Source organism: Raphanus sativus, chromosome 2, assembly GCF_000801105.2.
Source record: "Raphanus sativus cultivar WK10039 chromosome 2, ASM80110v3, whole genome shotgun sequence".
Taxonomy (NCBI): Eukaryota; Viridiplantae; Streptophyta; class Magnoliopsida; order Brassicales; family Brassicaceae; genus Raphanus; species Raphanus sativus.
Window position 1 is genome coordinate 7,130,187 of NC_079512.1, and position 72,089 is coordinate 7,202,275.

Here is a 72,089-nt window from a genome sequence, read left to right on the forward strand (position 1 = left end):
AAATTTTATGTTTTTGAACCTCCAACTATTAAACCGTTAATGCCGTTAACCTTCCGTTCACAAAATGTTTTTTCTTAACAGAGACCCGTTGAATCGAAACATGACATTTCATGTAATTTTCAAAAACGACAAGAAGTTTTGATAATCAATAGATATTTTAGTGATTTAAACCTCCAACTATTTTTAAATCGGACGGAAACCTCCTAACTAAAATTTTATAGTTTTAAACCCTCAACAATTAAACCTTTAATTCTTTTAACCCTCTATAAACAAAGTCATCTTTTCTGAAACGGAAATCGTTAAATTGAAACACAGAGTTTCATGTAATCACATGAACAACATGAAATGTTTAAAACCCCTTATATCAATGGGCAATGACAATCACGTTTCTTTCTCAAATAAAAAAAATTGAGCTTTTCCTTTTCAAGAACAGCCGAAGGTGAGATAAGTAAAAAAGGTGTGTTGTTTCTAATTCTAATTCGTTCTCTCTTATTCATTTACTTAACATTCCAAAATTCACTTTTTTCTACCCCTAAAGCTTTGTCGAGATCACATTTGTTCGAAAAGACGACTTTGTTTATAAATCACCTTTAACCCTCCAAAAAAAAAAATTTCTTTTTGGAACTTGGACTCGTTAAATTGAAATGCATCATTTCATTTAATCAAAAAATGATAAAAGATGCTAAAAACCACATTTATCAATGGCCAGGGACCGTCACGATTCATCCCCAAATAAAAATTAGGGTTCTTCTTTCTTTTCAAGAATCATCGAAAGTGAGATAAGACAAAAAGCTGTGTGTTTTCTATAAGAAGTGGACAGATGCCAAATCGATTTACGTGGAAAATGATGAATTCTGGAATGTTAAGTATATGAACATGAGAGAAAGAATTAGAGGAAGAAGAAGTCTATTTTTTTTAATTTAAGGATGAATTATGATCGTCATTGCCCATTGATATAGGGGGTTTTAAGTATTTTATGTTGTTTGTGTGATTACATGAAACTCCGTGTATCAATTTAACGGGTTCTCGTTTAGAAAAGATGACTTTGTTTACAGAGGGTTAAAGGCATTAAAGGTTTAATAGTTGAGGGTTTAAAAACATAAAATTTTAGTTGGAGGTTTTTCATCAGCTTTAAAAATAGTTGGGGGTTTTTAAATCACTAAAATATCCATTGACTGTAAGAACCTCATGTCGTTTTCGTGATTGCGTGAAATGCCGCGTTTCACTTTAACGGGTCTCCGTTAAGAAATTTTTTTTTAAACAAATGGTTAACGCCATTAACGGTTTAATAGTTGGAGGTTTGAAAACATAAAATTTTAGTTGGAGGTTTTTATCCGATTTAAAAATAGTTAGGGGTTTAAATCACTAAAAACCCTTATTTTTATATACAATCTAATTTCATATTTCATTTATAAACAACTTCTCTGGTGGCCCTTTATGTGAAAAGCCAATCTTCAAAAGATCTGTTCTAATTTTCTTTATAAATTTATTTATTTTTAATACGAAAATTTAAACATTTACCGATTTATCTTCATACTCTTTAATCTAATTCAATAAAGTATAAGCCTACAATTTTTTATCCATTTTCTGTTTGTTTTACAATTATGAAAGAAAAACAAACTTAGTTTCCCAAAACCGAGTAAAACATATTTGCATAACAATCCTTATGATTCTGACTAAAAACAGAAAAAGAGTTTTACTCTTAACTTGAGAGAGAAACAATAACCTTTTTTATTTATCTGAGAAAAATATTAATATAGTTTACAAAACAGTGACCATGTCTTTATGTAGACATGAAACAACACTAATGAAAGAGTGCAAAAGTAAGAGACATAACCCTTCTCTCTTGTAACCCTTAATATAATAACTACCCTCTCTTGCACCCTTTAACATAATAACTACCCTTTTATACATACAATTCAAACTAAACAATGGGACTCTTGATATTGAGACACAACTATTCAACCAAGAGACACAACTTTTACATACACCCTTTAATAATATATGACCAAACTAAATTATCAACCAACAGAATGTTGGAAAATCTTCGTAGGACAAGCACATCAGGAACGTCACGACTTGGTCAGCGACCATTCTATTCAAGTAAACTTTTGTTTCCTTTTATTTGTTCTAATGATTATAAACAAATAGAAAAAAAAAGTTTGCAAACTTGCTCTCGGGTTTACAAGCAAAATTCATTTCACCTTTCAAAATATCTTTTCTTTTCATTTTATTATTTAATCTCTACGACTTGGTCAGCGACCATTCTATTCAAGTAAACTTTTGTTTCCTTTTATTTGTTCTAATGATTATAAACAAATAGAAAAAAAAAGTTTGCAAACTTGCTCTCGGGTTTACAAGCAAAATTCATTTCACCTTTCAAAATATCTTTTCTTTTCATTTTATTATTTAATCTCTTTTACTCCAAACTCTAAAACGTGTCCGCGTTAATCGTTTAATCACCAACCGCCAATGGCTTGTCAACCGTGGCATTTTGAGACAATTAGCTTAAAAACTCAAAATTTTAACCAACTTTTGTTTTCTAAATTATGAGGATACAGTCATTTTAGTAGGATGAAAATTTAATAAATCGGGATAAATCGTTTAAAACAAGTAAAAAATGGCTGGACTCGTGAGAAAGAAAAATGGAGGCGGAAATTAGGGTAACAATAAATCACTCAGTCAGAAATTGAATGTGAATTAAATAAGGTTTAGGAAACGGTGAAAAAGATCTATATAAATAGATCTCTAAGATAGTTTGCATGAATTTGACTAATATTAACGATAATAAATACAAAGAATTAAGAATAAGAAAATGCAACAGAGATAGAGTAATATAGATATGGAGTAGGTAAGTCAAATTGTTCATGATGAATAATGATCTTGACTTTGACTTTGTCTTTGTCTTTTTTACTGATCAACTCGTTCCAACTATTCTACATATCTAGGATGCACGTGTCGTGCCTTACTTCAGAGATTTTGGTCTGTTGTGTAACTGATTGACCGCGAATTGATTGGGCCTTAGATGTTATCAATAGATTTAGAATCCGTTACCTCGGGCCTCAAGGTGTCTCGTTTTATAGATCATATCTTCATTGTTAATTCAATATGTTGTATTTGGGCCTTTTATGTACCTGACTTATGTGATAAACCATGTTCCAACAAGAGTCGACGTGACTGAGGAAGAATTCACTGAAGTTCATCACACGCTATTCAAACGTTTCAACTATATCATGGAAGGCTCGAACCACTAGATTGCAATGGAATTACATGTTAACAATACATATACTTAAAAATAAAATATTAAAACAAATCTCTTAATTTTTGATTAATCTCTTATTTTCATAAATCACTAAACCTGATCGAGGGTACGAACGAGTCTAACGAATTTCCAAACATAGATTTTACATTAAATTTTCCCAATCGGAACCGAAGAAGAACCAGCCAGCAACCAAATAATAAATCAACATTAGTTAAAATATAATATCGACCAAAAGGCAGGAGGGAAGCTATGTTTCTGTAAGCACGGCACAATTGTACACATAGTTATTGGGGTTTTAGTGATTTAAACCCCCAACTATTTTTAAATCGGATAAAAAACCCTCAACTAAAATTTTATGTTTTTGAACCTCCAACTATTAAACCGTTAATGCCGTTAACCTTCCGTTCACAAAATGTTTTTTCTTAACAGAGACCCGTTGAATCGAAACATGACATTTCATGTAATTTTCAAAAACGACAAGAAGTTTTGATAATCAATAGATATTTTAGTGATTTAAACCTCCAACTATTTTTAAATCGGACGGAAACCTCCTAACTAAAATTTTATAGTTTTAAACCCTCAACAATTAAACCTTTAATTCTTTTAACCCTCTATAAACAAAGTCATCTTTTCTGAAACGGAAATCGTTAAATTGAAACACAGAGTTTCATGTAATCACATGAACAACATGAAATGTTTAAAACCCCTTATATCAATGGGCAATGACAATCACGTTTCTTTCTCAAATAAAAAAAATTGAGCTTTTCCTTTTCAAGAACAGCCGAAGGTGAGATAAGTAAAAAAGGTGTGTTGTTTCTAATTCTAATTCGTTCTCTCTTATTCATTTACTTAACATTCCAAAATTCACTTTTTTCTACCCCTAAAGCTTTGTCGAGATCACATTTGTTCGAAAAGACGACTTTGTTTATAAATCACCTTTAACCCTCCAAAAAAAAAAATTTCTTTTTGGAACTTGGACTCGTTAAATTGAAATGCATCATTTCATTTAATCAAAAAATGATAAAAGATGCTAAAAACCACATTTATCAATGGCCAGGGACCGTCACGATTCATCCCCAAATAAAAATTAGGGTTCTTCTTTCTTTTCAAGAATCATCGAAAGTGAGATAAGACAAAAAGCTGTGTGTTTTCTATAAGAAGTGGACAGATGCCAAATCGATTTACGTGGAAAATGATGAATTCTGGAATGTTAAGTATATGAACATGAGAGAAAGAATTAGAGGAAGAAGAAGTCTATTTTTTTTAATTTAAGGATGAATTATGATCGTCATTGCCCATTGATATAGGGGGTTTTAAGTATTTTATGTTGTTTGTGTGATTACATGAAACTCCGTGTATCAATTTAACGGGTTCTCGTTTAGAAAAGATGACTTTGTTTACAGAGGGTTAAAGGCATTAAAGGTTTAATAGTTGAGGGTTTAAAAACATAAAATTTTAGTTGGAGGTTTTTCATCAGCTTTAAAAATAGTTGGGGGTTTTTAAATCACTAAAATATCCATTGACTGTAAGAACCTCATGTCGTTTTCGTGATTGCGTGAAATGCCGCGTTTCACTTTAACGGGTCTCCGTTAAGAAATTTTTTTTTAAACAAATGGTTAACGCCATTAACGGTTTAATAGTTGGAGGTTTGAAAACATAAAATTTTAGTTGGAGGTTTTTATCCGATTTAAAAATAGTTAGGGGTTTAAATCACTAAAAACCCTTATTTTTATATACAATCTAATTTCATATTTCATTTATAAACAACTTCTCTGGTGGCCCTTTATGTGAAAAGCCAATCTTCAAAAGATCTGTTCTAATTTTCTTTATAAATTTATTTATTTTTAATACGAAAATTTAAACATTTACCGATTTATCTTCATACTCTTTAATCTAATTCAATAAAGTATAAGCCTACAATTTTTTATCCATTTTCTTCTTCTCCTATTTTATTTCTTCTTCTCTCTTTCTTTCCTCTGCGATTTTTCTCTTCTTTCTTTTTTTCTTTCTTCTTAGATCTGACAGCCAGAAGATGAAAAATATTCACAATGATTCAGCCTAATGTAACACCGACAAAGCTTACATCCACTGCGGCTCAGACTGCAATAACGATGAAGAAAATGACGAAAATTAGAAGAAAAAGAGAATAAGAACATCTGGTTTTTGATTTATCATGATTCTTCTTATTCTGATTTTTGATTTAAGATTCTTATTATTCTAGATTTAGGGATTTAAGGTTATTAAAGTGAATTCTGGGTTTTCTCTGATTCTGGGTTTCTTTCGATCTAGGGTTGTTAAAGATATTCATGGGTTTTCTATGATTTAGGATTCTCATTCTTCTTTTCACAATATTATTTCGTGTTTAGATTTATTTCATTTTCATATCTTGATTCAATATAACTCGGTGTTACTAACTCAGCGGAAGAAAACTGACTCAGTAGTAGTTAGTATTACACAGTATAACTAGTATAATTCGGTAGTACCCAGTAGTTCTCAGTATTATCAGAATAATTCAGTATAATTCAGTATAACTACACTCAATATAATTTAGTAATACTCATGAATACTCGATATAACCAGTATAATGAAGTATACCTAAGAACAACTAAGTAAAACTATACGGTATAATGTATCCAAATTTTGAAATTTTGAAATTTAAAATTTGAAAATTTGAAAAGTGAATTTTGTATCTAAAATTATTTTTTTTGAAAATAAAAAGGGTAAAAATTGATTTTCATATTTCATTAAAGCAATGAGGGAGGGGTGGGGGTATATGAGATTTAAGAAGTCTATAGGAGATTGGCTCACCAAAAATAGGAGCATGGAAGGAGATGACTCGTTTATTTTCATGTGCACCCATTATTTTCATGAGCATTATGTATAATAATTTTATAAAATTTCAGTTAATAATTATTTATCTATATTTTTTCCACAGTTAAAAAGAAAGTTCATGCTTCGCATATGCCAAAAGTGTAAGAGTGTTATTTTATAATGATTGAAAATCAATTATTGATTTTTTGCAATCCATCAAATTTTCAAAATTTAAGATAATTAAGTTGGTGAACAGCATTTTTTGTACTATGCATTTAATTTTGATTATAGTCATTTCTTCATAAACTCCACAATTGATTATTTAAAATCAATTTATATTAAAAAAACTTTAAAATTTTAAAAGTTGAATAATAGTAGATATTAAAAACTTCTTTTAGATCATTCATTGAATAACAATATTTTTAAAAATATAACTTAAAATTATCTTTCAAATAACTTGGACTGTATTTTGATTTAAACTCTATTAAAATACATGACTGAATAACACTTCTTAATACATTTCATTCTGACAAAATTGTTGTAAATCTTAATGAGTTACCAATATATGAAAATCTTTTTTGTTTGTTGCAAAACCCATATATTTATTAATTAATTAATTATCTATTGAATATCAAAACTATCCAAAAGGTAGGACACAAAAATAATCCAAAGAGTTTGGCAGCAAAGATAATTAAAATTAGATGTGTAAATTAAAACTAATCAGAATAGAAGTAAGAAAAAGTGTAATCAGAGTAGCAGCAAAGATAACTCCAGATCTAATAACTATCAAAAAAGTTTATTAAATTAGCATCTATCAAAATGATATACAATTAAAATACAGATATTTCTGTTTCTATTTATGCAATTAAAATACAGATATTTCTGTTTTTTATTTATTAGGGTGTTTTGTTCCAATTTTAAATCTCAAAAATACATAGACGTATGTCTTATATGTATGTGATATTAATAAGAGATTTCAATCCAGAAGAACTTAGGAGAAACATGGGAAAAATATAAGTAAGTCTGTAAATTTATTTACAGTTTTTAAAGATAAATGTGTTTTCAGTTAGTCAGTGTTATTACGGTTTTGATTTTTTTTGTTTGCTTTTAATCCGTGGTAAATGTGTTAATATTTATTATGTTTGTTTTTGGCTAAGTTTTACACATGAAAACTATGGGTATATATTACTAAACTTTTTTTAGTAAGAAAATATATTTCATGTGCAGCACAGGGCAAACACTAGTTTGATATACGTTACGGGTCATGAAGGGCCTATACAACTTTGATTTCATTTGAATCCTACGTAAAGTATGCAACAAGAGAGATGTTCAAATTTAGATTGTTTGTAATTGTTTTCACCTTTCTGTTGTTATTTTACCTTTATCATAGACTAAAAATTAATAAATTATAAAAGATAATATATTTGAAAATAGTCTTTTTTATCAATACAATAGAATAACTAATCATAGAAATGAAAATAGGAAGATGGGTTAATAAAATCTGTAGTATATAGAAAATATGCTTTTTGTTTTTTACTATCATATATTACAATGAAAAACGAAATTACAAAAGGAAACAAATAAGAGAAAAGGCTTGGAAGACTTTTTTTGTTTTGACTTGGAAGACTTTGTAGGTACATTAGGTATATTGGCGAAACAAATACAGAAGTAAGCAAAACTAAAAAGAAAACAAATCTCAGAGAAGAAATAATAGAAAGAAACATTGAACTTGACGTGGTGATGACACACTGTCTTTAAGTTCATCCTCATCCTCCTCACGCTCCAGGCTATATATATCTGTCGTTCTCTCTTCTTCTCCAACCCAACGCACAGGTCCTTCAGTCTCGTTGCGTGTCCTCCAAGTTTTTCTACACTGCAACTGGCAAAAAGTAGGAAAACTTGTAAGACTCGTAACGTAGACTGGATGACCTACCTGATAAACCGGAGACAAAATCGAATGTTGTAATAACAGAGCCAGAAGGTGGGCGAGGAAACGCAGAGATAGGACTATCTTCCTCAAATTTGCAGAGAATACCCAGATTCTAGAGCAGAAGTGCATGCCTACTTTATCTAAGTACCACGTAAAGTAGGCATGCACTTCTGCGTTAGAAACTGGGTATCCTCTGGAAAATGAGAGGAAGATAGTCCTACACTGCAAGAAAATAGTGATATTGCAACATATATTTTGCAACATAAACTTCTGTTGAAATTTGGTAACAAAATTTACAATATATTTGCAATGATGAATCCACAACGATAATTTATTATAAATTTATTTCAAATCAACGATAAAGTTTCTCGCCTGTAAAATTGTATTAACAATCTGTAAAATTGTATTAACAATTTGCTACATTCTTACCACATATGAATATTTTCTTGCAAATTTGGGAAAAAATTCAATTATAATGTGATGTGGCTTTTTGACAAATAATTTAGAGTAACATACGTTACTAAATATGTGATACATTTATCAATTATCACTACATTTACCACATATTTAAAGTCTCTCTTGAACATTTATTTTTGATTTAAGAATGAATATACGTTGTATTTAGTTATTTACAATTGCATGTGAATGTGTTAATGAAGATTAAAGTGTTTTTTTATTTTATATATTAAAACTACTTATCCAACCTATACTCTACCCTAACCTTTATTTAAATAAACTGAGTTATTTAAATTTTAGGGTTCAGGCTATAAGGGTTTTTATTGGTTGTAGTGTAGTAATGCTTACCTAAAAATTTCTCACCCCCAGGTAAGTGAACGGGTTAAGTAGAGAAGTATTAGCCAATCAGAGGCTTGGGGTATCCGACAGGAGCAGCTGCATGAAAGAGAAGACCCTACAATATGTGGTTCTTGGACAATAAAAACATCGTAGCATGTTAAGCTTTTCATTGGCATGTAAAATATAGTAAAGGTTGTTTTAGCATTTGGTTGTATGCTCTGTTTGTAGCATAATCTATTTTTGGGATGTAAGGAGTACGATATGTTATATTTAAATAAATTCTCCTCTTCGTATAGTGTCATAGTTATATGAGTAAATAAACATTTTATAGATCACAATAAATGAAAATTAACTATGGAATTAAACATGAGAGAAGTGCTTTAGGAAAGTATGGAAAGTATTTTCTTAAAAATATTATTATCTGGGAAAAAACCATCAAACTTCATCTAAACATAATATTATCTATCAATAATAAAAGAGAAGTGCCTGTGAAAAATTGGATTCAGACCCCTTGGAATCAGTTGAGAGGAACAACACAAAAGCACAAGATCCAAACTCTGATGCTAACAGTCAGCCACAGATGATAAAGCTAGCTTTGACTAGTAAACCGAAAGGAGGATCCAAACTCTGATGCTACAGTCTGCCACAAATGATGAAGCTAGCTTTGACTAGAAAATCGAAAGGAGTGGGAACAAGCAATGGTTGTGAGATGGGAAAAGAGACACCCTTTGAATTGCGCATCACAGAGGGTGGGTGCTGAAATATGTCGATGAGGAGTGAAAAACTGGTAGCATCTCTGTGTTAAACTTCTTTTTTGTTTGTTTTTTAGTAATAAAGTGTTTGTTTGCAGAGTTACATTTTCCTTGGTCGGTTACTTGTTTCGTTAGCCAGTCGTTTTTGTTTTTGTGAAGGCCAAACAGTTTAGTAACAGCTTAACAGACCTTGAATAGTATATGTTTTATCTTTTCTCGGGACGGTTAAAACGGAGTTTAGCAATATGTCTGGTCGTATTGGTTTGCTAAATTCACTTGTAACCGTTGGTGTAATGAAGTGTTTCTTGCAGGATTGCATCTTTTTTAGTCGGTTACTTGGTGTGTTAGTCTGATAATTTGTTTTTGTTAAGACTAAACATTTAAGTAATCGAACTTGGATGATAGCAGTATGTTTAATATTTTAATGGAACTGTTAGAAAGGGAGTTTAGCAAGGAGTCTGGTCGTTTTGGTCTGTTAACTTCCCTTGTAACAGAGAATAAGTTAAAAAATAAACTCCACTTGTAAGAGTTAAATATATATCGAGCCCCTGGGAAAAAATTATAACATAAACAGACCAGAGTTCCGGTGAAATGAAAAAAATTGCTAGGTTACATGGAAAGAAAAGAAACACACCTAAACAACAAATCTAAAACAAACTAGAAGAGATGTGGGGAAGAAGACGAAGGAGGTAGAGCCTCCACCTCCGACAGATGCAGATGGCCAGAAAATCATGTTATCTGGGACATCACTACAGTGGAGTGTCAATGCCAGCCAATAGAACCATCACCGGTGTACCTTCAAAGCTGAGCCATCTCGGAGGGATCCCGTGGCCACATAACGGCAGAGCCATAAATAAAACACGACTCTCGAACTCTTACTTCGTTTATTGAGAAGGGTCTCCACCTTCTCACACTGGCACTAGGAGCCATAGAAATCCAAGCTATTGCTGATGGAAAGGAAAGAGAGAACTAAGAAAATTGACACTGTTAATTGAGAATGGAAACAACGAACATAAACAGAACTGATTTATAAAGAAGAAGTATTAAAAAGGTTTCGAGACACTAGAAATTTAGTTTTACGGGGAAGAAATAGGAAAATAATATAATATGGCAAGTAGTCTGACAATTAAGATTTCGTATAATGTTGGTTAATAATCAAAACCAATCGCATGCAAATAGGTATCATACGAGATAGGAATAGAGGTAGAATGGTCCATAATTTTTTGACAAAAACAATGAAATGCCTAAATGTGTATAGAACTAAATATGGAATAAAGTGTGTGTGTAGAGTGCAAATACTCTTTTTTTCTTTAATATAAAACCACGTTATAACCCGATATGTAAAATACCTTTGACATTGTTCTTAACTATTAAAAAGAGTTTATTAAATTATCATCTATCAAAAGAATATGAAATTAAAATACAGATATTTCTGTTTCTATTTATGCAATTAAAATACAGATATTTCTGTTTTTTTATTTATTAGGGTGTTTTGTTCCAATTTTAAATCTCAAAAATACATAGACGTATGTCTTATATGTATGTGATATTAATAAGAGATTTCAATCCAGAAGAACTGAGGAGCAACATGGGAAAAATATAAGTAAGTCTGTAAATTTATTTACAGTTTTTAAAGATAAATGTGTTTTCAGTTAGTCAGTGTTATTACAGTTTTGATTTTTTTTGTTTGCTTTTAATCCGTGGTAAATGTGTTAATATTTAGTATGTTTGTTTTTGGCTAAGTTTTACACATGAAAACTATGGGTATATATTACTAAACTTTTTTTAGTAAGAAAATATATTTCATGTGCAGCACAGGGCAAACACTAGTTTGATATACGTTACGGGTCATGAAGGGCCTATACAACTTTGATTTCATTTGAAGCCTACGTAAAGTATGCAACAAGAGAGAGGTTCAAATTTAGATTGTTTGTAATTGTTTTCACCTTTCTGTTGTTATTTTACCTTTATCATAGACTACAAATTAATAAATTATAAAAGATAATATATTTGAAAATAGTTTTTTTATCAATACAATAGAATAACTAATCATAGAAATGAAAATAGGAAGATGGGTTAATAAAATCTGTAGTATATAGAAAAATATGCTTTTTGTTTTTTACTATCATATATTACAATGAAAAACGAAATTACAAAAGGAAACAAATAAGAGAAAAGGCTTGGAAGACTTTTTTTTTTGACTTGGAAGACTTTGTAGGTACATTAGGTATATTGGCGAAACAAATACAGAAGTAAGCAAAACTAAAAAGAAAATAAATCTCAGAGAAGAAATAATAAAAAGAAACATTGAACTTGACTTGGTGATGACACACTGTCTTTAAGTTCATCCTCATCCTCCTCGCGCTCCAGGCTATATATATCTGTCGTTCTCCTTCTTCTCCAACCCAACGCACAGGTCCTTCAGTCTCGTTGCGTGTCCTCCAAGTTTTTCTACACTGCAACTGGCAAAAAGTAGGAAAACTTGTAAGACTCGTAACGTAGACTGGATGACCTACCTGATAAACCAGAGACAAAATCGAATGTTGTAATAACAGAGCCAGACGGTGGGCGAAGAAACGCAGAGATAGAACTATCTTCCTCACATTTGCAGAGAATACCCAGATTCTAGAGCAGAAGTGCATGCCTACTTTATCTAAGTAACACGTAAAGTAGGCATGCACTTCTGCGTTAGAAACTGGGTATCCTCTGGAAAATGAGAGGAAGATAGTCCTACACTGCAAGAAAATAGTGATATTGCAACATATATTTTGCAACATAAACTTCTGTTGAAATTTGGTAACAAAATTTACAATATATTTGCAATGACGAATCCACAACGATAATTTATTATAAATTTATTGCAAATCAACGATAATGTTTCTCGCCTGTAAAATTGTATTAACAATTTGCTACATTCTTACCACATATGAATATTTTCTTGCAAATTTGGGAAGAAAGTTCAATTATAATGAGATGTGGCTTTTTGACAAATAATTTAGAGTAACATATGTTACTAAATATGTGATACATTTATCAATTATCACTACATTTACCACATATTTAAAGTCTCTCTTGAACATTTATTTTTGATTTAAGAATGAATATACGTTTTATGTAGTTATTTACAATTGCATGTGAATGTGTTAATGAAAATTAAAGTGTTTTTTTATTTTATATATTAAAACTAGTTATCCAACCTATACTCTACCCTAACCTTTATTTAAATAAACTGAGTTATTTAAATTTTAGGGTACATGCTATAAGGGATTTTATTGGTTGTAGTGTAGTAATGCTTACCTAAGTATTTCTCACCCCCAGGTAAGTGAACGGGTTAAGTAGAGAAGTATTAGCCAATCAGAGGCTTGGGGTATCCGACAGGAGCAGCTGCATGAAAGAGAAGACCCTACAATATGTGGTTCTTGGACAATAAAAACATCGTAGCATGTTAAGCTTTCCATTGGCATTTAAAATATAGTAAAGGTTGTTTTAGCATTTGGTTGTATGCTCTGTTTGTAGCGTAATCTATTTTTGGGATGTAAGGAGTACGATATGTTATATTTAAATAAATTCTCCTCTTCGTATAGTGTCATGGTTATATGAGTAAATAAACATTTTATAGATCACAATAAATGAAAATTAACTATGGAATTAAACAAGAGAGAAGTGCTTTAGGAAAGTATGGAAAGTATTTTCTTAAAAATATTATTATCTGGGAAAAAACCATCAAACTTCATCTAAACATAATATTATCTAGGGAGAATTACAAATAAGAGACACATTCATCTACGGTTTGTGTTTCTAGGATTTTTTGAACCTTTTTTGGGGAAATAGGATTTTGTTTTTCTTTAAATACCAAAGTACCCTTAATTTACTAATTAATTTAAATTAAGATTATAATTGTAGATTTTCGTTATTGATTTATAATTTTATAAATATTAAAAATAAAAAGAATTGGTTTAACTTAATTGAAAATATTAAAAAAAGAAATAATAAAAAAAAACAAAAGGGGGAAAAAGGATGTCCATACCCTAATTTCAACATCTTCCTCTCTTCTCCGCCGTGGTGCCTCCATTGGCGATTTTGACAGTGAACTGAGCAGAGCTTCGATCTCTTCTGTTCTTCCTCTTCGTTGGTGGTCTTCAAGGAGAATCCGAACTCTTCTGTTCTTATTCCTCTTCAATCTCTTCTGTTCTTCCTCTTTGTTGGTGGTCTTCAAGGAGAATCCTGTTTCTTATGTAGAAAATCATCAAACTTTTCGTCTCTAAATTTGTTTTCTTCCTCCTCCTCCTCCTCGTTCTCAGACATGGATCAGGTAATTGGAGATTTGTTCTTCGTCGGTTGGTCTTCTTCTTCCTTCGCATGTTTTTTTCTCTGCTATGTCTATCTTCAGTGAATTAGTTTCTAACAGTTTTGTTTTCATCTTTCGAAAAGGTATCATTCAAAAGTGTGAATGTATCTTTGTTTCCTTAAGTTCGTTGTGATTAAGAAGATTAATTTCTGACGATTGTTTCCAGAAAGGACCATTATTCTCTGACACTGGCATTGGCCAGGGCCACACAAGGGCGTGGAAGATGTGTGGCCTTGATAATAGTATTTTTATATGTGTGGTTTTTGAAATTGCTAAAAGGGAGATAGCTGATGTCGCTTTGCAGTGGCAGATCAATCAGTTCTACTTCCAGTTTTTAACATATTAAAATTGCAAGTTATGGACAGAGAGGTGGAGACACTTTGTACTCATGAAATTTATGTTTCTGTAGTTATCAACATTCAAATGGTCAAACAAGGCTTGGGGAACTGAAAACTTACAGGAAAGTTTTTGAGTAGTTTGTTTATGATATACAAGAACCCTCTTGACTGGATTTGACCTTTTTGTTTAGTCTTTAATCATTACTTAGTCCTGTTGTGGAACAACAGGAAGTTGAAGTTGTCATTCTCGTCTGAGTTTCAATGTTTCTTTGCATAACTTGCAAGTGTTTTTCTACTTTTTATTATCTTAGCTGAACTGTTTCTATCATGTTGCAAAAATTCTAAAATGTTGGTGTTAATATAATCAAAGACACAGCTTCTAAACCTTTTAAAAGTTCTCATTCTTAATTCATTTTAATTTACTATCTATAAGGCTTAATCAATATTTGCTAAAAAGAAACCTCCGACTATCTTTGCAAAACGAATACAGTCTCCTATCTTCATTCGTCACACTTTGTTCAATATCTCATGCAATAGTGTTAGATTGCATGACAAATTCATAATTAGGAACATGTTAAGAAGACCATGGTGAGTCGCATTCTTAAGTCAAGAATCCTTGTTATTCATCCTAACCAGTTGATAATAAAGAAAAATAAATTAAATTAAAAACTATTCAATGATTCATAGCATATCTATATATGTAAGAGGAACGGGAAATGACAGTACTAATCTTCATTTAAGAAAAAAAATAAAGTTGCAACATACGAGAATCGAACCCAACACCTATTACAACAACACATGCAGCAAGCGCCACTGGACTACTACATCTTTTTCTTACAAATCACATGTGCTAATATATATACGTATAACTATAATTAAAAAGTACAAAACGTCGTATACCCGCTTAGTCCCCGGGTTTAGGGGATAGAGAAAGGGATCGTGGGAGGAGGAGAAAATCGTGGGATTTCAAGCAAATATTCTCTGAGATTTTTTAAGTTAGATTTAGGAAACTTCTATAACCGAAAATGGAAGTTTCCATATTTTTCGGATATAAGTAGAATATGTGTTCTATCTAATACAGAACACAGTACAACACATGGAAAGCATATTCTTCCTTAGACGTCACATTCGGTAATAGGCAGAGGACACTATTACACAAACTCTACCTAAGGTACATCACAGAGTTAAAGGTATATATCGTCATATAGCTGCAGGTACACTGAAGACATCTTGCTAGATTGAGATGTAACTAAATCTAGGTCAGGTATAAGGTAGAAGAAAGTTTAGTTTACAGTATATACCCTAGATATATATGTATAAAATAAATTTATGTCTGCCTAAAGTAGTCTGTCGGAATGTGTATTCTAACATAGGTTAGAAGAAAATAATATATAAATCCCAATTTAAAAAAAATAAATTTAAACATATAAGATATCAATATATGTTATCAATAGTTTTCATATTTTTTGATAAATAATGAATTATGTTTAAATGTGTATAGAGCTAAATATGGAATAAAGTGTGTGAGTAGAGTGCAAATACTCTTTTTTCTTAATATAAAACCACGTTATAACCCGATATGTAAAATACCTTTGACATTGTTCTTAACTATTAAAAAGAGTTTATTAAATTATCATCTATCAAAAGATATGAAATTAAAATACAGATATTTCTGTTTCTATTTATGCAGTTAAAATACAGATATTTCTGTTTTTTATTTATTAGGGTGTTTTGTTCCAATTTTAAATCTCAAAAATACATAGACGTATGTCTTATATGTATGTGATATTAATAAGAGATTCCAATCCAGAAGAACTGAGGAGCAACATGGGAAAAATATAAGTAAGTCTGTAAATTTATTTACAGTTTTTAAAGATAAATGTGTTTTCAGTTAGTCAGTGTTATTACAGTTTTGATTTTTTTTGTTTGCTTTTAATCCGTGGTAAATGTGTAAATATTTATTATATTTGTTTTTGGCTAAGTTTTACACATGAAAACTATGGGTATATATTACTAAACTTTTTTTAGTAAGAAAATATATTTCATGTGCAGCACAGGGCAAACACTAGTTTGATATACGTTACGGGTCATGAAGGGCCTATACAACTTTGATTTCATTTGAAGCTTACGTAAAGTATGCAACAAGAGAGAGGTTCAAATTTAGATTGTTTGTAATTGTTTTCACCTTTCTGTTGTTATTTTACCTTTATCATAGACTACAAATTAATAAATTATAAAAGATAATATATTTGAAAATAGTCTTTTTTATCAATAGAATAACTAATCATAGAAATGAAAATAGGAAGATGGGTTAATAAAATCTGTAGTATATAGAAAATATGCTTTTTGTTTTTTACTATCATATATTACAATGAAAAATGAAATTACAAAAGGAAACAAATAAGAAAAAAGGCTTGGAAGACTTTTTTTTTTTTGTTTTGACTTGGAAGACTTTGTAGGTACATTAGGTATATTGGCGAAACAAATACAGAAGCAAGCAAAACTAAAAAGAAAACAAATCTCAGAGAAGAAATAATAAAAAGAAACATTGAACTTGACGTGGTGATGACACACTGTCTTTAAGTTCATCCTCATCCTCCTCGCGCTCCAGGCTATATATATCTGTCGTTCTCTCTTCTTCTCGAACCCAACACACAGGTCCTTCAGTCTCGTTGCGCGTCCTCCAAGTTTTTCTACACTGCAACTGGCAAAAAGTAGGAAAACTTGTAAGACTCGTAACGTAGACTGGATGACCTACCTGATAAACCGGAGACAAAATCGAATGTTGTAATAACAGAGCCAGAAGGTGGGCGAGGAAACGCAGAGATAGGACTATCTTCCTCAAATTTGCAGAGAATACCCAGATTCTAGAGCAGAAGTGCATGCCTACTTTATCTAAGTACCACGTAAAGTAGGCATGCACCTCTGCGTTAGAAACTGGGTATCCTCTGGAAAATGAGAGGAAGATAGTCCTACACTGCAAGAAAATAGTGATATTGCAACATATATTTTGCAACATAAACTTCTGTTGAAATTTGGTAACAAAATTTACAATATATTTGCAATGATGAATCCACAACGATAATTTATTATAAATTTATTTCAAATCAACGATAAAGTATCTCGCCTGTAAAATTGTATTAACAATCTGTAAAATTGTATTAACAATTTGCTACATTCTTACCACATATGAATATTTTCTTGCAAATTTGGGAAAAAAGTTCAATTATAATGAGATGTGGCTTTTTGACAAATAATTTAGAGTAACATACGTTACTAAATATGTGATACATTTATCAATTATCACTACATTTACCACATATTTAAAGTCTCTCTTGAACATTTATTTTTGATTTAAGAAAGAATATACGTTGTATTAAGTTATTTACAATTGCATGTGAATGTGTTAATGAAAATTAAAGTGTTTTTTTATTTTATATATTAAAACTACTTATCCAACCTATACTCTACCCTAACCTTTATTTAAATAAACTGAGTTATTTAAATTTTAGGGTTCAGGCTTTAAGGGTTTTTATTGGTTGTAGTGTAGTAATGCTTACCTAAGTATTTCTCACCCCCAGGTAAGTGAACGGGTTAAGTAGAGAAGTATTAGCCAATCAGAGGCTTGGGGTATCCGACAGGAGCAGCTGCATGAAAGAGAAGACCCTACAATATGTGGTTCTTGGACAATAAAAACATCGTAGCATGTTAAGCTTTTCATTGGCATGTAAAATATAGTAAAGGTTGTTTTAGCATTTGGTTGTATGCTCTGTTTGTAGCGTAATCTATTTTTGGGATGTAAGGAGTACGATATGTTATATTTAAATAAATTCTCCTCTTCGTATAGTGTCATAGTTATATGAGTAAATAAACATTTTATAGATCACAATAAATGAAAATTAACTATGGAATTAAACAAGAGAGAAGTGCTTTAGGAAAGTATGGAAAGTATTTTCTTAAAAATATTATTATCTGGGAAAAAACCATCAAACTTCATCTAAACATAATATTATCTATCAATAATAAAAGAGAAGTGCCTGTGAAAAATTGGATTCAGACCCCTTGGAATCAGTTGAGAGGAACAACACAAAAGCACAAGATCCAAACTCTGATGCTAACAGTCAGCCACAGATGATAAAGCTAGCTTTGACTAGTAAACCGAAAGGAGGATCCAAACTCTGATGCTACAGTCTACCACAAATGATGAAGCTAGCTTTGACTAGAAAATCGAAAGGAGTGGGAACAAGCAATGGTTGTGAGATGGGAAAAGAGACACCCTTTGAATTGCGCATCACAGAGGGTGGGTGCTGAAATATGTCGATGAGGAGTGAAAAACTGGTAGCATCTCTGTGTTAAACTTCTTTTTTGTTTGTTTTTAGTAATAAAGTGTTTGTTGGCAGAGTTACATTTTCCTTGGTCGGTTACTTGTTTCGTTAGCCAGTCGTTTTTGTTTTTGTGAAGGCCAAACAGTTTAGTAACAGCTTAACAGACCTTGAATAGTATCTGTTTTATCTTTTCTCGGGACGGTTAAAACGGAGTTTAGCAATATGTCTGGTCGTATTGGTTTGCTAAATTCACTTGTAACCGTTGGTGTAATGAAGTGTCTCTTGCAGGATTGCATCTTTTTTAGTCGGTTACTTGGTGTGTTAGTCTGATAATTTGTTTTTGTTAAGACTAAACATTTAAGTAATCGAACTTGGATGATAGCAGTATGTTTAATATTTTAATGGAACTGTTAGAAAGGGAGTTTAGCAAGGAGTCTGGTCGTTTTGGTCTGTTAACTTCCCTTGTAACAGAGAATAAGTTAAAAAATAAACTCCACTTGTAAGAGTTAAATATATATCGAGCCCCTGGGAAAAAATTATAACATAAACAGACCAGAGTTCCGGTGAAACGAAAAAAATTGCTAGGTTACATGGAAAGAAAAGAAACACACCTAAACAACAAATCTAAAACAAACTAGAAGAGATGTGGGGAAGAAGACGAAGGAGGTAGAGCCTCCACCTCCGACAGATGCAGATGGCCAGAAAATCATGTTATCTGGGACATCACTACAGTGGAGTGTCAATGCCAGCCAATAGAACCATCACCGGTGTACCTTCAAAGCTGAGCCATCTCGGAGGGATCCCGTGGCCACATAACGGCAGAGACATAAATAAAACACGACTCTCGAACTCTTACTTCGTTTATTGAGAAGGGTCTCCACCTTCTCACACTGGCACTAGGAGCCATAGAAATCCAAGCTATTGCTGATGGAAAGGAAAGAGAGAACTAAGAAAATTGACACTGTTAATTGAGAATGGAAACGACGAACATAAACAGAACTGATTTATAAAGAAGAAGTATTAAAAAGGTTTCGAGACACTAGAAATTTAGTTTTACGGGGAAGAAATAGGAAAATAATATAATATGGCAAGTAGTCTGACAATTAAGATTTCGTGTAATGTTGTTTAATAATCAAAACCAATCGCATGCAAATAGGTATCATACGAGATAGGAATAGAGGTAGAATGGTCCATAATTTTTTGACAAAAACCATGAAATGCCTAAATGTGTATAGAGCTAAATATGGAATAAAGTGTGTGTGTAGAGTGCAAATACTCTTTTTTCTTTAATATAAAACCACGTTATAACCCGATATGTAAAATACCTTTGACATTGTTCTTAACTATTAAAAAGAGTTTATTAAATTATCATCTATCAAAAGAATATGAAATTAAAATACAGATATTTCTGTTTCTATTTATGCAATTAAAATACAGATATTTCTGTTTTTTATTTATTAGGGTGTTTTGTTCCAATTTTAAATCTCAAAAATACATAGACGTATGTCTTATATGTATGTGATATTAATAAGAGATTTCAATCCAGAAGAACTGAGGAGCAACATGGGAAAAATATAAGTAAGTCTGTAAATTTATTTACAGTTTTTAAAGATAAATGTGTTTTCAGTTAGTCAGTGTTATTACAGTTTTGATTTTTTTTGTTTGCTTTTAATCCGTGGTAAATGTGTTAATATTTATTATGTTTGTTTTTGGCTAAGTTTTACACATGAAAACTATGGGTATATATTACTAAACTTTTTTAGTAAGAAAATATATTTCATGTGCAGCACAGGGCAAACAATAGTTTGATATACGTTACGGGTCATGAAGGGCCTATACAACTTTGATTTCATTTGAAGCCTACGTAAAGTATGCAACAAGAGAGAGGTTCAAATTTAGATTTTTTGTAATTGTTTTCACCTTTCTGTTGTTATTTTACCTTTATCATAGACTACAAATTAATAAATTATAAAAGATAATATATTTGAAAATAGTCTTTTTATCAATACAATAGAATAACTAATCATAGAAATGAAAATAGGAAGATGGGTTAATAAAATCTGTAGTATATAGAAAATATGCTTTTTGTTTTTTACTATCATATATTACAATGAAAAACGAAATTACAAAAGGAAACAAATAAGAAAAAAGGCTTGGAAGACTTTTTTTTTTGTTTTGACTTGGAAGACTTTGTAGGTACATTAGGTATATTGGCGAAACAAATACAGAAGTAAGCAAAACTAAAAAGAAAACAAATCTCAGAGAAGAAATAATAAAAGAAACATTGAACTTGACGTGGTGATGACACACTGTCTTTAAGTTCATCCTCATCCTCCTCGCGCTCCAGGCTATATATATATCTGTCGTTCTCTCTTCTTCTCCAACCCAACGCACAGGTCCTTCAGTCTCGTTGCGTGTCCTCCAAGTTTTTCTACACTGCAACTGGCAAAAAGTAGGAAAACTTGTAAGACTCGTAACGTAGACTGGATGACCTACCTGATAAACCGGAGACAAAATCGAATGTTGTAATAACAGAGCCAGAAGGTGGGCGAGGAAACGCAGAGATAGGACTATCTTCCTCAAATTTGCAGAGAATACCCAGATTCTAGAGCAGAAGTGCATGCCTACTTTATCTAAGTACCACGTAAAGTAGGCATGCACTTCTGCGTTAGAAACTGGGTATCCTCTGGAAAATGAGAGGAAGATAGTCCTACACTGCAAGAAAAAATAGTGATATTGCAACATAAACTTCTGTTGAAATTTGGTAACAAAATTTACAATATATTTGCAATGATGAATCCACAACGATAATTTATTATAAATTTATTTCAAATCAACGATAAAGTTTCTCGCCTGTAAAATTGTATTAACAATCTGTAAAATTGTATTAACAATTTGCTACATTCTTACCACATATGAATATTTTCTTGCAAATTTGGGAAAAAAGTTCAATTATAATGAGATGTGGCTTTTTGACAAATAATTTAGAGTAACATACGTTACTAAATATGTGATACATTTATCAATTATCACTACATTTACCACATATTTAAAGTCTCTCTTGAACATTTATTTTTGATTTAAGAATGAATATACGTTGTATTTAGTTATTTACAATTGCATGTGAATGTGTTAATGAAAATTAAAGTGTTTTTTTATTTTATATATTAAAACTACTTATCCAACCTATACTCTACCCTAACCTTTATTTAAATAAACTGAGTTATTTAAATTTTAGGGTACATGCTATAAGGGTTTTTATTGGTTGTAGTGTAGTAATGCTTACCTAAGTATTTCTCACCCCCAGGTAAGTGAACGGGTTAAGTAGAGAAGTATTAGCCAATCAGAGGCTTGGGGTATCCGACAGGAGCAGCTGCATGAAAGAGAAGACCCTACAATATGTGGTTCTTGGACAATAAAAACATCGTAGCATGTTAAGCTTTTCATTGGCATGTAAAATATAGTAAAGGTTGTTTTAGCATTTGGTTGTATGCTCTGTTTGTAGCGTAATCTATTTTTGGGATGTAAGGAGTACGATATGTTATATTTAAATAAATTCTCCTCTTCGTATAGTGTCATAGTTATATGAGTAAATAAACATTTTATAGATCACAATAAATGAAAATTAACTATGGAATTAAACAAGAGAGAAGTGCTTTAGGAAAGTATGGAAAGTATTTTCTTAAAAATATTATTATCTGGGAAAAAACCATCAAACTTCATCTAAACATAATATTATCTATCAATAATAAAAGAGAAGTGCCTGTGAAAAATTAGATTCAGACCCCTTGGAATCAGTTGAGAGGAACAACACAAAAGCACAAGATCCAAACTCTGATGCTAACAGTCAGCCACAGATGATAAAGCTAGCTTTGACTAGTAAACCAAAAGGAGGATCCAAACTCTGATGCTACAGTCTGCCACAAATGATGAAGCTAGCTTTGACTAGAAAATCGAAAGGAGTGGGAACAAGCAATGGTTGTGAGATGGGAAAAGAGACACCCTTTGAATTGCGCATCACAGAGGGTGGGTGCTGAAATATGTCGATGAGGAGTGAAAAACTGGTAGCATCTCTGTGTTAAACTTCTTTTTGTTTGTTTTTAGTAATAAAGTGTTTGTTTGCAGAGTTACATTTTCCTTGGTCGGTTACTTGTTTCGTTAGCCAGTCGTTTTGTTTTTGTGAAGGCCAAACAGTTTAGTAACAGCTTAACAGACCTTGAATAGTATCTGTTTTATCTTTTCTCGGGACGGTTAAAACGGAGTTTAGCAATATGTCTGGTCGTATTGGTTTGCTAAATTCACTTGTAACCGTTGGTGTAATGAAGTGTCTCTTGCAGGATTGCATGTTTTTTAGTCGGTTACTTGGTGTGTTAGTCTGATAATTTGTTTTTGTTAAGACTAAACATTTAAGTAATTGAACTTGGATGATAGCAGTATGTTTAATATTTTAATGGAACTGTTAGAAAGGGAGTTTAGCAAGGAGTCTGGTCGTTTTGGTCTGTTAACTTCCCTTGTAACAGAGAATAAGTTAAAAAATAAACTCCACTTGTAAGAGTTAAATATATATCGAGCCCCTGGGAAAAAATTATAACATAAACAGACCAGAGTTCCGGTGAAACGAAAAAAAATGCTAGGTTACATGGAAAGAAAAGAAACACACCTAAACAACAAATCTAAAACAAACTAGAAGAGATGTGGGGAAGAAGACGAAGGAGGTAGAGCCTCCACCTCCGACAGATGCAGATGGCCAGAAAATCATGTTATCTGGGACATCACTACAGTGGAGTGTCAATGCCAGCCAATAGAACCATCACCGGTGTACCTTCAAAGCTGAGCCATCTCGGAGGGATCCCGTGGCCACATAACGGCAGAGCCATAAATAAAACACGTCTCTCGAACTCTTACTTCGTTTATTGAGAAGGGTCTCCACCTTCTCACACTGGCACTAGGAGCCATAGAAATCCAAGCTATTGCTGATGGAAAGGAAAGAGAGAACTAAGAAAATTGACACTGTTAATTGAGAATGGAAACGACGAACATAAACAGAACTGATTTATAAAGAAGAAGTATTAAAAAGGTTTCGAGACACTAGAAATTTAGTTTTACGGGGAAGAAATAGGAAAATAATATAATATGGCAAGTAGTCTGACAATTAAGATTTCGTGTAATGTTGTTTAATAATCAAAACCAATCGCATGCAAATAGGTATCATACGAGATAGGAATAGAGGTAGAATGGTCCATAATTTTTTGACAAAAACAATGAAATGCCTAAATGTGTATAGAGCTAAATATGGAATAAAGTGTGTGTGTAGAGTGCAAATACTCTTTTTTCTTTAATATAAAACCACGTTATAACCCGATATGTAAAATACCTTTGACATTGTTCTTAACTATTAAAAAAAGTTTATTAAATTATCATCTATCAAAAGAATATGAAATTAAAATACAGATATTTCTGTTTCTATTTATGCAATTAAAATACAGATATTTCTGTTTTTTTATTTATTAGGGTGTTTTGTTCCAATTTTAAATCTCAAAAATACATAGACGTATGTCTTATATGTATGTGATATTAATAAGAGATTTCAATCCAGAAGAACTGAGGAGCAACATGGGAAAAATATAAGTAAGTCTGTAAATTTATTTACAGTTTTTAAAGATAAATGTGTTTTCAGTTAGTCAGTGTTATTACAGTTTTGATTTTTTTTGTTTGCTTTTAATCCGTGGTAAATGTGTTAATATTTATTATGTTTGTTTTTGGCTAAGTTTTACACATGAAAAATATGGGTATATATTACTAAACTCTTTTTAGTAAGAAAATATATTTGATGTACAGCACAGGGCAAAACACTAGTTTGATATACGTTACGGGTCATGAAGGGCCTATATAACTTTGATTTCATTTGAAGCCTACGTAAAGTATGCAACAAGAGAGAGGTTCAAATTTAGATTGTTTGTAATTGTTTTCACCTTTCTGTTGTTAATTTACCTTTATCATAGACTACAAATTAATAAATTATAAAAGATAATATATTTGAAAATATTCTTTTTATCAATACAATAGAATAACTAATCATTGAAATGAAAATAGGAAGATGGGTTAATAAAATCTGTAGTATATAGAAAATATGCTTTTTGTTTTTTACTATCATATATTACAATTGAAAACAAAATTACAAAAGGAAACAAATAAGAAAAAAGGCTTGGAAGACTTTTTTTTTTTTTGACTTGGAAGACTTTGTAGGTACATTAGGTATATTGGCGAAACAAATACAGAAGTAAGCAAAACTAAAAAGAAAACAAATCTCAGAGAAGAAATAATAAAAAGAAACATTGAACTTGACGTGGTGATGACACACTGTCTTTAAGTTCATCCTCATCCTCCTCGCGCTCCAGGCTATATATATCTGTCGTTCTCTCTTCTTCTCCAACCCAACGCACAGGTCCTTCAGTCTCGTTGCGTGTCGTCCAAGTTTTTCTACACTGCAACTGGCAAAAGGTAGGAAAACTTGTAAGACTCGTAATGTAGACTGGATGACCTACCTGATAAACCAGAGACCAAATCGAATGTTGTAATAACAGAGCCAGACGGTGGGCGAGGAAACGCAGAGATAGGACTATCCTCCTCACATTTGCAGAGAATACCCAGATTCTAGAGCAGAAGTGCATGCCTACTTTATCTAAGTACCACGTAAAGTAGGCATGCACTTCTGCGTTAGAAACTGGGTATCCTCTGGAAAATGAGAGGAAGATAGTCCTACACTGCAAGAAAATAGTGATATTGCAACATATATTTTGCAACATAAACTTCTGTTGAAATTTGGTAACAAAATTTACAATATATTTGCAAGGATGAATCCACAACGATAATTTATTATAAATTTATTGCAAATCAACGATAAAGTTTCTCGCCTGTAAAATTGTATTAACAATTTGCTACATTCTTACCACATATTTAAAGTCTCTCTTGAACATTTATTTTTGATTTAAGAATGAATATACGTTGTATTTAGTTATTTACAATTGCATGTGAATGTGTTAATGACAATTAAATTGTTTATTTCATTTTATATATTAAAAGTTAAAACTACTTATCCAACCTATACTCTACCCTATCCTTTATTTAAATAAACTGAGTTATTTAAATTTTAGGGTGCAGGCTATAAGGGTTTTTATTGGTTGTAGTGTAGTAATGCTTACCTAAGTATTTTTCACCCCCAGGTAAGTGAACGGGTTAAGTAGAGAAGTATTAGCCAATCAGAAGCTTGGGGTATCCGACAGGAGCAGCTGCATGAAAGAGAAGACCCTACAATATGTGGTTCTTGGACAATAAAAATATCGTAGCATGTTAAGCTTTTCATTGGCATGAAAAATATAGTAAAGGTTGTTTTAGCATTTGGTTGTATGCTCTGTTTGTAGCGTAATCTATTTTTGGGATGTAAGGACTATTATATGTTATAATTAAATAAATTCTCCTATTCGTATAGTGTCATAGTTATATGAGTAAATAAACATTTTATTGATCACAATATATGAAAATTAACTATGGAATTAAACAAGAGAGAAGTGCTTTAGGAAAGTATGGAAAGTATTTTCTTTAAAATATTATTATCTGGGAAAAAACCATCAAACTTCATCTAAACATAATATTATCTATCAATATATTTTCTTGCAAAATTTGGGGAAAAAATCAATTATAATGATTGTGGCTTTTTGACAAATAATTTAGAGTAACATACGTTACTAAATATGTGATACCTTTATCAATTATCACTACATTTACCACATATTTAAAGTCTCTCTTGAACATTTATTTTTGAATTAAGAATGAATATACGTTGTATTTAGTTATTTACAATTGCATGTGAGTGTGTTAATGAAAATTAAAGTGTTTTTTTATTTTATATATTAAAATTTCTTATCCAACCTATACTCTACCCTAACCTTTATTTAAATAAACTGAGTTATAATAAGAAAATTTGTTTCTGTTGTTAAAATTCAATAATTTCAAAACCATAAAACCATATTTGAACTTAACTGAAAATCCGAATGTTAAATTAGATGGCAAAACTATCTAAATATATGTCATCCAAAATTTATTGTATATCTTGAACTTTAATGTTAATTTCAAATTATTATTTTAGTAAGTTTAATTTCAAAAACTAATATATTTTATTCCACAACTATCTAAAAGTAATTTGGTATATATCTCGTCTCTTCCCCACGTTTATTATTTGAACTTCATAAAAAGTAAAAACTAAGATAACTCCAGCATATACGTGAATCTAGGGATATGATTCCTATAACGAATTATATTTTCTCTGTTTGTTCTTTATAAATATGCATTTCTTAATCCTTGTTTTACTTAGGCGAATTAAGTTTTCGTTTGTGCTTCCTCTTCAGCCAAAAAGAAGCTAATATGAAACTAGGTTCATACTCAAAATATACTAGCGTAATTAACGAAGGTACAAACAAAATCGAAAGCTTTATGTATTTATACATACATTCCAGTTACTTTTTTATCCTATTTAAGATAGGTAATATGATTTACATTTCATATTTGTTTCGTCTTTGGTTTTATTTTACATTTCTACTAGTATTATTTTTCTTTCAGGTGAATTCTAACCGGTGTGCTATAGGATGGATCAAACCAGAATAAGCAATCAATACAGAATCCCAATCAAAATATGTTTCATGTGTTCATTCTCAATCAAAAGAAGAAAATAGAACGATGTGGAGTGTTATATATATATTTTTTTTTGAAACTTTGTTTATGTTGTTCAATTAATACTGTAAGTTTTGATTATTTAATAAAATTAGTTATTTAATTAATTATTATTTTAATTTAAATTTTAAATTTGAAAAGAAATCAATATATGAAATCAATAATAAAACTACAAAACAAACTAACAAAAAATTTCGTTAGACTTATAATATATATTGTTGTAGTAACGAAACAGAATATTTTCAGAGAACACATGACATATCTGCAATGCTGCAAATGTCTCTTGTAAAAACACAACAAGATTGCAACACAATAGTATTGCACTAGTACGACAGATTTATCAATAAATTGATCCACTGCAAAACTTGCAATATCTTTGCAACAAACATGAATTTGGAACTTTCAATCAGCAACATCTTATAATTCATCACAAAATTATTGCAATTCAATTTTTGCAATGATATATTAACCTATTGCAATAATTTCTCTTTCTTACAATATCCCTATTTTCATGTAGTGCTATCATCTGTGTTTCCTCGCCCACCATTTGTTCCTTGTTGAGGACCCCTTAAGAACCGCCTATTACTTGATTCACCTTTTTGGAAAAACACTGTCAATTCCCATCTGGTTCCTCCTCGCTATCGCCCTTAGCCTCGCTTCCATCTCTCTGTAGTTAAAAGCTGGGATGCACACACGCGTCAAATGCTGCTTCATCTCAAAGAGAATGTTTTGCGGTCGTTGTGGATGACTATGAGGTCTAAGTGCCCTCCTGTGATACTCGTGATGTAAGATATCTCTGGAGAGATGTTGCATATCCTCAACCGCCAATGGCTTGTCAACCGTGGCATTTTGAGACAATTAGCTTAAAAACTCAAAAGTTTAACCAACATTTGTTTTCTAAACTATGAGGATACAGTCATTTAAATAGGATGAAAAATAAATAAATCTGGATAAAATCGTTAAAAACAAGTAAAAATGGCTGGACTCGTGAGAAAGAAAAATGGAGGCGGAAATTAAGGTAACAATTGTGAAGATAAATTAGTCAGTCAGATGAATGTGAATTGAATAAGGTTTAGGAAACGGTGAAAAAGATCTATATAAATAGATCTCTAAGATAGTTTGCATGGATTTGACTAATATTACTGATAATAAATACAAAGAACTAAGAATAAGAAATTGCAACAGAGAGAGTAATATAGATATGGAGTAGGTAAGTCAAATGGTTCATGATTAATAATTCCAATGGTTCATGATGAATAATGATCTTGACTTTGTCTTTTATACTGATCAACTCGTTCCAACTACTCTGCATATCTAGGATGCACGTGTCGTGCCTTACTTTAGAGATTGTGGTCTGTTGTGTAACCGATTGACCGCGAATTTATTGGGCCTTAGATGTTATTAATAGATTTAAGTCTTGATTGGTACAATATTAGCATTATGATTATGCTCTACATTACCCAATCAACATATGTTAGAAAAGCATTTAGAAAAGCATTTACTAAATGCTAAATCTCTCCAAATGCTTTCTGGCAAATGCTCTCATATGAAACTTTTGGAAAAGCATTTGCATTTACAATTTATAAATTTAAGAAAAATATATAATTAGTTCACTTATTTGATTTAATAATATTATAAAATTATTTTCATATCCAAAAAATAAAATTTGGATTTCTAAAATAAATTACCAATATAAATAGTTTTTTAAAAAAATAGTATTTCACATTTAAAATATAATTTAATTATATAAATTATATTATATTTTAAATGTGAAATATAATTTTAAAAAATATCTATTAATTATATCTCTTTTATATATTAATATATAAAACAAATATATATATATATATAATGATAATTTATTTATCTTATTTAATTATATTCAAATTATTTTATTTCCAAAAATAAAATAAATAAAATAAAATTGTATTTGTTTAATAATATAAAAAAATTATTTTATATCCAAAAATAAATTTTATTTTTAAGAAATTTTACATTATTTTAAAAATAATAATATTTTATAATTTATTTATTTTATTACTAATTTCAAAAATTATGTTTATATCAAAAAATAATTTTTATTTTATTTCATTTATTTAATAATATTCAAAATTATTTTAGATCCAAAAATATTTTTTTATTTTAAATAAATTTTACATTATTTTTTAAAATAATAATATTTCACATTTACATTTTAATTTAATTTATGTTATTAATTAAGATTCATTGTTTTTAATAACAAAATATTACTGATATATATTATAATCTAATATATATTATTTTAAAATAAATATATTATATACTAACTTTTATAAAAAAAATTGAATCATGCTACTGCTTTACCAATTATCTTATTAAAATTTTTAAATAGAGCATACAGTTTCTGCAGCCTACTGCTTCTACAACATACTGCTACTGCTTCTTCATCAGCTGTACTAATCGAGGCCTTAGAATCTGTTACCTCGGGCCTGAAGGTGTCCCATTTTATAGATCATATCTTCATTGTTAATTCAATCTGTTGTATTTGAGCCTTTTATGTACCGGACTTATGTGATAAGCCATGTTCCAACAACAGTCAACGTGACTGAGGAAGAATTCACTATAGTTCATCACACGCTATTCAAACGTTTCAATTATATCATGGAAGGCTCGAACCACTAGATTGCAATGGAATTACATGTTAACAATACATATACTTAAAAATAAAATATTAAAATAAATCTCTTACTTTTTTATTTATCTCTTATTTATTGATAAATCACTAAATCTAATCGAGGGTACGAACGAGTCTAACAAAATTTTCCAAACATAGATTTTACTTTAAATTTTCCCAATCGAAACCGTAGAAGAACCAGCCAGCAACCAAATAATAAATCAACATTAGTCAAAATATAATATCGACCAAAAGGCAGGAGGGAAGATATGTTTCTGTAAGCACGGAACAATTGCCAAAATGGAACAAAAATTCAGCATGGTAGTCGCTATAGTATAAAACAATTATTTAGTTGTTCCTTTAGTATAATTTTTTACATAATCCCAAAACTAACCTTTGATTAATCTAATAAAACATATTAAACTAATAGAATTTAAAATAATAATAATTAAAAACGTATAAAAAGGGAAAATAAAAATAAAAACTTTTAATTTTTTTAATAAAATAAACTTTGTAAAACTTAATAAAAATAAAAATAAAAATAATTTACAAATATTTTTAATAAAAACGTTAAATCAACCTAATAAAAAACAGTTTACAAAATTTTATTTTATATAAAAAGTTTAAAATGTATGTTAACTTTTTAATTTTATCAAAAAAATTTAGTAAAAATAAAAAAAATTTAAAATGTATTTCTATAATGTTTGTTTAAAATTTTTATTAAAAACTTTTGTAAAGTTTTATTTTTATTTTTATAAAGTTTACAAATTTTATAAGGTTTGTTTAAAGTTTTTATTAAACACATTAAACTAAAAGAATTTAAAAAAATAATTAAAAACGTTTTAAAAAGGGAAAATAAAGTAAAACATTTAAATTTTTTTAATAAAAATAAACTTTGTAAAAATAAAAATAATTTTAAAAATTTTTATTTTTATAAAAAGTTTAAAATGTTTGTAATCTTTTTAGTTTTATCGAACTTTTTAATAAAAATAAAACTTTACAAAAAATTGCACTTAATTTCAAAACACCACATATTGTATAGATATGAATCATATAGAACAAGAGTTTATGAAAACAAATTAAAAGAAAAACTATGGAAAACCATAGATTAATGAAGAAGACAAGGAAAAATCATTTTTAAAATTTTTTTGAAAATTAAAATCGAAAATAACACGTTTTAGGAAGTTAGAATATTTTTAGGAGATTTTTAGAATATTTATTTAACTGAAACTTTCATTAATTTTTGCAAAATTCAGGTAATCTTATCCGTAGAAGGCGCCTTCTAAAAGTTTAGAAGATTGACAAAAATCCTGAACACGCTTTCTACTTTTAGTAGACACATTCCGCAAAATTTAGAATACTTAATAAAAGTAGAAGATGCATCCGGACGAAAAGTAGATAGCTTTAGGATTAGTAGAATGTGCATTCCACTTATTTAGAAATTTAGTAAATAGTAAAATGTACGTTCTAAAAATAGTAGATGAACATGTTTATTTTAGAAATCGTTTTCTACTATACCATTTTCCGAAGAAGGCACATTCTACTTTTAGTAGAACGTATTTTCAAATTTTTATTTATCAACTTTTTGAAGAAAAAAAATACCAGCTTGTGTATATAGGTGTTTTATTAATTTTTTGTATTTTTAATATTTTTTTTACTCACAAAAATATTTATTTCATTAGTTTTCAGAAATACAAAGGATAAAAAGGAGAAAAATTGGACAAAAAATGATTTATACCAAAAGGACAACACCCTTGTTTTTTTGTTCTCTATTGGCAATTTTTTTATATACAATCTAATTTCATATTTCATTTAGAAACAACTTCTTTGGTGGCCCTTAATGTGAAAACCCAATCTTTAAAAGATCTGTTCTAATTTTCTTTATAAATTGATTTATTTTTAATACGAAAATTTAAACATTTACTGATTTATCTTCATACTCTTTAATCTAATTCAATAAACTATAAGCCGACAAAAAAAAATTTCCATTTTCTTCTTCTCCTATTTTCTTTAGAGCAATTGCGCTCAGTATACAAGAAAAATAAAATAATTAGCTAACTGGTATTTGCTCCTTCTAGTTACTGTTTTATTTTCGTAATTCCTCTGTTGCCCCTAATCCTAGCCATCACAAAACGTATCACTACACCCTAATCTATAGTACAATAGATCGATATAGACAAAAATATATGACTTTCTCTCTCTGTTCAATATGAAGATGTGGTTGTCATATATTTTTTTTTTTTGGTAAGAAATGTGGTTGTCATATTTTTCCTGAGCTATGCTTTTCTCTATGTTACAAGAATAATTTTTTTATATAGTTTAATATGATATAATATAGTTTAATATTATATAGTATCATGCTCTATTTTTAGATTTTGATATTTGTTTTATAATTTATATTAGTGTTTATAATTTAGTGATTATAATTTAGAGTTTAGTATTTTCAGATTGTGATTAAATTTAGAAGTTTATAATTTATTTTAGTGTTTATAACTTAGTGATTAAATTTTAAAGTTTATAATTTAGGTATTAGAGTTTAGAATTTATATTTAGGTTTAGGGTTTAAAGTTTAGTATTTTTAGATTTTGATATTTGGGTTTAGAGTGTATATTTGGGTTTATAATTTAGTGATTAAGGTTTAAAATTTATATTTGGGTTTATACTTTAATTATTAGGGTATATAATTTATATTGGGATTTATGATTTAGTGACTAAGACTTATATTTTAAATAATTACTGAATTATATATATTGTGTGCGCTTGCCCATAATCTGTTTATTTCGTTTTTCGTTATGCTATTTGATAATCACTAACTTGCAAAGTCTTTTTTCTTCAAAAGAAAAATTGCAGTCTCAAAAATCTTCTTTATTCGTAAATAATATCTGCGTCAAATGTTTCAAATCATATAAATATACTGTAATTTACTAATTTATATCATGATATACACATGTGTAGTATACTACTCACACTCCCTTTTTTATTCAACTATAAAGTGGGAAACGCACATCATTTGGGGCAGTACCGTAAAATCGCTTCTGATCAGTTATCCAACTAGCCAATTTAAAAGATTTTTGCATGACTTCCTAATTATCTTTTCATCTGTGTATTTCTAGCTAAATAACTCTTTTCTTTATTCTTCTCTGTTTCTTTTCTCTGCGATTTTTCTCTTCTTTCTTTTTTTCTTTCTTCTTAGATCTGAAAGCCAGAAGACGGAAAAGTATTCACAATGATTCAGCCTAATGTACCACCGACAGAGCTTACATCCACACCGGCTCAGCCTGCAATAACGATGAAAAAATGACGAAAATTAGAAGAAAAAGAGTTTAAGAACATCTGGTTTTTGATTTATCATGATTCTTCTTGTTCTGGTTTTTGATTTATCATGATTCTTCTTGTTCTGGTTTTTGATTTAATATTTCTTATTATTCTAGATTTAGGGATTTAGGGTTATTAAGAGATTTAAGAGCATCATTAACCATGAAACCCATTTGGGGTTGCTATTTTTCTTTTTTAAAAAAAATTGTTTGATTAAAAAAACGAATAAATCGCGGGTCGCCATGTGTCAGTGCAAATAACCCACTAAATCAGTGCTTATTTAGGCACTACAAACCATTGTTTTTGGGTTTTTTTGTGGGGCCTTCACTAAGCACCATCATCAATCACCTGCATTGAGAGTGCTCTAAGAAGTCCATAGGAGATTGGCTCAGCACAAATAGGAGCATGGAAGGAGATGACTAGTTTATTTTCATGTGCATCTATTATTCTTTTTCCACTAATTCGTTAAAATATATACATACAAAGACAAAAATAAAATATTTTAATAAAAATATTAATCTGAAATCTTAAAATCTAATTATATTTTCTAACTAGTTTAGTTAAGAATATATATTTAGCATTATGTATAATAAATTTATAAATTTTCAATTAATAATTATTTATTTATGTTTTTCCACCGTTGCTTCGCGTATGCCAAAAGTGTAAGAGTGTTATTTTATTAATGATTTAAAATAAATTATTGATTTTTTGCAATCCGTCAAATTTACAAATTTTAAGATAATTAAGTTGGTGAACTGCATTTTTTGTACTATGCTTTGAATTTTGATTATAGTCATTTCTTCATAAACTCCACAATTGATTAATTAAAATCAGTTTAAATTACAAAAAAAAACTTCAAAATATTTAAAAGTTGAATAATATTAGATTTTAAAAAACTTCTTTTAAATCATTCATTGAATAACAATATATTTTAAAATATAACTTAAAATTATCATTAAAATAACATGGATTGTATTTAGATTTAAACTCTATTAAAATACGTGACTGGATAACTCTTCTTAATACATTTCATTCTGACAAAATTATTGTAAATATTAATGAGTTACCAATATATTAAAATATTTTTTGTTTGTTGCAAAACCCATATATTTATTAATTATTTATCTATTGAATATCAAAACTATCAAAAAGGTAGGACACAAAAATAATCCAAAGAGTTTGGCAGCAAAGATAATTAAAATTAGGTGTGTAAATTAAAACTAATCAGAGTAGAAGTAAGAAAAAGTGTAAGAGTGTCATTTAATTAATGATTTAAAATCAATTATCAATATTTTGCAATCTATCAAATTTTAAGATAATTAATTTGGTGAACTACAATTTTTATACTATGCATTGATTGATTACAATCATTTCTTTATAAACTCCACAATTGATTATTTAAAATCCTTAAAAGTTGAAAACACTAGATTTTAAAATGAGAAAACAGTCATTTAAATACTAAACTTTCACAGATTTGACAAAAAAAACTACAGATTTTTCATTAACCCAATTAAATCACAAACTTAAGTTGACCAAGCCATATAAGATACACTTTTTGTCAACTATTTTTTCAGTCAAACGTCCGTTAACTGTTTACAGAGCTTATACGGTGCCATTTTAAAATAGAACAGATTTATAAAACTCCCCAAACTCACTCTTGAACCCTATCAAAATTAAGCACAATGGGTACAACAAAAAGAATCCAACAAAGTTTGACAATTTATCTTACATAAGTTACAAACAAAATGCATCCTACAATATCGTGCAACAACAACAGATGCATTCTAAGTGACCCATTCCACCAAAAAAAAAATAGAATCAGCCGAATAACACTATCATAATAAGTAACATATCCATCCCATGATCATCAACCCTCGTGAGCCAACTTGTGATCCACTTTGTGAAAAACTAGTGATCCTCCTTCCTATATTAAACACAGCCTTGTGAGCTTACTTGTGAATTGTGATCCTCCAAGATCAAATGATATAAAAAGTAGACATAAACGAAAAGAGATCGAAGCATAGAAAGCCTCACAATCATCATCATCTCCGTCAATGCCTCAACGTAGCGGAAGCATTTGTCCTCTCATCATATAAGGAAGAAACTATTTGTAGTTTTAGACCCAAGGAGAAGGGAAACAAGAGATGAAATTGAGTTGCAGAGAAAAGAAGAAGAAGTGAGTTCGATTTGGAGAGTTAGGGTTTAAGAGTATCAATTTGGGGATTTTGTAAATCTGTGATATTTTTGAAACGACTACGTAGGGGCGTCCATGAAAATTGAAAGAGATTTGGCTATAAAAATGGTTGACTGAAAGTGTATCATATATGGCTTGGTCAAAATAAGTTTATAATTTATCTACTTTATTAATTTAGAGTCCTTCTTTTTATCTAAGTTAAGACTTATTGACATCTCATGAGAAATAAATATAACACCCCTTATAATGTGGTTTATACAATATCTATCCCATCAGTATTATCTAATTTATTAGTTTAGAATTATATTTTAGATTCTATGCGATATATTTCAGTTTCGGATTTCTTTTAATATCTCAAACCAAACAATAAAAATCAAGTTTTTGTTCACTTACGGACCAAACCATATACTGTATATATATTTTTTTTTCCTTTTTTCTTTTGACTTGATATCTTTATTTACAAAATCTTTTATAGCTAACGAAGAATACCAAAGATATATGGACAATCCCACATACTGTATATGGTATGGCTAAACTTATTCTATTGAGTATCCATCATAGGTTTTCTAACAAATCCAATTTCTAAACTCATATGAAAATATATTTACCCCAATGATGTTGCTTTGATAAACAAAAGCATTAATGAGATAAATGCATAGATAGATATGATAGAGAGATCTACTGCCATAACCCGTAGATTTATGGGAGATCTTAACCTTGATGTGACACTATTCATAGTTGCATTTTAAGTGCATTAGAGATGGTCATAAAGTCCAATTCAGAAACAAAGGTGAGAACGAAACTTCTGTTGTGAAAACTACATCCTAGCTCTTTGCGCTATTCTTCAATCCTAAAATTCTATTGTCTTTTCTTTTCTATCATGAACTTAACATCTAAGTTTAAAAAAAAATGAAAATGACCTTTAAAAACAGCTAATTTTATTTGAATAATTTTTAAAACATCCGCGCTAAGCGGCTTAAGAATCTAGTTTAGGTTAATGAAAAGTTTGTATTTGTTTTGGCCAATTTGTGAAAGTTGGTATTTAAATGACAGGTTTCTCATTTTAAATTTTTTATTTAAATCATTTATTGATTAATACTAGATTTTAAAAGAAATACAACTTAAAATCATCATTCAAATAATGTGGTTTGTGTTTAGATTTAAAATCTATTAAAATATATGACCTAATAACATTCCTTAATATTTTTCATTTTGACAAAAAATTTGTAAATTTTAATGACTTGTACCAATATATGATAAACTTTTTTTGTTTATTGCAAAACCCATATATGTACGGGCTTATTTGTATAATAGCCATATATTAAATGTAAATTAAGTAACTAGCATTGATTTTGACATAATGTAGTGTCACACATTTACACCACTTTCCAACCGGTTTTACCCTTTATTTTAACATGTATAATAGGAAAGAAAGAGGAGTTATCCACATCATGTGTTTGTTGATAAGATACTTATGCACTGAGTGTTCTATTTGATAGTGCTCAAATTACCCAGTAGAGCTTACTCTCTCAAATAAGATGTACAACTGTAGTACTTAGGGATCGAATCTCGAGGAGCTAGGAAACCAATTAAATCTAATCAATTAATCAATTCTAGGTGAAGTTGGTTTTAATGATGAAAATGTAAATAACAATTCCTAAAATGAGTAAGGTAGTTGCTCTAACTAACAATATGATGAGTGTTTCAATGAAATGAAGAGTGCTAGACTTAGGATTTTTATTCAGGAATGGAGATTATAATATCTATAAATGCCTAACAAGTTGCTTGCATGATACTATAGAACTCAGTCGCTTAACTCTCAGTGATGTCTCACTGGTTAAATAATCTAGATCTCTGGCCTCAACTGTCGTATGTTGACATAGAAAAAGAGTCGATCAATATCCTTTAGAGATATCGAGCGATACACCTTTCGCTCGGCGATCGATTCACCTGTCGGGATATCGATCGACGGCTTCTAGATATGCCTAGGCGCGAGCCGATAATGAACACTAGATCTCAAGGAGGGCGGTTAGCTCTTCTCCAAGGAGATACTAGTTCAAACAGATAATTCAAGATATCAAAGATCCTAGTGATCTATGCTCTAGTTAGCTACTCTAGAACAAGCATAAGGTGCAATCTATTTGATGAATATCACAACTTAGCAATTATAGTTTGGGGCTAATCCCACAAACCTATTTAAACCCTAGATATAACAAGTAGACTACTCAGACATAGCTAAGCAATTCATAACAATAGATAGATGAAAGAATTGCATAGATACATAAAGAGTAGAATAACAAATGGAGTTCACAAATCTCTCCAATCTCTCAAAAGATGTAAAACTCTAGTCTCTCTCTCACACTCTCTGCTTTGCCTCTCAAGACTTGTGTAAAGCTTGCTTCTCTCCAAGTTGCCGTCAAAAACACTTAGCAGGAATATTTAAGCATTTCCATTAGGTTAAAAACTCGTCAGGGGCAATCTCGTAATTTGGTGAAGTCTTGGTGAAGTAGTTGGCTAAACCATTTCGTCCTCGATATCGATCGACAACACTAGATGTGTATCGATCGATTATAGTCTTCTAGTACGCAGATCTTCTCAGCTACATCGATCGACAACTCAGGATGAGTATCGATCGATTCTTATCACAATGTTGACTTCCGACTTGGTTTTGAATGGTCAACTCGGGTGTATTATCTCTTGTACTCCAAAATGCTCCAAAAACATCACTTTATCATGAAACGCTCCTAAACCTGAAAACATACCTAACAGGCTAGAAAACACATTAGTTATATAATAAAATACTAGTATACCATGACAGAAAACGGGTGAAATCCATGGTATATAACTATTATATATGGTCGAAATAGTATTAGATTATAATTTCACCCACAATTCTTAATTCTAAACATTAACGTAATCCATAAATACTAAACCATAAATCAAAATAACTAAACTCAAATCCAAATATAAACTATAGTATGTACTAATAATATGTTACAAAAATTAAAAATCTGAAAATAATATATAATATTTGTAATATTATACTATACTATACAAATAGAAGAAAGAGAAGCCATCCATATCATATATTTATTGACCACATACATATGCAATTAATATTCTATTTCATATGACCGAAATAATATAGGATTATAATCCACCCACAATCCCTAATATTAGACATTACCCTAAACCATAAATACTAAACTTTAAGTTCCAAATACTAAACTTAAATCCAAATATAAACAATAATATATAGATATATATATAATTATAATATCTAAACAGCTGGAAAAAATTAACAAATCTTATACCATACTATATAAATAGATACACTGAGTGTTCTATTCCATATGGTCGAATTAGTATATGTTTAAAATCCACCTACAACCCATAAAACTAAACATTACTCAAACCCAATACTAAACCGTAATTCTCAATCACTAAACTGAAACTCAAATATAAACAATAATATATATCATCATATTTACACAACTAGATAAAAAAGAGATAATTAATGATGAAAATAAAACAAAATAATAAACATGTATATATGTTAATTGTTGAGAAAAAAAACAAAGAAGAAAAGAGAAGAAGTTAACAAGTTGTATTGAAGGGCAATTAAGTATATATTGTAGAAAATACATTGAATATCTTGGTCAAACTTTTTTTAGCTAGTTACAGGAAGATGTACATTTAATTCCTCAACAAATTGAAATCGACAGGTTTAATACCCATGTTTCTTGTGCAGATTTAACCCTCAGTATTAAAAAATCAAAAGTTCTCCTAGTTAACCACCGTTATCTTTAAAACCCCCAATTCAAACCCTAATATATTTCTCTGCAATTTCTTATGACATGTGACGAAATCCGGTGAGAAGTCGACAAAATCCTGCTAGTAATCATGCAGAGCATTTCGAAGAACATGGTTTGTTGTCCAGAGACGCAACAAAGCTCCTCTGCATCAATATATGTAAGTGATTTTGTTTTTGTTGGTCTCGAAAATGGAATTAAAACCGTTCGATAATGTAATTGAATGACAGGATTCAAACCGAGTACGAGGAGACAAACTCAAATTATGGGTTCTACCATGGAGATAAAGAATTTCTAAAAAAATATGTGGTTGAAGAAGTGATGTTAGGATCTAGATATTGTGGTGCGGCCGAAGAGGTAAATCTGTTTAGATGTCTCTGTTTTCATCTGAGCCAACCTAGTTGTAATATCAAACATAACTATCTTTCTCTGTTTTAGAATGGTCATTGGTGAAGTAGGTGGAAGATGGAATGTATGAGGAGGTGAATGAGCCAGTTCACTGTGTCTTGTGTTCTCTGTGGGGATCCGTTGGAAACACTTGAGCACCTTTTCTTTGAATGTAGTTACTCTGCTCAAGTTTGGGAGAAATTATTGAAAGGGGTGCTGCTTGAAAGGTATACGGTTAGCTGGGATGAGATAAGGAGAATAATGGGAGATCCTACTATAAGGAAGGTGAAGTTGTTTATCATCAAATATATCTTTCAAGCAGCTGTGTATTGGATTTGAAGAGAGAGGAATAGAAGGCGTCGTGGAGAAGATGAGATACCAGCTGCTCTGTTGATTAAACTGATCGAGAAAAATATGAGAAATAGGCTAACGACTATACAAAGGAAGGGAGACGGAAAGATTGGAGAAGGAATGGAATTCTGGTCTGCAACAAGATAGAAAGTTTTGGAGTGTTTTGAATCTATTTTTAGAAAGTTGAGATAGTAGATAGAGATAAAAAAGGACACTTGATGTAAATAAGATCTTTTCTTTTTGAATTAAATTCAATATTCAATACAAAAAAAAAAGAATGAGCCAAAGGTCAATGGTATGCTTGCACTGAATAAAGTGATGGTTGAGATTGAGTGTATGAAAGCATAAATATTTGAGTTTTTGAGTGTTAAAACAATGCGAGAGATGATGATTTTAAGTTTTAAAGATGATTAAGAGATATTTTAAGAGATGTATGTATTAAGAACATGTGCTTATTTTGGCAAAGTAAGAGTTTAAGAAGCTAGAGACACTACAAGAAAAATGGGTTTTAATAGCAGACAAGGATAAGGTTTTTACGATTGTGCTATAGTTGATATACCCGTGTTTTTAGATAGTGTTTTAATATATTGAAACGTTATGTTAGAGTGTCGGGCTCAAAAATAAAAGTTAAGAGTTTGGTTTAAAAGGAAACGCTTAACTATTATAGCAAATAATTATTAAAAGTGTTATGTTAGAGCTGGTGGTAATGCCCGCGACACTTAGAAAATTTTTGGCTCCATCTGAAAAAAAATTCCCAAATTATTGGGGTTCTTTTGGTTCTTCCCTCTTGAACCTCTCTCTCTCTCTCTCGTTTCTCTTTGCCTCCATTTTGCACGATTGACGCAACCTCAATCTCTCTCACTGCAAATTTCATTTTCAATACCTAAGCTCTAATCTTTACTCATCCGAAATTCACTCTGACTGAAATCCCTCTGATTGAAATCAATTCCAAATCCCTCGAAGGTGAATTCTGGTTTTATAACTTTTGTATCCGGTCTGTTTCGAAGTCGATTTATCTCTTTACTAGTAATGATATAGGGGTTAAGGTAACTCAAAATTTTATAACTTTTGCAGGAAGATTTCGTTTCCAGATCCTTAGCTTAGAGCATCTCCAACAAGGAACTTCATTTTAAGGGCCAATGATCCTCAAAATGAAGGTTTGAGGGTGGGTTACTCCAACAACGATCCTCAAATTTATTTTTAAAATTTTATGTAATTTGCATTTCAGTCCCTAACTTTAATATAAATTAACTATCATCATTATATTTTTCATAGATAGATAGTACATACACACTGAAATTATAAAACATAATATTTATAAATACAATTTATTATAACACAAAATTACATAAAATAATAATAAAACATAGATTCATTCATAAAAATATAGAAAAATACAAATTACTCATTATTGCCATTTCCATAGTATTCCCATATATGATCAATCAACGCATTTCGAAGTAAGAAATGAGCTTCTCGATTTTTTATCTGAAGATTACGAGTTAAAAACTGTTGGAATCGAGCATTTTCATTTATTAATATCAGTGTATTGATTATAATTTGTGTAATATATATGTGTGTAATATTTATTGTAAAATATTTAGTCTTGTACTTTTGATCTTTAATTTGTAATATATTGTTCAATTTAATATAAATGTTCTGTGAAATAATAAATAATATTTTTTATTTATTTATTTTATTTTAGTTTTAACATACATATATATATATATATATCTGTATATATAAGATATATTTAAAGATTTAAGTGAAATATAGTTACAAGGATTAAAGTAATAAGAAAATTAATATTAGTACAAATATATGTAAGTTACAAATTTATAAGGACTAAACTGAAAAGTAAATAGTATTTTGAGGGCTTGAATAGTGAAACCTCAAATTTGAGGTTTCACTATTCAAGCCCTCAAAATTTGAGGATTTAAGGGTCTGTTGGAGAGACAAAAACCTTAAAATTTGAGGGTTTGAGGGTCTGTTGGAGATGCTCTTAAGGTAACTCAAAATTTATATTTCTGGTTCGTCTTGTACTTTTTAATTTTGTGCCAAATTGTTTTGTGATTTCATTGTATTTTAACACCGTTGTCTTCTTTTGTAGCTGAAACTACATAACTTCAGAGATTTTAGAAGGTAAATAATAAGTCACACTATCTTCTTCAGTTTAGAATACTCGTGCTCTTTTGTTGTTCTGGTTTCATATATTGAGTGTCTTCTATGTACGTTTGCTTGGAGCTGTAACATAGAAAAATCATGGGTCTGGTTAGCAAGGTATTAACTTTACTTCACTGTCTTCTCCAATTTTTTTTGGTGTTTATCTCAGTTGTTTGTTCGTCTGAATATTTACTTGTCGCTTTTTCTAACCCAACAGGAATAGCCTTGAATATGAGAAAGGAGCTAGGAAGTTTATGTCTTCTTCATCAAGACGTTTAGGTGATCCAGCTGAAATGTTCTGTCCTTCTCTTGATTGCCGCAATGTCTGCCATCAATCTAGTGAGACAGTTTTCGAGCATCTTGTGATAAGAGGAATGGATCAGAAGTACGAAAGTTCAGAGTTTTGGACTAAACATGGGGAGACAAGACCTGAGAAGTCAGCTGATGTCTACTGTTCTGAAAATGAGGCTTACGAGTTTTTTAGAACAACCTTTATGGCAACTGAAGGCAATGAAGCATCTGAACAAGAGAATGCAGGAACGTTTGAGGGGTATGACAGGCCAGAAGAAGCTGAGTTCAGAAAGAAGTTAGAGGATGCAGAAACACCGTTGTATCAGACGTCTTAGAAATTTACGAAGGTTGCTGCAATCATGGGGCTTTACAGGATAAAGGTCAAGAGTGGGATGTCTGAGAACTATTTTGATCAGCTACTGTCATTAGTTCATGACATGCTTCCCGAAAACAATGTTCTACCGAAGTCTACAGATGAGGTGAAGAAGTTTCTGAAACAGTTTGGTTTTGGCTATGATGTCATCCACGCCTGCAAGAATGATAGTATTCTCTACAGAAAGCAGTATGAGGATGCGGTCAGCTGTCCAAGGTGTAGTGAATCAAGATGGGAGAAGGATAAGCAGTCTGGTGAGGTGAAGAAAGGGATTCCTGTGATGAATGTGTGTTTATCTTTTTTGGTTTTAGAGTGCTAGTAACAGCACGGTTAGTATCAGCAAAAGTGGGAAGCAGAAGTGTGCTCTCTTGGACTGTAATAACTCTGGACAGAGAGTTGCTCGTGTGTTCTCAACTGATCCAGCACAGAAGGTGCATTTTGTCCCGTTAGGTCCTAATGCAACTAAAGTCTGGATAGAGGTTTCCGAGTTCGACGGGGCACGAGTGTGGAGGCCAAACTCTGAAATCGAATTCATAGGTGATGCAGTAGGAAGCATTGTGACTTGGCCAAATGATAAGCTTGTTTATATCTAAGACAAATCGATATGTTGCTTTTATTTGAACTCTTTGTGTGTTTGCATTGTCTTGTGTGTATGTTGAATCTTTGAAGTTTATGTTTCTTAATATAAATATTTTTCCAAATCAAGAAATCTAGTGTATATAGAAAAATATAAATATATAAATATATATATATATATATATATATTATAGCATTAATGACACGCTATTAAAGAGTATTTAATTACATATACAAAAGCTATCATAGCGGAAGCAAAGATAACACTTACAAAAACCGCTATGTAAAGTCTTTTACCTATTATCACGGGCAATGATACAGCGCTTCTAAAACTGCTATCGAATCGTTACATAGCAGTTTTTCGTCCGCTGATAAAACACATTTTTCTTGTAGTGGGAGTTTGGTAATAGAATAGCTAAAAGACTAAATATGACAAATTCATTTTAGTGTACAATCCGAAAATAACGTATATGTGTTCACGTGCAACTTCTCCAAAAAACTTGTGTATATCTTCTTCTTCATCATCATTACCCATCTCTTCTTCATCCATAGTCGTTAGTCTTTCTTCACCCATAGGCATATATATCTGCTTTACAAATACTCTCACAGCTTCTTCTCGCATTATTCAGGATCTATGTAATTCCATGGCTTCCTTTGGATAGCAAGCTTGTTGCGTTTATCTCTCTCCCGTCTTCCAGTGAAAGTTTTCACCATCATGTCAGATTTCTCACTGGATTTCGTTTCCTGTCATAAGAAATTGCAGAAGAATTTATAGAGTTTGATTTGGGGATTTTGGAGTTTTCGGAGCAAAGACACAATCTTATTTGAATTAAAGATAAAGATGATTAACGATGAAATAACTGTTGACTTTTTAATTTTGATTATGCGTAGTCAAAGCATGGATGAGGATTAAATCTGCATAAGTTAAACATCTATTATATTAAAATAGAAGTCACAATTTCATTTCATGTGTGATATTTTAAGTTGGACCATTATTTAGAAGATTTATAAAATACACATAACTTAACTATAATATCATTTAATATCTTCATTTTTATTTAGAGTAATAATAAATATTAATTTAAGAAAATTCTAACAAAATCTTTGAAGAATCCTTTCAGAATCTTTTCAAAATTATTTTCAAAAATTGATTAATTTAAATTTTAGTTGTCATAAAATATAATCAGAAATTTAAATTTAATTTAGTTTTGATTTATAAACAAAAAAAAAAAATTATATAAAATATTGTAATGATAATAGCCACTTAAAATTATTACTTTTCAAAAATACATTTTACAAAGATTTTAAAAATATTTTGTTAGAAAGAAATATCCATTTCTGTTTAATCATATAACATGTATAAAAATTAACTTATCTTAAAATTTTATATATACAATAATCTATTATAAAAAATAGAATAAACAAAACAAATTAATAAAAGAAATCTAGCACTTTGAATTACGAGTCGAGATTATAAAAAATTAAATATAAAATAATTCTCAAGATGTCATTTTAATCATCAAAATCAAATTCAATAGAAAAAATTAAATACATAATAAGAAGCAACATATATAATATATATATATATATATATATATGTGTGATTATTTGAATTAATTAGTTATTAACAGCATGAAAACTATTAAATTATTGTGGTTGAATAGTGATTTAAACATTTAAATATATGAATAATCTTAAAAATATATACTAATTAAATAAAGGGTGATTTAGGAGAATATACCTAAATGAAGCTCAAATTAGAAGAATGCTCATGATTTGATACAATGGAAAGTTGTTTTGCCATTTAGACTTCAGTTAGACCATTTTATCCTTGGTGGATTGAATATTTAGTCAGAGAGAGTACGATGACGTGGATGGCTTCAGATTTTGTCAGAGATTACATAGGTTCCTACTGATTATAGGTCAGCTTTACAGCATACTCTTCCCCGTAAAAGTTTTTTTCTGCTCTCTCTTCTTTTCTAGTAACTCACAACTTTCATCACCTTTTTTTAGAAAGAGATTTTCATCACCTAAAAGCATTTTTCATTCATAAAAGAAATTAAATTTTAATATCAAGATCTAAAGAAAAGGGTATGATTTTAATGATAGAACTTTGGGATCTTGTGGTAGTAAAATAATTTCATTAGAAAATTGTTCTTTTTAAAGAGAAGAAGAAGATTGAATCTGGGCGAAGCACGGCGAAAAAGGTGGAAGGAGGATGAGAAAGCGAGTGAGTCTCCTTTGTTCTCTCCTCTCTTTTTGCTTTGCTTCATTTTTATTTTTCACAAAATTAAAAATGACGAAAGTGATGGATAAACATGTTTTTAAACTGAATTAACAATTAGGTTCGTAAATCTTGATTTCTTCATGTATGCAAAGGAAGAATAATAGAATCTAAGGGTCAATAGTTGTTAAATATTGCTATGATACAGATATAAAAGATAAATGTGATGATTACTATGGTGTTGAAGAAGATAAGGATTGTTGCTGCTAAACAAAAAAGTTTAGTTGTTAACGAATTTGTGAATGACAATTCTTTTTTGATTGCTATTGTCGATGCTTATCGAGTAACAAGGGACTTAAACGATTGAGCATGGTTGTGTGCAGGCCAGCGAGGTGGATTTTATGGATGTGGTAAGACAATACCAAATTCGCAGATAACATAGATCTTACCGGCCATTTTTTAGTTTAACGTGTATTTGAAATAAGTGGTTGTTAATTTATATTGTAGCTGCTATGATAAATCAGTGGTAAGGTAATCAACATATGTGTGGATTACTAGCCTATTTCTTTTCGTATGCACCATTAGACTACTAGCCTATCCCTTGTCGCTAAGCTAATACCAAATTCGCAAATAACATATATTTTACTGATCATTATTTGGTTTAATATGTATTCAAAATATGTTGTTGTTAAATTATATTGTAGCTACTATGATAGACTAATATGTAACTGAAAACAGTGGGAATAATAACATTAGACTACTAGCCAATTATTTACCATCAATAAGATAATATCAAATTCGCAGATAACATATATTTTACTGTTCATTATTTAGTTTAACGTGTATGTAAAATATGTGGTTGTTAAATTATATTATAGCTGCTACAACATACCAGTGTAACAGTAATCAATATATTTGTCGGCTAAGTAAGAATGTAACTGTTAACTTTTTGTATGAATACTTAACAGATGCGAAGGGCATGTAACAAATGTGGCGGAACGGATCGTTAGCAAATATGTAAACACAACAGGGATCTGAATAAAGATTGCCCCTCTACTAATGTATCTGAACACATGTATAATGAAAGTTGGTTGTTATGTTTTGAGTAAACGTATAAGTATTGGGATATGGTTTAAGTATTTTAGTGTCGTTGAAATGTGACAGAAAATAAGGACTATCATGAATGTTGATTACTCCCGTACGCTATAAGTTGATTTTACGACATATATATGTAGCCAAATACAAATTCAATAGTGTTTATACACTACGAAGAAATGTAGTTATAACAATATTGCTAACTGAAAAAGAGATTTAGACAAGTAAAAGAGTGTTCATATTCCAAGGATCAAAATCAAAAATCTCTTGACAACATGCATAATATAGAAAAATATATCTACTATGACAATATGAACTTGGTAACAAATAATATATCAATTAATAAATTATGTACCAAATAAAATGTAACACCTAACAAACCATGTACTATCTAACCAACCATATATCTACTAACACAATATAGTTTGTAAAACTTAACAACAAATTATCAATTAGTGACAATCATATAGTAACATCTAACAAAATATTTATCTCCAATGGAGACAAAAGCCTGAAGACCCACTTAACAAAAATAATATCTGGTACTAAGTAAAATGTCAGATAGCATTAATTTTATCTATAATTAACAGTAGCATCACAGATTTGCTCGCATCTTCTTTGTCTTCAGCTTCTTTCTTTAACATCTTCCCAATTATAAGAATAGCTTCTCTTTAGATCGGAGCAGCTTTTCCATACGCTGACAAACATTGGCTCAGACTTTCATATGATTTTTATGTATATAAACAGAGAATAAAATAGCTTTAATCCAAAGATGATAATCATCAAAAATTAAAGCTTCAAAGAAAAAATGAAACAAAAATAAATAAATGCAATGAAGAAATAAATCTAGTTCGTATCCAGCCTGGTAAAAACCATTACCACAAACGTTTAGATCAAGTACATATTATGAAAAGAATTGTGCAAGAAAAAAATTGTACAACCTGAGATAACATCCTCCTGCATTTATTTCGATTATAAAGAGATTTAAATCTTTTGAAAAAAAAATTAGAGAGAAACTAACATAGAATAGAGAGATAGAGAGAACTGGAGGGGTTGAAAGATGATTGTCATAAACATTCATTGAAACCATGAGCTAAATACTTTCTTGTAACTTTTTGATTTTCTAATACATCTTCTTGGATTTTAAAACTCATTTTGAATTATTTCTGCAATTCAAATTTAATACTAGAAAAATATAGAAATTAGAAAGTGAACAAGAGAAGATAAAAAAAAATTCGTTTATGTGAGAAACCTAGAACTTAGGATAACTACTTTTGAAAAGAACTACATGCTCTAGACCACTTTACTGAGAGTTGTCGGAGCATCTCCAACCCATTGTTATTTTCACCTTTATAATAGCATGTAGAGGTGAAATTGCTCCAACCCACCTCTATTTCTTTCTCTATAATAGAGATCTCTATTTTTTCCTCTATTTATAGAGGAAAAAATAGCATTCCTCTATTTTTTACTCTATAAAATAGAGATTGCTATTATAGAGAAATACATTGGAGCATATCTCATCTCTATTATAGAGTTCCTCTATTTTAGAGGTGAAAATAGCAAAATACATTGGAGATGGTCTCAGTCACCTAGTCTGACGCTCGCAGAAGCTACATGATAGGTTGGCTTAGAAAATAGGGGTAATTCGGGGATGATTTTTCAGGAGAAGGTTAGATTCTCAATATTGGTGTCAAATGGGTGTACGTGAGCCAATTATCTCTTAAATAAATATATATATACATGAAAATAAATACCCGCATAGTTGTGCGGATCAAAATCTAATAGGTATTAAAATTGCTGATTTCAATTAGTTGAGGAATTAAATGCCCGTTTTCTCAGCTATATTATAACCTCTATAAATTAATAATCTATAAATTAATAATCTATAAAATAATATAATTTCATAGTCCCAAATTGAGTTTTTGGTTCAGTTAGTATTTCGATAAATTAATAATTTCTATAAATTAATAAAAATTATATTTTTGGTGTAGTCCCAACATTATTAATTTATAGGAGTTTTACTGTAGTTACTTAATTATAACTTTTTGTGGTTATACAGTCCAATTTCACTATATTTATTAATTAACTATAATGTCAAAAACTATAAAAAAAAATATAGGACATAAAACTAATCCAAAGAGTTCGACAGCAAAGATAATTAAAATTAGGTGTGTAAATTAAAACTAATCAGAGTAGAAGTGATAAGAAAAAGGAGAGTGGGGCACATAATCTGTGGCTCAAATCTAACCAAAATCTCCAACACTCTCTTTTCATTGGATAAGACAAGTATCCAGAAGCCTTTCATTTCCACTGATCCTCCTTCTCTCCTTCTCATTGGATAAGAGAAGTAACCCAAAAAAAACACATCTCATAAACTCACTCCTCAAATCTCTCTCATCTTTCAAACTCTCCGATCAATGGCAGCGACAATGGCGACATCAGCAAAATGCATGTCCCTAAACACATCTCCTCCCAAACCCCTAAACCAGACCAAACCCATCTCTTCCTCAAAACCCTTCGTCTCCCTCCCAAACCAACCTAAGCCCACTGTCTCCCTCGCCGTCACCAGCACCGCCCTCGCCGGAGCCGTGTTCTCCGCCCTCAGCTACTCCGAACCAGCATTCGCCGCTCACCAGATCTCTCAGCTCGCGGCGGCGGCGGCGGCTCAAGGCAGCGACAACCGCGGCCTAGCTCTTCTCCTCCCCATCGTCCCGGCCATCGGATGGGTCCTCTTCAACATCCTCCAGCCGGCTCTCAACCAGATCAACAAGATGCGTGCGAGCAAAGGAGTCGTCGTGGGTCTTGGCGGCATCGGCGGTGGTCTCGCCGCGTCAGGGCTTTTGACTATGACCCCCGAGGCTTCCGCTGGTATTGTTAACGAGATGGCGGCGGTGGCTGAAGCGGCGGCGAAAGTTGATGACAACAGGGGACAGTTGTTGCTGTTCGTGGTTGCACCGGCTCTGCTTTGGGTTCTTTACAATATATTGCAGCCTGCTTTGAACCAACTCAACAAAATGAGGAACAAGTAATAATCTTATTTATCAATATATATATAATCATCGTTGGGATTCAAAATGTAAAATTAATCAATTTGTTTCATGGACAGATTTCTATGGTTAAATTTTGGACAAACTTGATCTTGTTTTTGCTATCTAGAAATAGAGTAAGAAATTAAGAATGTGTTGCTTCTGAAATCTACATTGCAAGAATCACTAGTGTTTTCGCATTTTTGGATCACCTTAGGATATATTGCAAAGTGGTGGTAACTTTAGTTTGCTGTATAATATCAACCTCACAGTTTATAGACTCTCTATACACATGATTAGTGTTTAGATAGACCCGCCTAACCTTTCGTTAGTCACCTTGTGTTGTGTAGTTTTTTCATTGTTAACTACTAATGGAATTGATAAACTAAATTGTGGAGTAGTAGTAGAGTACTAATGGCCACATGGGTTAGTTTCCTACTTATACGTTACTTATAAAATAACCTGTCAACGTGAAAGAACGTCTGATTACAGATGTAACCGTTGACATTGTGACAGAATATAAGAAACTATGGAGATGCAAAAGCAAAACACATTCAAATGCTATCCAATTCATTTTTTTCCAACATTCAATTTTATTTAAATAAAAGAAAAAAAACAGGCAGGATATCGATGATACGTGCACGTTAGTTTTTAATTTTAAAATAAGGAACATCGGAAACTAAAGCATACAAGTCTGACAAAGATATAGAACATAAACTTTGGAGAAACCAACTGCAGAAGACGATCTTGCAGCCCTCAAAAAACGCTTCATTCTTTTTTACTGGAGGCGTCCTTAAGCATGCCCTTCTTCCGGATCTGGAGACACCTCTTAATGTTGAAGGATTCAAAGACGCTTTCGGGCAATGCAGAGACAACATAACCCATGAGTGCGTGAGGCCAGTAAGGTGTGCAACGTGGTTCGTAGCCTACAAAACGCAGTGCTGCCTTTGCGTAACCCTCTGGAGATGCCACTAAGAAAGACGCTCTCCTAATCTTAGTCATTTTTGTCGCAACGTACAAGGGCACCTATCAAAACATTCACCCATATAATAATCAAGAAACCAAAAGCTATTTGAGCAATGTTACCCATTAAGTTGATTTAGCTATAGACAAACTACACAGTGAGCTATAACAGTGTGGGAAAGTCCCGCAGATACACAAAAAACAATCCAAAACAAAAATCATCAACCTTCTAGGTCCATTAAATACACAGAAACAATGTCAGGAAATATACAGCATAACGTGTTCTACATTATTACACATTAACATGATTGTCAGACAAAACTTAAATAACTACATTATTTTTCAAAGGGGAAAATGAAGCCAAGAACTACTATTCTTGGCAACTAAACCTATGAATCTATGATCAATCTGCACTAACATCTTTTTGTTCTAGATAATCTCAACTCTCTTTCAACACAAATCTCAAGCAAAATCAACAGAAAGACGCAGCAATGAGTCAGGAAAGGCTCACCTGGCATTGAACATCAATCCCACTCTTCTTGTACTCAACATGGAGACACTTTGAGAACTGATCCACGTACCTTAAGACAGAGAAAAAAAACAAACAAACAAACAATGTCACTTCTTGAAACATCAAGTAACAAACAAAAAACAAAACGAATCTCGATCTAAAACCCCCACTCACGTTTTAGCGCCGGCATAAACAGAGTAGAAAGGATAAGAAGGGATAAGAGCAGCAGCACCAGAACCCATATTAACAATCGCCCCACGCTTCCTCTTCAGCATATTCCCCAACACAGCCTTCGTAACCTTCGTCGTCCCTTCAACATTAATCTTAATCAAGCTCCCAAGCAGCTCCTCATCAACCTCGTGAAAATACTTAGCGTACGGATACGAGACCCCAGCGTTGTTGATCAAGATCCCGACTTCGAGACCCTCGATCGCCTCCTCGATCCTCCCCACGCCTCCGTCGATGTCTCCGGAGAAGTCCATGAGGACGGTCTTGATCTGGGTGTTGGGGTGCTTGGACGTGATGGAGTCGGAGACGTGTTTGAGCTTGTCGGGGTTGCGGGCGACGAGGACGAGGTTGAGGCCTTTGTGGGCGAGCTGAAAGGCGAAGGCTTTGCCGATGCCGTCGGTGGGGCCGGTGATGATGGCCCAGGAGCCGTAGCAGCGGCGGAGGTTTTTGCCGGGGCGGAGGAAGTAGATGTAGAGGGAGGTGAGGAGGGTGAAGGTGAACTTGAGGAGGGAGAGGGAGCCGAGGAGGAAGAGGAGGAGGAGCCATGTGGGTTGGGATTTGAAGTAAGTGCAGATCTCCATTGAGAAAAGATTGGTGAGGATGAGGAGAGAAAGTTGGGGTTTTTAAGGAGAGAGAGAGATGGGAAGTGAGAGAAGAAGAATTGAATAGGGGAGGAAGGAGACGAAGATGGATGAGCAGAAAAGTAACTACCTGATTTTAATTTTTTATTTAATTCTGTATCGTCTTTCTTATTTTTTTAAATTCGTTTCATCTTCATATCAAACTTGGCACTTCCGATGTTGACATTTTCTTTATTGGACAAACGAAATAACAAACCCAAAGATCACATGGTGACTTTGCAATACAAACGCAAGGTAGGATGGACACAAGTGGTAAAGGCAGGATTAGGGATGGAAATTTTACCGGATACCCGAATTCGTATCTGAATCCGACCCAAAAAATCTGAAATAGTAAATTACCCGAATGTGTATTGATTTAGGAGAAATTAGATATTTGAATCCGAACGGATAATATCCGAATCCGAATGGATATCCGAAGATAACCGAATGTATATTTATCCTTGTACTTTTAGTTTTCATCTCTCATTTTATTTAAAATAGTTATATTGATATTACACTTTAAAATTATGATTACGGAAAAATGATTTAATATTCATTTATCAAGTTTTTTGTTTCATATAATTTAAATTCAAAATTTAAAAACAATAGTCAAATTAATATCTATTTACTTTTGAACTGTTATTTTTAAATCTATTACTCATTCAATTTGTTAAAAATAAATAATCAGTTAAGTGAAATCTATATTTTTAAATATAATAAACTTAAAAATGAAAAATTAATTTTTTCTTTCAAAATCTAAATAATTGAACCCGGAATACAAATTATCCGAATCCAACCCGAAATACAGAAATATCCGAATAGATTCTATTCCGTATACCGAAAACCCGAAATATCTGATTCATATTTGAACGGGTATCTGAACGTCCACCCTTAAAGCTGAACTAACAGATAAGCTTAAAGGAAATGTTTGGAACATGATTTCTGGGAATTGTTAGAATTTTAAATTGTTAGCTTATTTTTAAAATGTTTGGAACATCAAATCTAGGCACTCAAACTTGAACTCATGAATGCTTATAGGGAAGAAGAGTTATACTGGAAACAAAGGAGTCGAGAAAGATGGTTGGTTTCAGTTTTCATAGAATCTTGTCAATAATCTTTTTTGATATTTTCTAGTACACTTTGTATGGACTCGTTCCAAGTCTGGCGTAGATCCTGCGCATAGGCTCTTCCCACAAATCCATAGAGGCACCCCTGAAACTACTATAAAATTTTGTCATGATCTATAGTAAAACATGCCCAAAAACGTGTATATTTTATTGTCAAAACATTAGTCGTGAAAAGGAAACAGCTTCGTTGTGATGTTTCTTTTATTTTCCTAATAAAATGGTTGTGTAATGTTCCACGAAACCTGGTTTGCGAAAAGAGAGCTTTCTTTTAATTGTTACCTTTTAATGCATTCCAGTGTTGTGTTGTTAGTTAGGCGAGGGTATTTTAACCTGGATTCGAAAATTCGAACTAGAACCGACTCGAAAATAGCCGATCCAAAACTGAACTAAAAATTTATAAGTATTTTTTGGGTTTAATTTTTTTTTACCAGAAATAACTGATCCGAATATACTTGGATCCGAAAAGAACTGATCCGAATAGATCTGACCCAATAAAAACCAATTTGTACAAGACTTAAAAACATGTATATCCAAAACTATGCTATTTTTAATATATATATTATTTTATGATTTAGTTGAAATATCTTTTGTTAACAACATTTATTATTATTTTGTAATATTTTTAAGTAATATGAAATTTTTAAATTAGAGTTTTTAAATGTTTTATTTTAATTATTTATAGTTTAATTTAAGTTATTTTGTAAAATTAAAAGAAAAAAAATTTAGATATATATATATGACAAATATTGACTAAATATAATATGTAATGTCTTTTTTAGATCTTAAATATTTGAACCCGATCCGGATCTGATATAGACCCGAAAATTATAGGTATTTTACAAGTATTAAAATTATTGACCCGAACCGACCAAGATCCGACAAAACCTGATCTGGAACCGACCCGAAAAAATATAAATATTTATATAAGTCCAAATTTTCAGAATCCAAAAAATTTGGATCCGACATGACTCGACCCAAACCCGATCCGAGGACCCGGATGACCAGGCTTATTGTTATTTTCAAATCCTTCAAGGCTCAAGATGCAGTTTTTGACCCACAATTTTTCTTCTTAACGCGCTCTACCAATCCCACTATAATTGCTTTTAATCAAATAAGGATTAGAAGAGAACTTTTTATTGCTTTACGACTTGTTTTAGAATTAGACCATGTGTGAAATTGTGAATATACATGTTTCTTATGATTAGCACAAGAACGTTTGTTCCCAGTCATTTCTATGTTCTTTACTTACTACTATGATATGATATATAAATATCACACTAAGATCAAACTCTTCCCATTAACAAGAAAAAAGAACAAAACGCAAAACCAGAAGATGTCTCGTGAATTCAAAGTATGGCAACTAGTTCTCGTTCTGTTATTTACTCTGTCTTCATCTACTTACCACTCCAATGGCAAACTGATCCTGGAGGGATCTGCATCTTTCGACTCCAGCGGTTTCACCAAGTTAACGAACACCACAAAGCATTCATACGGTCAAGTCTTCAACAGCAACCCCGTTTCGTTCAAGAACTCCTCTTTCAACTTCCACTTCCACTTCGGAATCGTCCCTGAGCATAACCACTCCGGCTCACACGGTATGGCTTGCGTTCTCTCTCCTACAAGACACCTTCCCGGAGCTTCCTCCGACCAGTCACTACAAGAAAACTTGTCTGTTGCAAGGGAAAAAGGCATCGCAATTCCGTTGCAAATCGCTTATTGCAACATATTTGCGAGCAAACACTTTCCGTTGCAAATCGCTAGTCGCAAATTGAAACCGCTCGCAAAACGCTCGCATATTTGCAACGGAAAGTCTTTCCTCGCAAATTTGCAACGAAACTTTTTCCGTTGCAAATTTGCGACGGAACTGATTTCCTCGCAAATTTGCAACTAAACATTCCTCGCAAATTTAGTTGCAAATTTGCAAGGAAATATTTTCCGTTGCAAATTTGCAAGGAAACATTTTCCGTTGCAAATTTGCGAAGAAAGACTTTCCGATTTCAAATTTACAAGCATTTTGCGATTTATTTGCAAATAATATTTTTTTTGCAAAATTAAATCAATATTTTTTTGTTTTAAAACTGAAAAATTATAAATTTATTATGCTTAAAACTAACAAAAAATAATACTGAAATTAATTGATAAATTTTGTTCGTTATCACAATTTTTTTTAACAAAAAAAAGAAATCACAAATAAATCAAATAAATAAAAATAAAATATTCTTTTATAAATTAAATTTCGGATTACAATAAAAGCCTGTTTACAAATTAAACCAGAAATTAAAAAAAAAAAAATATAAACCCAGAAAAAAAAAACTAAACCTAATCTTCAAGCGCCTCTTCAGGTCTCACCGGATCTCACAGATCTTCTTCTTCCTCTCCCAACCTCAAACCGTGTGACGTGAATCCAACGAGCACCACATCTGCCATAAATCCCGTCGTGTTCCTCCAGCAATTCCAATGACAACCATATCATCTTCTTCTGCGGCAAGAACTTCTTTGTAAAAAACAAAGTTTAAATGAGAACGAAATCACAGAGGGAGAGAGAGAGAGATTACTCAGGAGGAGACGAGGTGGACAGTGACGACCCGACGGTGGTGGTGGAGTATCGTCGACGCCGAGAGATCTTCACACCATTTCATGCCAGCGATGAACAAAGGAGAGAGGAGTAGATGAGATAGAAAAATTACGTGACTGGAGAAGGAAAACCAGATTTGTTTTGGTTTATGTGTCTGTGTTTTGTCAGATCTGTTTGCATAAAAAAGAAATAATGAGAGCTTGAGAAGAAGCACACGTGAAAAAAAGAAGGAAGAAAGAATTTGATCCCTTTGATTAGATTTCATCAAGGGCTGAGATTAGACATTAGTTATCCTTGCCAAATGCTTCTCAACCAATCAGAAATAAGACAAATAAAATAAGAAGGAACTAATATGAACCTTTGGATTGAGTTTAATCAATGGACAAAAATGAATCCTTGTATCAAAAGATTAGCTAATAAAGAAAACTAACTTATGTTTTATTTTTTCTTTGTTATAACTGTTTTTTCTTTAAACTGAAAGTTAATTTATAGTTTGTTTCTAACTGATATGTAATTTAGTATTTTGAGGTTTAAATATGATAATTTATGACTTATAATTTAGTATTTTGAGGTTTAAATATGATAATAATTAGAATTGTAAATATAAATGACTAAAATTGTAAATTTTGGTATTTTGATTTAGAGTTTTTATTATAGTGTATGAGGCTTATGCTTAGATGCTAGAGTGAAAATGTTGAGTTTTAAGGTTTGTGTGTAGAGTTGATGTATTTTTAAAAATATTTATTGACGTAAATGTTAAATATTAAATATATTTTAATGTGTTTTATGGTTTCGTTTGTGGTTTTGTTACGTTTTCGGTAGAGTAATATGTTTCTTTATATTTAGTTTCAAAAATTCTTTTTAAGTAAAAATATATTTTATAACCGTTAGTTGATGTACTTCAAAAATATTTATTGACGTATATGCTAAACACAAAATATTTTATTAAATGTATTATATTACACCAAAGTACTTAACAAAACCCCAAACCGCTCAAGTGGAAAAATATGGTTTTGCAAGGAAATTGCAGGGGATTCCTCGCATTTTCCTTGCAAATTTGCATGGTAATCAAAAACCCTCGCAAATTTGCAATGGAATTGCGAGAGATCACTTGCAATTCCCTTGCAAACTCTTAATTCAATGTGTTTTAGGGTTTCGTTTGTGGTTTTGTTACATTTTCGATGGAGTAATATGTTTTTTTATATTTGGTTTCAGAAAAGTCTTTATAAGTAAAAATATATTTTTAAAAATTCATCTAATTTAATTGATGTATATTGAGTGTATAAGCTATATAGTTTTGATGTTTATACCTTGTAATACTAATTTAAGTGTCGGAAATTAAGCTTATAACCGTTAATTGATGTATTTCAAAAATATTTATCGACGTATATGTTAAACACTAAATATTTTCATTAAATGTGTTATATTACACCAATGTATTTCACAAAAACTCAAACCGCTCAAGTGGAGAAAATATGGTTTTGCAAGGAAATTGCAAGGGATCCCTCGCAATTCCCTTGCAAATTTGCATGGTAATCAAAAACCCTCGCAAATTTGCAATGGAATTGCGAGAGATCACTTGCAATTCCCTTGCAAACTCATAATTCAATGTGTTTTAGGGTTTCGTTTGTGGTTTTGTTACGTTTTCGGTGGAGTAATATGTTTCTTTATATTTGGTTTCAGAAAGTCTTTTTAAGTAAAAATATATTTTTAAAAATTCATCTAATTTAATTGATGTATATTGAGTTTATAAACTATATATTTTTGATGTTTAATATCTTGTAATACTAATTCAAGTGTCGGAAATTTAGCTTATAACCGTTAATTGATGTATTTCAAAAATATTTATCGACGTATATGTTAAACACTAAATATTTTCATTAAATGTGTTATATTACACCAATGTATTTCACAAAAACTCAAACCGCTCAAGTGGAGAAAATATGGTTTTGCAAGGAAATTGCAAGGGATCCCTCGCAATTCCCTTGCAAATTTGCATGGTAATAAATAAACCTCGCAAATTTGCAATGGAATTGTGAGAGATCGCTTGCAATTTCCTTGCAAACTCTTAACTCAATGTGTTTTAGGGTTTCGTTTGTGGTTTTATTACGTTTTTGGTGGAGTAATATGTTTCTTTATATTTAGTTTCAGAAAAGTCTTTTCAAGTAAAAATATATTTTTAAAAATTCATCTAATTTAATTCATGTATATTGAGTGTATAAGCTATATATTTTTCATGTTTAATATTTTTAATACTAATTCAAGTGTCGGAATTGAATTTATAACCATTGATGTAATTCAAAAATATTTATCGACATATATGTTAAACACTAAATATTTTCATTAAATGTGTTCTATTACACCAAAGTATTTAACAAAATCCCAAACCGCTCAAGTGAAGAAAATATGGTTTTGCAAGGGATTCCTCGCAATTTCCTTGCAAATTTGAATGGTAATCAAAAACTTTAGCAAATTTGCAAGGGATTTGCGAGAGATCACTTGCAATTCTCTTGCAAATTCTTAACTCAATGTGTTTTAGGGTTTTGTTTGTAGTTTTGTTAATTTTTCCGTGGAGTAATATGCTTTTTTATATTTACTTTCAGAAAAGTATTTTAAAGTAAAAATATATTTTAGAAAATTCATATAAGTTAATTGATGTATATTGAGTGTATAAGCTATATAGTTTTGATGTTTAGTATTTCGTAATACTAATTCAAGTGTCGAGAATTGAGTTTATAACCGTTAATTTTTGTATTTCAAAAGTATTTATCGATATGTTAAAGATTAAATATTTGCGACGGAATTGCAAGGAATGAATATTGTATTGTAATTCACTCGCGAAGTCCTTGCAAAATTGCAACGTTTTTGCAACGGATCACTCTATCGCAAATTTGCGATGGTTTAGCGTGAATTTGCGGAGTTGCCTTGCAAATTGGTCGCAAATTTGCGAGGAAACTTTTTTGACGCAAATTTGCAAGTATTTTGCAAGAGAATATTTTTCTGTCGCAATATGCTCGCTATTCCGTTGCAATTTTGCAACGGAATTATTCCCTTGCAAATTTTCCTTGCAATAGGAGTGTTTTCTTGTAGTGAGTACCTCGGAGTATTCAACAAGACAACCAACGGTAACACCTCGAACAACATAATAGCTATCGAGTTAGATATAAATAAAGATGAAGAGTTCGGAGATATCGATGACAACCATGTTGGGATCAACATCAACGGCTTGAGGTCTGTTGTCTCTGCTCCTGCTGGTTACTATGATGATAACGATGGAAAGTTTCACAACCTTTCTTTAGTCAGCGGAAAGGTTATGCGGCTTTCAATCGTTTATAGCCAACCTGATAAACAGCTCAATGTAACCTTAAGCCCTGCCGAGTTCTCCGACACGCCACTGGAACCGCTTCTGTCTTTAAAACAAGATCTCTCACCTTACATTTTGGAGGAGATGTATCTTGGCTTCACGGCATCAACTGGTTCGGTCGGAGCAATCCACTATATGTTGAACTCGGTCTCTGGTCCTGAAGTGGACTATCCATCGTTTGATATAAGTGTAGTCCCCACCCTTCCTCCATATCCAAAGAAAGTGACTGATAAAACAAGGATTATATTAGCGGTTTGTTTAATATTAGCCGTGACCATTGCGTTTGTAACTTCTTTGATTGGCTTCCTCTTCTATATGAGGCATAAGAAGGTCAAAGAGGTTCTTGAAGAATGGGAAATTCAGTATGGACCTCACAGGTTTGCGTACAAGGAGCTTTACAATGCGACAAAGGGTTTTAAGGAGAAACAAGTTCTTGGAAGTGGAGGTTTTGGTCAAGTCTATAAAGGAACACTCCCGGGTTCCGACGCAGAGATTGCTGTGAAACGGACTTCTCAAGGTTCAAGCCAAGGAAAGAGCGAGTTTATAGCCGAGATATCGACCATTGGTCGTCTAAGACATCCGAACTTAGTCAGGCTTTTGGGATATTGTAGACACAAAGAGGATCTTTTCTTGGTTTATGACTGAAAGCAGAGAAGGAAGAGATTGTTTTATAAAAATAACAGAGATAAACTGAAGCTTTCCATTGTATTTCTTGCTTAAAAGTTTCATTACAATGTATGTTGCTATTTATATTAAAATGAGAAAGCCCTAGTTGTATGCCTTGCTGTCAATCACAAGTTGAGTCTGCGTTGGTCTCAAGCAGCTTAAAGCTGTTCTTCAATGTTATTGTCTCCTGCAATCCGTACAATGCAGGACCACTTGCTTTGTCTCTTTCTTCTGTCTTCTTTGCAAAACACAATGTGACCGTTGCTTCTCGTGTGGGCTTTACGTTTGCATCCTGAAGGCCCATTTCATTGTTGGTGAAACTTGTCTCAGCCTTTGGCATTTTGTTCACTTTAAGTTTCACCTTTAAGTCTTCTTGTGCCTCTGTTTCAGAAACAGAACAAGTTTCTGTTCTTGTCTTTTCTTTCACTTTCCAAACCTCATTCTTCTTGCCTCCACTGTCTACATGCCCCCTCAAACTTTGGGTGGGAGAAGCTACCACACCAAGTTTGAAACGCAGTTCCTGATAGCTGTGAGTAGACAAGGACTTAGTAAAAATATCAGCTAATTGATGAACTGAAGGAATGTGATGAACGATCAGTTTTCCCAGAGCCACTTTCTCCCTCACAAAGTGAAAATTGACTTCGAAGTGCTTGGACTTCTTGTGCATAGCTGGAGTAGCTGATAAGTATACGGCCGAAAGATTGTCACAAAAGATTCCTGGAGGCAACGGCTGAGGCATACCAATCTCAGCCATGAGATTAATCAACCAGACTGTCTCAGCTGCAGTATCTGACAAGGTGCGATATTCAGCCTCTGTGGAGCTTCTTGAGACTGACTGTTGTTTCTGAGCAGACCAGGAAATAAGATTAGACCCCAAGAATGTGCAGAAGCCACCCGTTGATCTTCTTGTATCAGGACAGCCTCCCCAATCACTGTCACTATAAGCTCTTATTGCAGAATCAGTATCTGCAGCAAAGGAAATCCCGTAATTTGTCGTTCCTCTCAGATATCTCAGAACTCGTTTGAGCAGTAGAAAATCAGTCTCAGTTGGAGCATGCATCTTCTGACAGATGTAGTTTAGCGCAAATTGAAGATCAGGCCTGGTTAAAGTCAAGTACTGCAATTTCCCGGCTAGACTTCTAAAATAAGTAGGTTGAGGAAACAGAGGAGATTCATCAGGTAATCGATTCAGTTGCAGAGGCAAAGGAGTGGATACTGGTGTGCAGTGAGCCATGCCTGAGACTTGCAACAGATCCTCTGCATACTTTTCTTGATTGAGAAACAGTCCCGTTGAGAGAAAGTGCGCCTGCAGCCCAAGAAAGTAGTGGAACTGACCCAAGTCCTTCATTTTAAATTCTCTGTTCAGTGCTGCAAGAAGTTGATCGATGACATTTTTGTTGCTTCCCGTCAAAGAAATGTCATCAACATATAAAAGGAGCAAAATAATGTCACCATTTCTGTTGTAGATGAACAGAGAAGGGTCTCTGATGCTGCAGGTGAAGCCGAAGGCGAGAAGAAATTCACTGAATCTATTAAACCAGGCTCGAGGAGCCTGTTTAAGGCCATAGATGGCTTTGTTAAGCTTGCAGACATATCCTGGTTTCTCCTTGTTGATGAACCCAGGAGGTTGATGCATATAAACTGTCTCTTTCAAATCACCATACAAAAACGCATGCTTCACATCTAGTTGTTTTATATCCCACTTGTTGACTGTGGCAAGATGAAGAACAGCTCTTACCGTTGGCGACTTGACCACTGGACTGTAAGTATCCAAGTAATCTATACCCTCCTCCTGATTGTATCCTTTCACCACTAATCTTGATCTGAGACACTTCACTGAACCATCAGCATTTAATTTGATCCTGTTGATCCATCTGCAACCGAGAATATGCATTTCAGGACGATATGGAACCAGTGTGAAGGTATCTGTTTCATCAAAGGATACCATTTCTTCTGTCATGGCACCATTCCAGCCAGGATGTTTCAATGCTTCAGTTACTGTTCTTGGTTCAGTGATAGCAGAGTTGACATGAAAGAGGATATAGCGAGGATTTGGTTTTGTTATACCAGCTTTAGACCTCGTGATCATTGGATGTTGAGACTGAGAAGGCGGTATTGATTTGTCTGGAGCCGTGAGTCTCTGTTGTGATTGACCAGAGTTGTTGCTGAAATCTTTTCCTGATGAGGTTTGAGAGGTTTGAGATGTTCCAGTATTAGCAGAGCCAGACAAATCAACTGAAGGTAATGATCCAAATTGAATATTGGGTACAGTCTCTGTAACAACACCTCTGGTTTGAGAAAGAATAGCTCCAGATGGTCCTTGATCAGGAGGACTAATTGTCGTTGAGCTTCTTGTAACAATTTGTAAAGGTATTCCTCTGTTTGTCGGAATATCAGGCGTAGATCCTGAAGCAGAAGATGTAGCAGGTTCTGCAGAGTTGTGATGATCAGAGGTAGCTTTAGTGTGAAGAAAGCTTTGTTGCCAAGCAGCAAGAAGCGGAGTAGGTTGTTGCTGATGCAAATGCGCATAAGTCGAAGCAAAAGGAAAGTTTTGTTCATCAAACAAAACATGGCGGTTGATGTATACCCGACCAGAAGGAGGATGCAGACACCTGTATCCTTTGTATTTTTCATTGTATCCTATGAAAACACATTGCAGAGACTTAGGATCCAGTTTGTTGGAGGAGTATGGTCGGAGAGAAGGATAGCAGGCACTGCCAAAGCTTCGTAGAGCAGAGTACTCAGGCTTCTTGTTGAACAGAACCTCATAAGGACTCTTATTGTCTGAGAGAGAAGACGAAGGCAACAGATTCCCAAGGAAGCTTGCAGTAAAGAATGCCTCTACCCAGTATTGTTGAGGCACCTTTCCATCGAATAACATAGACAAACAGAGCTCAGTGATGTGTCTATGTTTTCTTTCTGCCAAGCCATTTTGTTGAGGAGTGTGAGGACACGATATCAACTGTTTTATTCCATGACTTGCCAGATGAGACACAAATCTGTTGCTTGTAAACTCACCTCCTCCATCACATTGAAATATTAAGACTTTCTGGTTTAGTTGTTTTTCAACCAGATTTTGCCACAAGATGAAAATTTGCAGAAAATCAGACTTCAATCTTAGAGGATAAAACCAACAATATCTGGAGAAATGATCAATGAAGACAACATAATATTTGAATCCCTGAACAGAGTTAACAGGAGATGGACCCCAGAGATCACAGCTTATTCTCTCAAGAGGTCTACTAGATACATAATTTGAACTAGGAAAAGGTAATCTAGCACTTTTGCCAAGTTGACAGGAGTCACAAATCTTGGACATGCTTTTATTGATGTTGATAGCTAGCTTGGAGGATAGAATTTGCAGAATCTCTGCACTCGAGTGCCCCAGTCTTCTATGTCAAACCTCAGCACTGGCTGCAGCTTGACGAGCAGTGTAGAAGGCAGAGAACATCGAGTTTTCCAGCAAGTAGAGGTCTTTAAGTCTGGTTCCTTGAGTCAGGATTTGCTTGGTTAGCTTGTCCTTAACATACACACCATCACAGTCAAATGTAAACTCACAAGGAAAATCAACAGTGAGCTTTGACACTGACAGAAGAAATTTGGTAATGTTCGGACAAACTAAGACATCTTTCAAAGATATAATACCTGAGGAACCAGAGTTTGTTTGCAGAGGCACTGACCCAATGTGTGTTATTGGTAAGAAATTACCATCTGCTACCATCACAGAATCATGACCACGGTAAGGCTGAGACGTCTGCAGGTTTTGTTGAGAGTTAGTCACATGAGCAGTGGCAGCAGTATCTGGGTACCATTCAGTTCCCTGATAGGATTGTTGAGCAGAAGGATGAGCGTTTGTGACATGTAAAGCAGCCATAGCAGTAGGTAACTCCTCACTTTGATATGAAATATCAAAACGTCTGTAGCACTTGAGAGCGTTGTGGCCAAAACGACCACAAATTTGACATGTGGGTCGCGATGAAGAGTCTCCTTGAGAAGGATTATTACTCTGAGGAACTTGTTGATGAAAACCTCTTCACCGAGTAGTGTATACTCCTCTCCCTCTGCTATAACCAAAACGTCCATTGTTACCCCCACGACCTCTAAACTGAGTAAAGTGAGGAGCTTGCTGAGTGTAGTTGACACTCTGAGCATAACTTTGGTCAGCAGTGGAGACTTGAAACGCTAGATGGGGAGATACAGAAGTCTGAGCCCCTTCATACGATTTTAGCCTATCATCAAACCCAGTAAGCCGAGGAATGATATCTTCAAATGTAGGAGCTTGAAAAGAGTCCATAGCCCCTTCAATACTGGTTTTGATGGGTTCATAGTCACGACCCAAGCCTTGTAGAGCTGCAAAGATCTTCATTTTCTCAGTAACAGGGCTTCCAACTGAGTTCAACTGATCACACAAGCCCTTGATCTCCTTTAAGTAGTCACTCATAGTCTTGTTGGCTTTGGTGACAGTCTGTAATTTTCGTTGAAGCTCAAACAGACAGGCAGAGGTAACTCTGTTGAAGTGGTTGCCTAGAGAGATCCAAACCTCTTGCGCAGTTTGAGCTCCAAGAACTATACTCAGAATGTCTTCAGACAGAGAACCAACAACTAACCACGCTTGAACAATCTGGTCAGATCTGACCCAGAGCTGATAGTCAGGGTTTGGAACATCACGGAAGCCTCCATTAATGTTTGGAACATGTATGATAGAAATAGGAGGCGGAGAACCTCCATTCACGAACTCAAGAAGACCAACGCCAGACAGAAAAGACTCGAACTGGCGCTTCCAATGTATGTAGTTGCGCTCAGTAAGCTTGATAGTAACACAGTTTGTGATGTCCAACTTTGGTTGAGAATAAAGATCTAGATTGTTATCCATGGCTCAGGAATTTCTCCTAGAGCTCTGATACCATGAAAGCAGAGAAGGAAGAGATTGTTTTATAGAAATAACAGAGATAAACTGAAGCTTTCTATTGTATTTCTTGCTTAAGAGTTTCATTACAATGTATGTTGCTATTTATATTAAAATGAGAAAGCCCTAGTTGTATGCCTTGCTGTCAATCACAAGTTGAGTCTGCGTTGGTCTCAAGCAGCTTAAAGCTGTTCTTCAATGTTATTGGCTCCTGCAATCCGTACAATGCAGGACCACTTGCTTTGTCTCTTTCTTCTGTCTTCTTTGCAAAACACAATGTGACCGTTGCTTCTCGTGTGGGCTTTACGTTTGCATCCTGAAGGCCCATTTCATTGTTGGTGAAACTTGTCTCAGCCTTTGGCATTTTGTTCACTTCAAGTTTCACCTTTAAGTCTTCTTGTGCCTCTGTTTCAGAAACAGAACAAGTTTCTGTTCTTGTCTTTTCTTTCACTTTCCAAACCTCATTCTTCTTGCCTCCACTGTCTACATGCCCCCTCAAACTTTGGGTGGGAGAAGCTACCACACCAAGTTTGAAACGCAGTTCCTGATAGCTGTGAGTAGACAAGGACTTAGTAAAAATATCAGCTAATTGATGAACTGAAGGAATGTGATGAACGATCAGTTTTCCCAGAGCCACTTTCTCCCTCACAAAGTGAAAATTGACTTCGAAGTGCTTGGACTTCTTGTGCATAGCTGGAGTAGCTGATAAGTATACGGCCGAAAGATTGTCACAAAAGATTTCTGGAGGCAACGGCTGAGGCATACCAATCTCAGCCATGAGATTAATCAACCAGACTGTCTCAGCTGCAGTATCTGACAAGGTGCGATATTCAGCCTCTGTGGAGCTTCTTGAGACTGACTGTTGTTTCTGAGCAGACCAGGAAATAAGATTAGACCCCAAGAATGTGCAGAAGCCACCTTTAAGTCTTCTTGTGTTGCAAAGGAACAAGTTTCTGTTCTTGTCTTTTCTTTCACTTTCCAAACCTCATTCTTCTTGCCTCCACTGTCTACAATGACTTCATGCCCAATGGAAGCCTTGACAAGTATATATACTGTAACGACAAGAACGAGAATCAAGAACGTCTTTCTTGGGATCAACGTTTCAAGATCATCAGAGATGTTGCATCTGCTCTACTGCATCTGCATCAAGAATGGGTACAGGTCATCGTTCATCGAGATATCAAACCGGCTAATGTTTTGATCGACCAAGAAATGAATGCAAGGCTCGGGGATTTCGGATTGGCGAAGCTGTATGATCAGGGAATCGATCCTCAGACGTCTAAAGTGGCGGGAACGTTCGGTTATATCGCGCCTGAGTTTCTAAGAACAGGAAGAGCAACTACCAGCACTGATGTTTACGCATTTGGGTTGGTTATGCTTGAAGTAGTTTGCGGTAGAAGGTTGATTGAGAGACGCGAGGCGAAGAACGAAGAGGTTCTTGTGGATTGGATCTTAGAGCTTTGGGAAGAAGGGAAACTCTTTGATGCAGCTGAGGAAAGTATCCGTCAAGAACAAAACAGGGGTGAGATTGAGCTTGTTTTGAAGCTAGGTGTGTTGTGTTCGTATCAGGTAGAATCCGTTAGACCGGATATGAGTGCGGTTATGGGGATCTTGAATGGCGTTTTGCAGCTTCCAGATAATCTTCTTGATGTGGTAAGGGCTGAGAGATTGAGAGTACAGCCTGAAATATCAATGGAAATGCTACTTGATATGAATTCAACGGGTACGTTGCCGTTCACAAATTCTTTCATCTCCCATGGACGATGAAACCTGAAAAGAATCTAGTTTTGATGAACATTTATATTCAATCTATCAAGAGATTATGTTATTTTACTTGTGTCAAAATTGTACCTGAACCAACCTTAATTTGATTTTCAGCAACAAATAAAATGGCAGAGAACAAAAAACTCTATTTAATGTCTATATAGTCTACATAAATGTGTTGGTCTCATTGACCAAAGTGTCTCAAGGGGAAACCGTCAGCAATTTTATGCAGCTACATGATATTTTTTTCTCGGGAGAGAGCTGTAGATTCTAGTAGAGCTGTGTCTGTATCTGTGATGGCCTTTATGTCCTTTATTTTTGTATTAGGTGATTTTCTCGTATTCATACACCATCATCAAATAATTACATTATAAGAATTATTAATTCATAGTAGAGATTCTTTATTCTAGAAAACAAATATAATTGTATTGAATATGATCTACTGAGCCGGCCCACCGACAGGTGCAAGTGAAATTGGAGATGGAGCCGTTGAAGATTGTGCCAAAGTATGTTCTACTTTTTACACTAATGGCTCTACTAAGCTTGCAATTAAAACTGCCTAAACAATTGTACCTTCGAAGATATGCCACGCAAATGTTTTGATAACGCGCTTGGGAAGTTTGGTTTACCCGAATTTTGGAGAGTGGTCAAAGGACCGCACATAGAAATTTTAGTTTACCTGAGTTTTCCAGACGATCCGCGGGAAATTCTGGTGGGCATGTATTATAAGGAAGTATTATGCAATCAACGATTCGTACACAGAAGCTCACGGGGATACCTTGAGCAGTGCATGAATTAAACGTATTTCTAGCTCTAGTGTTACGGCAACAGATCTTTTCTGCTTCTACTTGAATTTGCGCCATGACAAGACATATTATGAGTACCAGGGTCGTCTTTTATCACGTGCAAGTGGAGCGGTCGAACAGGGTCCAAAATTTTAGAGGATCCACAATTTCTTTTTGTTTTAGTAATAGTTATAAATTTAAAATCATATTTTTATAAAAAAATCAGAATAACTATATTTGAATTTAGGTTCAGTATTTATAACCAATAAATGTAAAATACAACTTTTCATTTTGTTTATATAACCAACCAAAAATGCAATAAATTAGGACATAATTAATATTTATATCAATTATATATTTCGGAACGTAAGAAACAATTGTTAATGTGTGTTTGAATATTCAATGGTAGTATATAAAGTTAACATTCTAATTGATTATGTTTTGGAAACAATTATTAATTAGTGATTATAAATATGAATAACAAAATATATTTTCACCATTTTTTAATTAGAAATAGCAAACATAAAGAAAAGAAAACTAACCTACAACTTCTGTTGACAAGAAAAAAGAGTGATTTGTCCAATCAAGAGTATATAGTTTGCTATCCAGATTTGTTATTCTGCTATATTTATAGATTATGATTTTTGATTATGCAAATAAACATAATAAAATAACTGAAAAAGTTAGAAGAATGATCAAATTTGATGATTTGATCGATGATTTTGCATTGAAAAATATTAAATAATCATGTTCAATGATTTGATCAATGATTTGAAACTAGAAAATAGTGTTATTTAGATATAAAACAGCTAAATTGATAGATTTATTTTATATTATATTGATATCTTGTAAAAAAAATCAAAATTATTTTACATTGTTAAAAAAATCTTATTTTCTTATTTTGAACAGGGTCCGTCTGAAGTTTGAGACGGCCCTGATGAGTACACTTAATATCACAGTTTTTCCTTCCATCCTTTGATTGATATTTACTTGTTTGATCACTAAATGTAGAGAAAACACTAAGCTTGTATTTATGAAATGGTGATGAAACCACTTTCGTTTAAATATTAGTTGCACAACAAAAAAAACTTCAATTATTTAATGCTCACGTGATATTTATTTAGTGCCATGAGTTAGTATCGGCGATTTGTCTCAAATAAATGGGTTTGTCTAGTGTATACATTAGTATCATAAACTACTTCACCTATACCAGCAACTTATTTAAAAACAATGGCATCAGTGGCGGAGCCAGAATGTTTTTGTACCGGGATCAGTCATTAACCTATATATATTAAAAAATTGCCGATAAAAAAGATATATAATTATTCATAATTATATAACTAAAATGTTTACAAAAAATAAATTTACATATATAAATCAAACTTAAAATGTTTTTTGTTAAGATTGGATTTTTAAAATCTTTAAATAGTTTTTAACAAAAAAATAAAAGAATCATTTAAAAACTATTCACTGACATAATTTTGTAATACTATTTTCATAATTTTATTTCTATAGATTCTTCACAGTTATTTTTAAAAATTAAATTAAAAATCTACAAAATATTTTAAAGACTAGATAATTCACAAAAGCCTGTGAGTACATTAGTAGCTATCATGTTTTATCAAATTCTAAATAAAATCCAAAGATAAATATAGAAAATTAAATTAAAAATGTAAAAGAAAATAACTTGAACATACAAGATTTTTTTGTTTTTAAAAAAAAACATACAAGATGTTTTATATTTTTTAGCTCTCAAAAAGCAGAAATGAAATGGTAGGCTAACTTTGATTTAAAAAAGAGTAGGCTAAGTAAGAGTTTTTGAGTATTTCAAAATCTGAGTTTTATGTTTTGCTAAAAAATTATATAGTTATATAATATTTTAAAAATTTGTAATATTGGTATTGTATTTAAAGTGGATTTAAATTATAAATGAACATAAAATCAGAATAAATATGAGTTTAAGTCTCTAATTATTACTTGGCCAATTTATTTAAGCTTTTGTTTTCATTGTTTTAATTTTTATGGAGTCAAACTATAATATTTGGTGGAGTCATTTTTTTTTCATGAAAAAAAAATTTGTATTTTATAAATAAAGTGGTGGGGTCAGCTGACCCCCTCCACCCTCTATGGCTCCGCCCCTGAATGGCGTCCAGAGAAACATTCATCTTTTATTCCCGATATTTTTCTAAATTGTTCACTTCAATGCTGACCTTTTTTTTGAATTTTGATACTTCATATATTTTCTTAACAACAAATTATATAATTTCCCATCACAAATTCGATTTTACTGATGCCGAGTAATGACCCAGCAATCTTTCAAATTGATAGCGCTTGTCGTTTTCTTACTAGATATACTCTAGAGATTATTTGAGAAATAACCTTATGAAGTTTGCTTATGTTTCATCATCATATTTATTTCATTATAAAAGAATGAAATATATTAGTAAAAGTGATAACATAGTTTGAAGCTAATTGTACCTAAACATTTGTATTTAATGTTGATTTATATTTTTGATAAACCTTTTTAAATGGTAATAACTCATAAATCATAACTAAATTAAATCTAGTAAAATATAACATTAAAATACAAAATAATATATTTTTAAAATAAAATATTATTTAATCATATATTTGAAAATTATACAGTTCTTATCACTAAAATTTTCTTCAAAATTGTATGCATGCTTTTTAATTATAAAGTTGTAGTTCTACTATCATCGGTTTCCTTTTATATTTAATTTTTATTGAAATACTATTTTGTTTCACTTATTGATAATTTAAAAATTATTTCTAACAAAATTTATTCTTAATTTTATATAACTTTATTTAATATATTTTAACCAAAAGAAGTGAATAAAAATCTACCACTAAATTATAATTGTGAATATATACATATCCATTCTTAAATATACATTTTCAATAAAAATTAGTTGTTTATCTCAATCTTTAAATTCAATAAAAATTAAAAGTTAGAATTAAAAATATTGATAAGAAAATAGGAAATCCAAAATATTTACATAATTTTTTTTTTTTTTTCAAATCGCAGGAAGAAAACATAGTTTTATTTGTAAAAAAAATAAAGAAAATGTTATGACAAAATGGAGTATTGCTAGTATGAGAACAAAATTCAACAAATTGATTTTGATTAAATTATTAAGAGAAAAGACCAAGATAGCACCAAAACAAGTTTTGTCACAAAAATAGCATCACAAGGAGGAAAACTTAAAAAGTGCTATTTGAGAGAATTTCCCTTAAATTAAGAGTTTTTCAGTTAATAAACAGAAATCGGGTGTTATGCTCAAATTTATCCTTGAGCTACCCTATAATTTTAGAGCGCGATGTAGCACTTAAGGATCGAATCCTTGGAGATTCTATGGTTCACACAATAGACTTGAGTTTCATACTAAACTAGATCAATAATAGAAAGTAATAAAGAAAGCAGTAACTAGTTCATTTGTAGTATAAATAAAAAACACTAGATCTTGACCCGTGCGACCGCACGGATATTAATTTTCAGTTTTAGTTTTTTATATTAAATAATATATTTATAATATTTAATCGTTTTATATTGACTAAGTTAGGGGTGGGTATTTGGGTATCCACTCGAATTCGGTTAAAATCTATTCGGATTTGAGTTTTTTGAGTTTAAAGATTCTAGCTCTATTCGGGTATTTATAAACTTTGGTTCCGGTTTGATTCAGATCTTTGCGGGTTTGATAACCCGTTTAAACTATTTTTGAATTTTCAAAATTTATATATCTTTAAATTTCCCTAAATCTAAAAATAAAAATAATATAACATGTAAATTTGAGTAATGTAAGCCAAAGTACCTAAATTAAAAATTAAAATAGATTTAACTTGAATATTTGGATGAAGAATAAATATATATTTTAAATATTTTTGGAGTTTTGATTGTTGTTTATCTACTTTAAAATGTTTACTTTTGATTATTTTTTATATTTAAAATATTTTAACCAACTTAAAATAGCTTATATCCTGGATATTAATTCGAAAAATAGCTGACATATCGAAGTATATAAATATGATTTAAATACATTTGAATATCCGAAATATTTGGTTCGGATGAAGTTTGGTTATGGTTCTCTAGATACCAAAATGGTAAATCCGCTTGGATATTATCTAGTTTCGGTTCAAATTTGCTAATATTTTTTCGTTCAAATTTTTTAAATGAAGAGTTGATATTATAATTTCCAGAATCGGTTGTCTAATAAAAATGTATTTTTTTTTGAATTTGACATTGATTTAATGGAGAAGTTAATGAAGTGTATTTAATTCAAATTTAATTTTGGAAAACACATTAATATTAGTGGAAAAGACAAATCATTAAAATATGAAGTATTATTTAATTTTGTATTTAATTTAAATTTAATTTGCAAAACACATTAATTGAAGTGGAAAAGACAGCATTAAAATAGGAAATATTATTTAATATCAGTGGCATACCATTGTAAATAAAAGTGAAAACTAAGGGGTATTTTATATGGGTACTTCTCTTTTAATAATATAGATTAGATCCAAAGAATTCAAACATGGAAGTCAAAATTAGCAAGTAATAAAATGCTAAGAGTTTATGAAGAACTATTCTAGAACTTAAATCACAATGATAAACTTAATCAGCTTTCACTGCAACAACTATCTATGTCTAGATTTTATAATTCCAGATACCTCTGGAATTCATAAAACTACGACAAGCATTAAATTCAGATGCGATATTTTCAATAAAATTGTAAACTAAATCTCTTTGCGGATAGTTATTTAGTTCATTGGTTATTTCAGTGAATCAATAATATTGTCGTGTCTACCAATTATTC

The 72,089-nt window shown here is 31.8% G+C and overlaps 4 protein-coding genes and 3 long non-coding RNA genes across 7 annotated transcripts; 5 read left to right on the top strand and 2 right to left on the bottom strand.

Annotated features, from left to right (window-relative positions):
• The first annotated feature begins 13,591 nt into the window (after positions 1 to 13,591).
• On the top strand, positions 13,592 to 14,314 carry LOC130500433 (uncharacterized). Its single transcript, XR_008939061.1, has 2 exons — positions 13,592 to 13,862; positions 14,065 to 14,314. It is a non-coding gene; the product is annotated as an uncharacterized LOC130500433 (long non-coding RNA).
• Positions 14,315 to 40,703: 26,389 nt separating this feature from the next.
• On the top strand, positions 40,704 to 43,520 carry LOC130508445 (uncharacterized). Its single transcript, XR_008942884.1, has 3 exons — positions 40,704 to 40,963; positions 41,075 to 42,280; positions 42,381 to 43,520. It is a non-coding gene; the product is annotated as an uncharacterized LOC130508445 (long non-coding RNA).
• Positions 43,521 to 49,031: 5,511 nt separating this feature from the next.
• Positions 49,032 to 49,866, top strand: LOC108822802 (photosystem II core complex proteins psbY, chloroplastic). The gene has a single exon (XM_018595972.2). The coding sequence runs from the start codon at positions 49,140 to 49,142 to the stop codon at positions 49,749 to 49,751; it is 612 nt and encodes a 203-aa protein (XP_018451474.2). The 5' UTR covers positions 49,032 to 49,139; the 3' UTR covers positions 49,752 to 49,866.
• A 424-nt stretch (positions 49,867 to 50,290) lies between these two features.
• On the bottom strand, positions 50,291 to 52,162 carry LOC108818232 (very-long-chain 3-oxoacyl-CoA reductase 1-like). Its single transcript, XM_018591134.2, has 3 exons — positions 51,397 to 52,162; positions 51,223 to 51,292; positions 50,291 to 50,774 (listed from the first exon to the last, which is right to left on the bottom strand). The coding sequence occupies exons 1-3, from the start codon at positions 52,029 to 52,031 to the stop codon at positions 50,517 to 50,519; spliced, it is 963 nt and encodes a 320-aa protein (XP_018446636.2). The 5' UTR covers positions 52,032 to 52,162; the 3' UTR covers positions 50,291 to 50,516.
• A 3,239-nt stretch (positions 52,163 to 55,401) lies between these two features.
• Positions 55,402 to 56,058, bottom strand: LOC108809277 (uncharacterized). Its single transcript, XR_001942812.2, has 2 exons — positions 55,753 to 56,058; positions 55,402 to 55,676 (listed from the first exon to the last, which is right to left on the bottom strand). It is a non-coding gene; the product is annotated as an uncharacterized LOC108809277 (long non-coding RNA).
• Positions 56,059 to 58,782: 2,724 nt separating this feature from the next.
• On the top strand, positions 58,783 to 59,781 carry LOC130508494 (L-type lectin-domain containing receptor kinase V.5-like). Its single transcript, XM_057004032.1, has one exon. The coding sequence runs from the start codon at positions 58,783 to 58,785 to the stop codon at positions 59,779 to 59,781; it is 999 nt and encodes a 332-aa protein (XP_056860012.1).
• Positions 59,782 to 65,728: 5,947 nt separating this feature from the next.
• On the top strand, positions 65,729 to 66,475 carry LOC130508495 (putative L-type lectin-domain containing receptor kinase V.8). Its single transcript, XM_057004033.1, has one exon. The coding sequence runs from the start codon at positions 65,729 to 65,731 to the stop codon at positions 66,473 to 66,475; it is 747 nt and encodes a 248-aa protein (XP_056860013.1).
• The last annotated feature ends 5,614 nt before the right edge of the window (positions 66,476 to 72,089 follow it).

Excerpts from the sequence above, each read along its gene's own strand:
- LOC108822802 (XM_018595972.2), top strand. The coding sequence starts at position 49,140 with ATGGCAGCGACAATGGCGACATCAGCAAAATGCATGTCCCTAAACACA.
- LOC108818232 (XM_018591134.2), bottom strand. The coding sequence starts at position 52,031 with ATGGAGATCTGCACTTACTTCAAATCCCAACCCACATGGCTCCTCCTC. Across the intron at positions 51,293-51,396 it reads GTTTATGCCGGCGCTAAAAC|GTACGTGGATCAGTTCTCAA; the intron begins GTGAGTGGGGGT and ends CTCTGTCTTAAG. Across the intron at positions 50,775-51,222 it reads GGATTGATGTTCAATGCCAG|GTGCCCTTGTACGTTGCGAC; the intron begins GTGAGCCTTTCC and ends ATGTTTTGATAG.
- LOC130508494 (XM_057004032.1), top strand. The coding sequence starts at position 58,783 with ATGCTCGCTATTCCGTTGCAATTTTGCAACGGAATTATTCCCTTGCAA.
- LOC130508495 (XM_057004033.1), top strand. The coding sequence starts at position 65,729 with ATGCCCAATGGAAGCCTTGACAAGTATATATACTGTAACGACAAGAAC.